Source organism: Indicator indicator, chromosome 19, assembly GCF_027791375.1.
Source record: "Indicator indicator isolate 239-I01 chromosome 19, UM_Iind_1.1, whole genome shotgun sequence".
In the NCBI taxonomy this organism is placed as follows: Eukaryota; Metazoa; Chordata; class Aves; order Piciformes; family Indicatoridae; genus Indicator; species Indicator indicator.
In genome coordinates, this window is record NC_072028.1 from 8,046,022 (window position 1) to 8,115,991 (window position 69,970).

General features: G+C 48.2%; 4 protein-coding genes across 4 annotated transcripts; 1 reads left to right on the top strand and 3 right to left on the bottom strand.

Moving 5' to 3' along the window:
- Positions 1 to 5,774: 5,774 nt before the first annotated feature.
- On the bottom strand, positions 5,775 to 6,689 carry FOXL1 (forkhead box L1). The gene has a single exon (XM_054389705.1). The coding sequence runs from the start codon at positions 6,687 to 6,689 to the stop codon at positions 5,775 to 5,777; it is 915 nt and encodes a 304-aa protein (XP_054245680.1).
- Positions 6,690 to 14,157: 7,468 nt separating this feature from the next.
- FOXC2 (forkhead box C2) lies at positions 14,158 to 15,633 on the bottom strand. Its single transcript, XM_054389704.1, has one exon. It carries the CDS (start codon positions 15,631 to 15,633, stop codon positions 14,158 to 14,160), a length of 1,476 nt encoding a protein of 491 aa, XP_054245679.1.
- Positions 15,634 to 22,212: 6,579 nt separating this feature from the next.
- MTHFSD (methenyltetrahydrofolate synthetase domain containing) lies at positions 22,213 to 37,157 on the top strand. The gene is made up of 8 exons (XM_054389761.1): positions 22,213 to 22,240; positions 22,449 to 22,552; positions 24,342 to 24,455; positions 24,995 to 25,108; positions 27,115 to 27,205; positions 27,843 to 27,955; positions 28,166 to 28,291; positions 36,632 to 37,157. The coding sequence occupies exons 1-8, from the start codon at positions 22,213 to 22,215 to the stop codon at positions 37,145 to 37,147; spliced, it is 1,206 nt and encodes a 401-aa protein (XP_054245736.1). The 3' UTR covers positions 37,148 to 37,157.
- Positions 37,158 to 50,639: 13,482 nt separating this feature from the next.
- FOXF1 (forkhead box F1) lies at positions 50,640 to 53,464 on the bottom strand. The gene is made up of 2 exons (XM_054389768.1): positions 52,405 to 53,464; positions 50,640 to 50,800 (listed from the first exon to the last, which is right to left on the bottom strand). The coding sequence occupies exons 1-2, from the start codon at positions 53,462 to 53,464 to the stop codon at positions 50,640 to 50,642; spliced, it is 1,221 nt and encodes a 406-aa protein (XP_054245743.1).
- Positions 53,465 to 69,970: the final 16,506 nt, after the last annotated feature.

Here is a 69,970-nt window from a genome sequence, read left to right on the forward strand (position 1 = left end):
TCTTCCCAGGAAGGTGGTTGAATCCCCATGCCTGGAGGTGTTTAAAAGCCACAGAGATGTTAGTGCTGAGGGATATGGTTTAGCACAAGTTAGGGAACAGTTGAACTTGATGACCTAAAAGGTCTTTTCCAATTGAAATGATTCTATGATTCTCTGACCATCTCCAGTCTGCTCATCTTTGCTTGGTAATTAACACAGATTGCCCAGATCTGACTCTTCTACCTGCATGAACTCAGGGAGGAGACACTGGAGAAAAGGAAAGGAGAAGCTTAAAGTCGTCTATCTCCTGTCTAAATGGCAGCCCCACAGGCAGGCTGGCACTTAACCCAGCTGAGGATCCACCCAGAGGACTTCAGCAACCAACGTGCAAGGGGCGGGGGTAAAATCCAGCATCATAATGACTAAGACAAGGCCCAGGACCTAACACAAACCCAAGATTTTCTTTGCACAGGGTTTGAGTGTGGCTTGCAGCCAACCACAGCTCCGTTGTGCTTTATGGTGCTTTGCAAAGAGCTCGAGTAAATATTGAAACATGGGGACGCGCTGCGTAATTTCTGTGACAATAGCTGACAGCAATCGTTTCCTCCTCGAGGAAGCATTACTTGAACTGGGACTGCAATGAAAATTATTAGCATTGTGCTTTCAACCGCCTGTTTAGTGGGGCATTGGCACTCTTCATCACGCTTTCCAGCCCATAGGAGCTGCCTGTGCAAGGAAGGACTTGCAAATTCTTACTCCATTTCCAAAAATGTGGGAAAGTTTATTTATTTCTCCATGCATTCCTGATTTGCAATGTGCTCTCTAAAAATGTCGTGAAGATTTAGGCTAACCAAGCTCATGCTAAATTTAGCAACTGTATTTTAAATAAACATTCTTTACGCTTTGCTGAGCAGGCTTTGAAGCTGGCTTAGCCCAAATTGAGTTCACATGGACGTTAACAGCGTTTTACTTTGGACGAAGCGAACCTCTGAATAAGTAATAGTATATTATTCAGTCTAATCCGAAAATGAGCTTCCAATTTTGGGAAGATTCCTATGAGGAATACCGAACACAGACCCCCTATTTATTTCTGGAAGAGTCCATTCTGTCCTCCTTGACCACTTTCTTCTGGTGTCTAGTAAGACACTGGGAGCTACAAGGCTCGGTGAAGTCAGCTGTGACTTAGCACGCACTGCGTTTGAGGAATCTGGCCCATTTTAAAGCACTTAATGATTTGTCTGGATGAAGCACTAAAAATATACTGTGGGGAGCAATTATGCAATGTCCAGACTGATGGATTGCATAACCTCATAGACCTTTTCCATCTGTAACTCCTCTAATTCTGCGATCTTGTCTTCTTGCTCTTTCACTTAAAATCCAATCTGTGATCTGGTTAATATCCCAATTGCTGTCTCCCAGGAGATCTGTATTCTGGGGGTGTGGGGCTATGAATCAAGTAACAAAGCAGATCCTTCTCCCTGTCTCATTTTGGGAACTGGCTGCTCTTCACATCAGTCTTAGGAGCAATTAGCAGGAGGCCAGTGGGTTTTGGTGCTAAATGGGATGCTCTCTCCGTTCTGTGCCTTTCTTGGCAAAGGATGGAAGGAGAGTTAACTATTAAAAGAATGCAGGGGAGAAAACAGAAGCAGTTACAAAGTCCTTAGGGTTATGTCACCTTGAATTCAGATATGGATTGTCACTTGAGTGATGAGTTCTCCAAGTGGCTTCTGCTCACATGTAAATACTGGCTTGTTTTTTTATATATGCTATGGGACCGGCTTTAAGAGAACCCACACAGAGCGTTGTTAAAGACAGGAAGCCCCATTTATGAGAAATGAAATTCCTGAATTATTTTAATATGCCAAATTTTTCATTCCCCTCATAGAAAACCCGTGTTTGGAGCAAGGCTGCTCCATGAACCAAACAACTCCTCTGTGAGGCTCTTCCACTCTGGGCTCTTCTCTGCTCCAATGAGTTAAAATTGGCTGCAGACCTCAGAGACATGAAACCTTGACAGGTTAGGAGAGGTCACTCTTCTCCTAGAGAAGGGAAAGGCATATGTATCACCCACACAAGAAGTGTGGTGTTGATACTACATCAGAGGCTATTTTCTGCATTTCTTCATCATATTTCAGACTTGTATTTAGAGTCAACCCTCAGATGCTGGGAAAGCCAGGAGGGGGAAGATTCCAGAGATGAGTTAAATACTGGGTGGCAGTTTTGTGTTTGGCAGCTGCTTTTTTTGGGTGGTGGAACAGGTGGGAAAGGATTGGCACCAATTCTTCTCAGCTTGTCAAGTTCTTCATGCTTGTATGACAAGTTCTTTTGCACAGCGCAGCACCAAGATTGATGTGGTGTGTAGAGGGTTAAAGGATGCTCAGATACATCCAGGTGGCAGGTACTGGTGTATTGACATGCACGCTTATTTCTCTGCACTGGAGAGCTGTTGGTTTATTGTACCATTGCTCCTTCTCCTCTCTACATAAACAGATGACGTGCAAAAGCTGTGTGCAGTTAGTCATTCTGCATCTTGGCAATGAGACCCTTTTTCTCAGTATTCATCCCCTGCAAGTTACATCCATGGCCTGATCCCAATTAATTCCAAATTACCACTTAGAATACTTCACTCAGTTCTGAGTTCATCCCAGTTAATGTCACTTTTTGTGCAGAGCATGTTAAATTCCCTAATTTTCAAAAATGAAGCCCAGTGTGGCTTTTAAAAGCACTGCAGCTGTAGTTGGTCCTACTCCACTACAACAAAACAGAAATAAAATCAAACAAGCAAAGCTTTGTAAACAAAAAAAGTATACATTCCCACTGCACAAAAAGAGTTGAATCGCCCAAAAAAAACGTACTTGTGATAAAAACGTTCATTGTGTACATATCAAACTGCAGTCCTCAAGTGAGGCTTACAGCTTGGATGACTTTTTTTATTTTTTTTTTACCAGGATCTGCCACTAAGAACAGCCCCAGAAGGGACCCTGAAGTGGAGGGGACACATCTGTATAAGAAGAAAAGGAATAGAATTCCTCTTTGCTGGCCCAAAAAAGTTACTTTGGGAGTGCAAATGGGAGCCAAGAGGTGCTGAAACTAGAGGCTCACAGCTGGGGAACCAAGCTAGGAGAAAAGGAAGCAAAGAAGCTTGAAAACATAGGATAAAATTATTTTGAGGAAGATTTGGTGGAAGTTTTCTTTGTGTGGGGCTATCCTCATACTCCATGAATACAGAAGTGCTCACTCTCACTGACAGCTTGTGAGCACTTCCTGGACCTGTGCAGACACCCAGGGACAGTGAGGTTAGTCCACAATGATCCATGCCCTGTGCAGGTGTCCCCATGCCCAATGGGAACAGCCACATCTCCAAGGGGAATAGCCACAGTTCTTTCAGGGATGTGATTTTAAAGAAGCAGAAAAAAAAAACTTTTTCTGGGAATTAACCACCTTGTCACTGAAAGCATAAATAACCACTTTCTGGTACCACTTTCTGGGGATAAAACCCATCATGGACCAGGCTGCAGGAAGACCAGAAATGTAGGATCCCCACCTAGGGGAACCAGTTCTAGAAGCCAAATGGAAGCCAAGCCCTTAAGGTAGCGTTAACCTCCCAATTCACACTTATGCCCAAGATCCAGCACATGCAAGCAGCTGGGGGTGGAGAGATGATGTGATCTCTCTGCTGGAGAAGAATCAAGCTGGATCTCTTCCTTACTCCTGCAGCTTCCCATGACAGATGTTACCACACAGACTCAGAAAAGACTGATGATGTCAAGCCCAAGCCTTGAGAAGAAATTTCCTCACAAGGTGAATACTAATTTAACTGGCTGTAATACCTGTCTGTGATTACACAGAGGAGTGGCACTGCAGGAACAGGGCATTGCACATAGAGAGCGCTAACCCTCTCAGCACCCACACAGACTTCTATATGATGGTGGGGACACTCATGGCTTTGACTGGGTGGTGACAATGTCACTTTTACAAGTGAGTTTTTTTTTTTAATTCAGTATCATAGCTTTAAAGAATGGGCTCAATGGATGTCCAAACAGAAACTGAGAGAAATAGCAAGTATGGAAGGGATTTTAGTTAAACAAAATCTATCTCACAAATCTCTATAGGAAGCTCCCATCTCCTTTTTTATTCTTTCTTTTTGTGGTGACAAGCTGTAGCTCTGCCTATGCAGGGTTCCACCTAGGACCATCCTTCTTTTGGGAAGCTTATCAGCAGTTCCCACCTTTTGGATATTTTCTGTACTTCCCCACCTAAGAGCTCTTTGTCTGGGGTTGAAATCAGCCCCCACTGAGCTCCTGATACAGATATCAGGGCAGTTTGATGCAGAGCATCCTCTGAAGAAGCTGAATGACAACTCACAGGAGAAACCTGGATTTCCACTAGTCCATGTGCTAATGGATGGGGTGGGATGGAGGAAGCGGAGGGAAGAAGAAACAATCATTTATGGAAACATCATCTCAGCTGCAAGGAATGGGTGATTTCCCAGGTCCCTATTTTTGGCTTCTCTCACCTTTTCCCTTCTTCTGGCAGTGGAGTGCATCATGCCATCACCAGGATGTTTGCACCAGAGCTCAACACCCAGCAGCAGAACACACTCCTCAACCCTTCAGTCGCACAAGTCAAGGGGTGTTTTATAACACGGCAGCCACAATCCTGAACAAAATACCTTTATTGGATATAGGTTTGGTTTCATAATGAGAATATAGATTTTTTTTTTTCCAAAGGGCATTTATCCACTAATATACAAAAAGCCTCTATTTATTGGGGGGGGGAAAAGGAAGAAAAAAAAATATTCCTCATTTCTTATAATGTGTCTGGGTTTTTCCTTCTTTAAGGAAAAAAAAAAGAAGAAGAAGAAAAGAAAAATAAAATCTTTAGAAATACAGCTGATGTCTTCATTTTTTTTCCTGGTAGTTGTCCTGGTTGTTAACACAGCTACTGCAAAAGGCCAAGACCAGCCTCCATCACCCTGCTTCAGTCTTTTTTGGTCAAAAGCAACTGATCCCAGCAAGCCCTGGAAAGCAGCTGCATCTCCATGGTCACAACGAGTTTGCTTGCCCATCCCCTTCTTTCTGGCCACATCAGTGAGGACAAGCACTAATCACGATACTGAGAAGCACAAGCATTAGGCAGGAAACCAGCTTGTTGTGAGTTATATATAGTGCTGAGTTGAAGCAAAGGTGGATTGTGCAGCATGAGCCTGGATTGTTGGGTCTGCCCTCATTTTGGCTCTGGTTACCTGCTTTTTGCCCACTAGGAAGACTGGACCAGTTGAGATAATATCAGGAATTATTATCTGCATGGTATTAATGGCAAAACAAACCTCAGCTTCCTCCCCCAGGGATGGAAGGAGTGGGTTTGGTCTTCAGAAAGGGTGAAAAAGAAGAAAACCAAAGAGCTGAAGGGCTCCACATAAACCAGGTCTGAGGAACCTGGGGGATGCAAAGACTAAAGGTGCAGAGCAAACCCAACAGGACTCAGAGGCCAGTGTGGAACATCCCACCCCACAACACCGCCTCTGGACCTCTACCACCCATGGGAAAAGAAAACTGGTTTACCTTTAAAAGTCGATCTGATGGGTTTGGGGGGGTGGGAGACAATCGATAAGGAGAGTTCCACAGCAAGCCGTGCCTTGAAAATGCCCTGAAATCCTGAGTCACCTTTGAACATTGATTGTTTTGGTCTTTACCCGCTTGGTGAGGTCTGAGTTCGGTCTTTCCCTCCCATCGGCATCCTGGGAGCAGCGACCAGAGACGGGGAGGGAAGGGGGGGTTATAATTATGGGTCAACTATTGGAAATTAAGTAGAGTCTCGGAGAAGTGGAGAGGGAAGCAGGAGAGGAACGGGATGCCGATGTGGTAAAACCTCCCATGTACCTGGGAGTCGAGCATCAGGGAGGCATTGAGGGCAGGGCCGAAGCCACCACTGGCGACCAGGGAACTGCTAAGGCAACCCACGGGGCTCTCCTGGGCCGCCTTAGGGGCTGCCCCGGCGGGGTTCTGCCTCAGCCCCTGGGCGAGGATGCTCTCGATGCTGAAGCTCCTGCCCCGCGCAGCGCTCTTGTGCGGTGAGGCGGCGTCGGCTGTGGGGGGAGCCGAGGCAACGCCGCAGCGGGTTGGACCCCCGCGGGGAGCCGCTTCCCCTTCCTCACCCGGTCTGGGAACACCCCCATCCCCCGAGTCCTCCCCAATGCTCCCCTTGGCCCTTTTGGGCTCGTCCGGGCGAGCAGCTGGCCCCGGTTGCTCCCCGTCTGCGGGGGGAACGCTGCTCTTCACCTCCGGTGGCCCCGGGGCTTTGGGCTTCCTCTTCCTCCGGCGGTAGTTGCCGTTCTCGAACATGTCCAGGCATCGGGGGTCCAAGGTCCAGTAACTGCCCTTACCGGGCCGTCCCTTCTCTCGCGGCACCTTGACGAAGCAGTCGTTGAGGGACAGGTTGTGACGGATGCTGTTCTGCCAGCCCTGCTTGTTGTCGTGGTAGAAGGGGAAGCGGTCCATGATGAACTGGTAGATGCCGCTGAGGGTCACCTTCTGCTCCGGAGCTTCTTTGATAGCCATGGCGATGAGAGCGATGTAGCTGTAAGGGGGTTTCTGCGGGGGGTCCTGCCGGGAAATGGCACCGCTGGGGGCGAAGCTCAAGGCAGCTGGGAGATAGAGCATGGAGGGGCTGCCCATGGGGGAGAGGTGGCTGCCGTAGATGTGGCTCATCGCCGGCGGGCCCTGAGCTCCGGGGCTTCTCCCTTAGAGCCGAGAAAAGGGACGGGAAAGGGCAGAAACCTGGGACGAGTCCACCGGGGAGCGATTTGTGCGAGCTCAGATCCCAGTCCTGCCTGAAGGAGCTCGTTCTGCCTCTGTCCCTGCTTCATAGCTCTTAAAAAAAAAAAAAAAAAAAAAAAAAAAAAAAAAAAAGGAGGGGGGAAAGAAAAAAAAACCTTAAATAATTGTTGTAAGTTTGCTATTATATGTTGACTTAGCACTGGAAAATAAATTGTCTCTGATAAACAGTCGTTTGTGTTCTCAGCCCACCCACATTAATTAAAATTTCATTGCTGCAAAACTCCAAGCTCTCTCCACGTGTCTTGCTGGTACCAGCCAATGGTCTCCGGGTTATTCCTTCATTTGTTTATAGAATTAGTCTGTTGATAAGTCTGCCCACCCAAGTCGAATCAAGCTGTGTTTATTTGGAAAAATTTCCGGGCACCCAATATATAAACGCACTGATCTGATGTTTGAAATATCACGTCCACCCTTTGACGCTGCAAACACAGAGAGCAGAGCAGGATGTACGCTGCTGGAGCTCGGGGAGGAGCGGGCAGGGATCCCCGCGGGAAAAGCGAGGCATTGAACAACGCGAAAATTAAATAAATCGAGGAAAATGGCAAAACGGCAGGGAAAAAAAAAAAAAGATGAGGGAGAGGAGAGGAGAGGAGAGGAGAGGAGAGGAGAGGAGAGGAGAGGAGAGGAGAGGAGAGGAGAGGAGAGGAGAGGAGAGGAGAGGAGAGGAGAGGAGAGGAGAGGAGAGGAGAGGAGAGGAGAGGAGAGGAGAGGAGAGGAGAGGAGAGGAGAGGAGAGGAGAGGAGAGGAGAGGAGAGGAGAGGAGAGGAGAGGAGAGGAGAGGAGAGGAGAGGAGAGGAGAGGAGAGGAGAGGAGAGGAGAGGAGAGGAGAGGAGAGGAGAGGAGAGGAGAGGAGAGGAGAGGAGAGGAGAGGAGAGGAGAGGAGAGGAGAGGAGAGGAGAGGAGAGGAGAGGAGAGGAGAGGAGAGGAGAGGAGAATGGACTGCCTGGAGCCCCGAGGAAGAAGGGGTTCAGGTGTGGGTGGGCTCCCTGGCTGGACTTTGCACCTCCCGGAGCGGGGATACAGCTTGGGGCAATGTTTATCGTCCACCCCCTTCTCCAGCTCTGCACGGCAACAGGCCACCAGGGTCCAGCCCTGGACCCAGCCCCGGGGGCTGCAGCGAGCTTCACAAAAGGGGAATTTGGCAGGCGAGGGAGGAGGGTCAGTATTTGTGGATGCGGGCCTGTTGCTTTATATTATGTGCTTTCCTGTTTATACCAAGGAGGGGGATTATAACAACTTTACAAGTGCACACAGCTGGCCGGTGCTTACATTAGGAATTTGTGATGCTCTTTTTCTGTATAAACGCCCAGGTTTGGGGCTATGTTTTCTGGGGTGGGGGTGGGAGGAGTGGGGGGTGGGGTGGGGGGTTGTTTACTAGGTGGGGTTTTTTGTTTTGTTTTGGGGTTTTTCTTGTGTGTGTTTCTGGTGGGGTTATTGTTGTTATTATTATTTTTTTAATTTTTTTATTAATTTAGTGATGTAATAACAGCTTTAGTCTGAGGCTCACAAGGGATTCCGATGCTGTTGGAGGTGTCGGCTGTTTCCCCAGCCCCCCCAAAACTCAGACCTGCTTGAGACCCCGTTCTGCAGAGCACCACTTCTCCAGGGAATGGAAAAGGAGGTCTGAGGGAGATCCCTCCCTCCTTCGGAGACAAACACCAGCCTCAAACCATAACACATCCCTACACCCTCGACAGTGGTGGGACTTTTAGCTGTCAGGTGAAGAGGTAAAAGCTGGGCTCCGGAGTGTCCCCCAGCGTTGCACACTCACAGACCTCCCTGTAAACTCCCCTTCACCTTTCCACTTCATCAGTGGGGTTTCTCTCCCACTTTGGTTCCATCCTGCCGTTCCCCCAGCAAACCTTCGGGCGAAGGGGCTTTACCCTGGGGTAAAAATCAGCTCTGTGTCTGTGGAGCCGCTGATGAGTCCTAAAGTCGTCATAAAAGCCTGGGAAACGCAGCCGAGGGGTGGAAGGAGGTGGCTTCTCGGGCTGGGGGATGTCCCCGCTAGCTGACTGGCCCCACTCGTGGGAGGGACCCCCCTCCCACTCTAACACCGCCCTTGCCGATAATGCCGCATCTCTCTCCCGCCGTGCACACCCCCGGGAGCTGCGGGCCCCATCCGGCGTGCAAGAAATTTTATGAGCTCCAAATAAATCAAAAAGAAATAGGCAGAAGTGTTTGGGACGGAAAGGAGCTCCCATCATCTCGACAGTGGGGATCAGCACCGCCGGGCTGTCCCCACACCCTCCTAACATCCTCGCCGGGGAGGGATGGGGCAGAGCCCGGCTCACCCTACCGACACATCCTCGGGGCAGCCTATAGAGGGTCAACCCTCTAGCCCTCTCCTTTCCCCACCTCGGGGAATCCCCCGCTCCCTGGGACACCCAAATTATTAAAATAATAAATACTCGCGTGTACGGCAGGAGACGGGCACACGGGGTCCTGTTCACTCCCTGAGCTCCCTCCCATAATAAAAGTCTTGCTTCCTCCATATTTTGCCCTCTCGGGGGTAGGAAATCCTTGGAGCCGGAGATGAGGCTTTTCTCTCTGCTCCTTCTTCCCAGTTCATGTCCTGTCTCTTGTCCTAATCCCGCCGGCGGCATCGCTGGAACTGCGTTATCCACACGACAGCAGCCCTCGGAGAGACTCTGACGGCGGCGGGGTGGAGGGCGGGAGACGCGAGCGGCGCGGCGGAGGTGGGGGTTGTGGTTCTTGTTATCGTAGCTCTTCCCCTGAATGGAAAAAAAAAAAAAAACACCAAACTGCGGAGCAAGCGATGAAGACGCTCCTGGATGCGTTTCCTCTCCTCTCCAGATGACAAACCCCTTTTAAAGCAGCAGCGAGGAGAAAGAGGGGAGCGGGGTGTAAATCCGTGCTCTCCACTCCTTGCTGCATCCCGGCCCCGGGAGGAGGGAGGATGTAAATCAGTGCTCCCCATTCTTGCTGCAACCCGGCCCTGTGGCGGGGAGCGGGGGCGTGTAATGCATCCTCATCCGCGAGGGAAGCAGGTGTGTAAATTTGTGATCCCCGCTCCTTACTTTATCCTGGCCCCGAGGGAGAGTGGGCAAGGACTGTAAATCAGTGCTCCCCACTCCTTGCTGCATCCCGGCTGCAGGAGGAGAACAGGACGTAAATAGTTGTTTCCCACTCCTGCTGCAGCCCGGCCTGAGTCTCCAGGAGCTACCCCATAAGCCCCCCTATCCCCACCAGGCTGTGAACAGTGCTGCACAGTGGCGAGGCTGATCGATATTGACCCAGGATTGGGAAACACGATATTTTCCAGGGGTTTGGGGCTCACTATTGACCCGGGTTTGGGGGTCTTTTTCTTTTCTCCAGCCCTTCAGCCCCTGGTACAGATTTTGTGCAAAGTCCCCTCCAAAGTGACAGAAGAACTAGAGGCCTTCACAAAAAAAAATCCTCCTGTATGCCACATTCCCACAGCACTGCACAGCTCTGAGGAAGGTGGGATGGCCTGGGAGGGCTCACACCACACAGTTCCATGCCTGGTTTGTGCAGAGGCTCTGTGGCTTCATGAAGAGGTTGTGTTTTATTCAGCAACATCAGAGCAAGGCTTCCTTGACTCGGGGCAGGAGGGGGGGTGGGGGCGGGTGCGGGGAGGGTGGAGGCGGGGCAGGGGGCAATCTGCATGGGGGACAGTCTGCATAGGGAACTTCCCGGTGGAGAAATGCTGGAAAACCACTGTCCTTTTTCTTCCTGATATACAGAGCTGTCTGGGCTTTTGGACAGGTTTACAAACCCTTAGGTTAATGGCAGTGCAGCAAGAAAAAGTATGAAATAAAACAAGAAGCAAAGAAAAAAATAATTCACCAGCTTCACCCACCACCTGGACCCAGTGCAATCGGCCATGCAGAGCCCTCAGCCAACCTCCTGGGGCAGAGCATGACCCTCCTGATCTGCTCGGGGTGGGGTTTATATTGGTTCTTCAGCAGCGAGGGTCTGCGGGGCCCGATCCGGCCGCGGCTGTTTGCAGCAGCTACCCCGGGCCTTCCGCCCTCCTTTCTGTCCCGGCTGGGCTGAAATCACCTGTCGTGACAGACTCCTATCGCGTTATCGACCTCTATGTGTCAGCTTTTAAATACAGTCCCGAAAAGATTCCTGAACCCCCGCTTTGCTCTCGCCTCGTCTCTGAAACCAGCCCACCCAAAAGGAATAAGGGGGGGGGAATTAGGCTTGACAAAAAGAGGCAGATGCGATCTGATCCCCCGCCTCCCCCCCCCCCGCCGAACAGGGCACAGCAAAGGGACACGTGTCTCACCCTCCTGTCCTTGAGAGAGGGTCTGGATGTCCCCCCTGCTCCGGCTGTGCTTCGCAGCCTGTGAGAAGGATCTGATCCTGCAAATTCCTAGATCTGCACTGTGCTCAACACCCAATAGAAGGGCTTTTCTTTTTCTGCCAGGCTTCTGAAATCCTGACATCTTGAAAACTTGACATCTCTGAAGCCAGAGCACAGCAGGGCAAGGAGGGGTAGAGGGGCTGGGAGCCGCGTCGACCCCAAGCGGGAGCATCCCGCCAGGATGAGGTGGGAAAAAATACACCGACAATGAGTTGAGGAAGAAGGCCCCCCCCAAAGCTGGTTCAAGCTGCGCCCACCTGCACCCAGGAACTGTCCAGCAGCAGCCTGGGGGGTGCAGCAGAACCCCGGTGCGGTCTTCTTTGCCCCCAGCACCTTGGCATCCCTGTCCACATCTCGGGGAAGGGCCCCCGGGTGCCCAACGCCTCCAGCCGGCGTGAGAAGGTGTGGGAGCAGGTCGGGATTTATCGGTGCAGGGGGGAAGACCCACAGCAGCCACCTGACTTCAGACACCTCCAGAGGTGGGTGGGAAGCAGGCATCCACCCGGGGCTCCCCTCCAGAAGAAAATCCGAGGGGAAGCGGAAGATGGACCAGGGAAGAATTCTCCCCCAGTTTGTTTCTTTTTCCCAATTTATTTTCTTTTTACTCAATTTATTTTCTTTTTACCCTTTTAGTCTGTCTATTTTCTTTACCCGATCATTTTTGTTAACCTTTACCCTGTTTATTTTCCCTCTTTAAAACAGCACATTGGGTTTTGTTGCATCTAGAAGAAAAAGGAAAGAAAAGAAAAGAAAAAAAATAAAAACTCTCCCTCAGAGCCAGAAAAAAATGGCAAGAGTTTTGTAAGAATGTTCCTTAAAATACAGATCAAGTGAGGCTCGGACATTTTTTTCTCCTTTAAACCCAGAATTTCGATGCTTCTTGCCAGTTTTTTAGCACATGCAGAAGTTCCCCCATCAAACCCAATTTCTATCATCGATTTTAACAGGATCTAACTGCTTCTAACCCAGCCAGACCTACGAGGGGTGTTGAGAGAGGTGGAAGGGGAGCACAGCTAGGAAGTGTCCCAGGAAATATTGCATGGCATCCTTTGCAGGGTCTATGAAGGAACCGGGATCCAGCGGTTGGGCTGAGGACTCGAGGAGTCCCCAGGCTCCCTAAACTGTTTCAGGCTTTACTGGAATTTCCATGACTCCAGCGTTGCTGTTCCCCAGTGCTTCCGGGCTGGGTTAAAGCTGCCCTAACAGGTTAAGGACGATTTAAGAAAAAGGCACTACATCTCTCAGTGCTCGGCATTGCGAAAATGAGCTTAAAATCGACAAAGAAAAGGTTAAAATCAGCCAAATTTTCACAGCGAGGAGGATTTAAGAGCTTAAAATTATTCTGAAGTGAACCTTCCGCCTTAGACTGCAGTGAGTCCGGATTTAAAGATCGCTGCCTACTCTTAGCCTTTATTTTAAAAGGGGAATTCAGCATGTTTTCTGCTATGGAAGGGACCGGCTCCGCATCCTGGGACACAAAGTAACGCTCAAGGCCCCCGGAGGCGGGGAAGAAGCGAGGGGAGCAGGGACCTCCCCTCCCCACTGCTTCGTTTTCCCCTCACAGGCCTGAGAAATGTCCCTGTATTTCAAGACGGCCAAGAATTTAGGATTGGGGAAATAGCTGGGTCTCAGAGCCGGCCCTCCAAGCGGTGTTTTATTTGTTTCCCTTCCCGCAGTTGTTTGATTTGCAGCTCTACAGGTGAATTAAACATTTTATCGAGGAAATAACCATTACGAGAAACACTAGGTTCCAGGAAAACGACTTTGCTTTTAAAATAACAGGTTTTCTGCATAAAGAAAGGTGAAGGGAGAAAGAGGGGAAAAAAAAAAAAAAACAACCCCCCCCCCACCTGCAAACAACACCCCCATATGTACACAGAGAAGCGCCAGACTTGGAGCAGAAAAAAACAGCATGGATTTATTTTAAGGTAAGTACAACAATTAGGACCACATAAGACAAACGAACTTTGAAGCAGGTTAAAGCAAATAGTCCTTAAGAATGGTCAAGGTGAAATCTATTATACAAAAACATCACACGTCGTAAATAAGAATTAAAAAAAAAAAGTATCAGATACTTCGGCTTTTTTTTCCTTGAAAAAAAAACACCAGCAAAAAAATAAAAATAAATTATTTCCTCGTCTTGCAAAAAGAACACCTCTAAAAGGAAAGAAATTCTATTGCATAATTGTACACAGAGGAAGAAATCACTTGTCATTAATTTGGAAGTTAGGAATGGTTGGGCGAGACAGAAAAAAAAAAAAAACAATCCAGTGAACTCAACTTTAAATATTATATTAATGGCTCTGAAAAAAAAAAATCAGCCTGATTAGAAATCCACACATTTTTTACAGCACAACAGAGAACTTAAAAAATACCCAGGACATATATTTATATATATATATTTATATACTTTTTTTTCCTTTTAAAACCTATAAATGGTCGTTGCAATATTGGTCCATAACTTATGGGTTTTTTTCTGAGACCCCCTATACTTTAGCATATAAAATTTGCCACTTTTAGATAGACATATATATTTAGAATTATTCTTCTTTTTTCCTTCTTTTTCCTTTTTTTTTTTTTCTAAGTCAGTTTTGGTTAGGCTTTTTGTTTACTTTTATTGTTTGGGGGTTTTCCCCCATTTTTTTATATATTATAAGAGATCCCGCTTTTTTTTTCAAGTAGAACTTACTTGCCTGGAAATTTCAGGAGGCCCAAAAATGGGGGGTTGGGATCTACAAACTCTGTAGCCCCCAGGTCCACAGGGAAGCTGTCAGGTTAATTTTGTTTCCTGCGTTTGAAGCCTTTGGTGCAGTTTTATTTCTCCTGATTATTTATCAACAATAATTACTACTGCTAATAAAAATAATTGCAGTTTTTGCTTTGTCTTGTTTGTTTGGGTTTGGGGTTTGGTTTTTTGTTTGTTTTTTGGTTTTTTTTAGGGATGGCCCTAGGCTGGAGAGGGGTAGGGGGGGTCGCGGCTATTCAATACTTAGTGCAGTCGTAGGAGTAGGGGGTGGCATGACGGTATAGGGAGGGCGCAGATCTGTAGGGGATCTGACAGGCGGAGTTGCTGCTCACCTGGTGATCGCTGAGCGAGGAACTCTCCATCCCCAGTCGGTGCGAGGTGAACATTTCCCGAACGTTGGGAAAAGTCTGCTGTTGAGACCCAAAACTGTGCCCGGACAGGTGGCTCAACTCAGCCCCGTGGTTGAGGTACCAAGAGGCGGTGGGTTGCCCCCCAGCAGCCGCCGCAGCCCCTCCGCCGTGGGGATGCCCGGTACCCAACGTACCCTCCTGCCCCGACGGAAGGCTGAGAGTACCGAGGGGCGATGGGGCACCGGTGGGATGCTCGGCCAGCCCTTCCTCCAGCGCTGCGGGGGGCACGCACATGTGGCCCGGCCTCTCGCCGCTGTAGAGGCTCATGGCCCTCATACTGCAGTGGTAGCTCCCACTAGTGTCCAGGGCCTGGCTACACGCCGCGCTGTAGCCCGACGGCTGCCCCGCTGGGTAGCCCAGTGCCATACCGGCACCCGTCCTGCCCGAGGCGGCACTCACCGGGCTGAGATCCCCCGCGGGAGAAGTCCGCAGGGTCATGATGCTCTCCACGCTGAAACCTGGGAGTCCGTTCCCGGCGGGGTGATGCTCGGGAAGCGAAGCCTCCGGGGAGGCGGCGGCGGCGGGAGGGGAGGCGGTGCTGCGGGGACTGTCCCGCAAAGCCCCGCCGCTGGCAGGGCTCAACGTCTCCACCTTGGTGATCACCGGGAGCTCGGGAGATGCCGTCTCGCTCTTGATCACCACTTTCTTCTCGGAGGCCGGAGCCGAGGCGGAGGAGGAAGAGGAGGATGAGGCTTCCTTGGAGAGGTCGGTGCCGGGCAGCCCGGAGGGTTTGGGCTGCTCCTTCAGCAGCCGTTCCCGGGCCTCCTCTTTCTCCTTGGAGACATCCTTCTTCTTGAAGCGTCTCCGACGGCGTAAGAAGCTGCCGTTCTCGAACATGTTGTAGGAGTCGGGGTCCAGGGTCCAGTAGCTGCCCTTGCCCGGCTTCTTGTCGTCACGGGGCACCTTGACAAAGCACTCGTTGAGGGAGAGGTTGTGGCGGATGCTGTTCTGCCAGCCCTGCTTGTTCTCTCGGTAGAAAGGGAAGCGGTCCATGATGAACTGGTAAATCCCATTGAGCGTGATCTTCTTGTCGGGGGCATTCTGGATGGCCATGGTGATGAGGGCGATGTAGCTGTAAGGTGGTTTCACCAGGTCCTTGGGGGCTGCGGGTTGGTGGGGGTGGTAGGGTCCGTAGGAGCGCCCCATGCCCGCCGCATACTGCTCAGCGTGGCCCGAATAGACGCTCATGGGGTTGCCCATGCCGCCGTACGTCCCCGCCGTCCGGTAGTAGTTCTGCTCGCTTAAATACGGCACCACTCCCAAAGCGTTGGGGTCCGAGACGGAGTAGCGAGCCTGCATCATGGAGAGGGGCTTCCCGCGGCCGAGCAGGAGAGGAAGAGGAGGAGGAAGAGGCTGGAAAAGGCCTCACCCCCCTCTGCGGAGAAGGATGAGGGGAGAGAGTAGAGAGTCTCAGAGACGAGCTAAATCCCAGCGCGTCCTCCTCTAGCAGCGGCACCGCAGCAGCATCCTTCGGGGCGCCGGGGGCAGGGTGGTCTCTGGTGCCCTCTCCCTCCCTCTTTATGACTGTGATTCTTAAATACACACCTATAACTTGCGCTGCTGCGGAGCGGGAGGCGGGGACCGCGCAAGGGATGTCCTAGTGGTGGCAGGGCGGGGGAGGGGGCAGTTCGTCTTACCGAAAAAGAAAAAAACCAAAAATTAATAATGAAAAAAAAAAGGGGTGGGGGTAACAGGAGAAAAATCAGCCTTGCAGAAAGCCAGCTCTTGTCACAATCACGACCCGAAATCTTGCGGGGCCCCGGCGGCTCCTGGCGAGGGGGGTTCTGGGGGCAAGGGGAGGGGGGGACCGCCGAGCTCTTCGGCCGCGCTGCTGCTGCCGCCGAGCTTCCAAACGCGGCCCGCGCCGCCGGCGAGCTTTTACTGCCCGCTGGCCCCGCCCCCCACCGCCGCCGCCCGCCAATGGCCGGGTGCACTGCTGCCAGCCCAGCCAATGGGAAGCTGGCGGTGACGGCGGCATGTGGACGGCGGGTGCGCGCCCTCACACGCCAGGGCCCCGCCACACACGCGAGCGCGCCCCCGTCTCGCCGCGCTCCGGGATGATATAGCCGCGCTTAAACAACTCTATACATCCCCCCTTCCCCGTGTATGATTTTTAACGCTTTAGCCCCAGCAAAATGGCTCTGGCCGGCGTGGGGCTCCTCTGGTCCGCTCTGCCTTCCTGCGCTCTTCACCAAAAAGCGACTTTTAAAGCACTTTTTAAAAGCCAGATTGATAGCGGGAGTCGTGACACAGCGCTTATCGTCCTGCAGTGCCGATATAACGGTGTCGACGGGACTGACAGGTCCTTCTTCTTCCCCATTTTTTTCCTAAATATCGTTATTTTAAGCGAAATCGACGACCGGAGAAGGAACCGGCGGCGAGTGGCATCTTGTCCCGCTTTGTCGCTCGCACCCCAGTGACCCCAGATCCCTCTGACTCTTTGGGAAAGTTTAGGGGTATTTTATTATTACTAGAATGATTTTGAAATAAGCAAAACTTAGCGAGTTTAAATGGCCTTTTTTTTTCTTTTTTTTTTTCTTTTTTTTTTTTTTTTGTTCCGGCCACTGAGGCGAATTTTCTTCTGCCTGTGAAATCCGCCCCGCTGCCTTTTCCCTAATGAATTCATTAGGGGCAATCAGAGCAGGACAATTAGGGACGCATGGTGACCAAGTGTAAACTTGGATATTTGGGGAAAAAATTCTGCGAGCTGCCCTGTCCCATCGGGAGGAAATCTGGATCTGCCCAGCCAAGGGAGAAAAGTGGGAAACGGCGATTTCTTCCCCTCCAACTCCAGCTCGGCTACCAAAAAAAAAAAAAAAAAAAAATATATATATATATATATAGTCACTGCAAAATCGATTCGAGCCCGAAGAGCCCAAGATAAGGTTGAAATTAATTAGCTGTCACTTGGGCAGGCTCCTGCCCGCTGCCTCCCCCGAGCCCGGCTGATTTCTGAGCGGTCATTTTTTGGTTTCTTACACTATAATTCTGCCTTTCCCTCCTTGTAATTTGTGGGGCTTCGTAAGGCTTTAAAGAAAGCTATTTTCTTGCCTTTTTTTTTTCTAATTTTCTCCTCCCCAAAGGCGGAATGTGATTTTTTTTAATTTTTATTTTTCCGCTGGCTGCCGGGATGGAGGGTCCTTTCCCTGGTCCCCGCCGGGGAAGTGCGGACAGGACCGCTGCCGCCTCCGGTCGTGGGAACGCAGCCGTGATGGTAATTACGGGAGAGATTTTAAATAAAAAAGGAAACGAATTTATGCGATAACCGGGGGGCGTGGGGGGAAAGCCCTAAAATATAAGATGTAGCTCCTCTACAAGGAGGTTAAAAACCATCGGCGGTGGGAAAAGTATTGATTGGAATCTTTCACAGACGCTTTGAAATTGTTGTTTAATGTTGATGGAAATAAATGTAAATGTTTTGGGAAGGTTTCATCAACTGAGCAAATGTCCAGGGGGGTAGTTTTCAGGAAAGCAATGAGTAAATTCAGTGAGATGTGTTGATATTTTTCATGCAAATATACGACTATTGAGAAAACATTCAAATTTTATTTTTTTCTGGATTAATTTGAGGACGACTTCACATTTCTGCCACCCGTTCTCAAAGAAATCATATTTCTCATTAAAAATTGGGCTATTTTCTCAGCATAGTCAAGAAGACAGGAATCTTTTTAAAATATCTTACATGGCAGGAAATTTTAACTGCAAAAGCCTGTCTGAAGTTTCCCCTAGAGTTGCCCCTTCCTAGAAGCCTGGGACGCTCTCGAGAAATAACCATAACCTTGCTTGAAATCTTACCTCTCCTCGGCTGCAAACTTTACCGAGCTGATTCTCTACAGAAATTGGGGGGGGGGGGGGGGGGGAAATAAATTAAAAAACAAAAACCAACTCGAAAACAAACCCACAAGGAAAAAAAAACACCCAACAAAAAAACCCCAACCAACAGCACCGGGTGTTTGCTTGCTGCAGCTGGGAACTGGACGGAGACTTAAGGAACGGGCTCGGAAAAGCCCAAATTTCAAACTGCAGGATGAAAAAAGAAAAATATTCTCACTATGAAAAATAGCCAGTTTTCAAACGAGGGAGAGAGAAGAAAGGAGTCATTCCCATCAAGAGAGCACTAGGCAAGGGGGAAAGTTTCCTCTCCCGAACACGGCCGGTTTCCCTCTCTCCTCCTCCGCGGGTCTCCGGGACTGGCTTTTGCTCGAACTACCAGGACAACGGCAGGTTTCCCTCCGCAGCATTTTATTTCCCTTTGGCGAACCCCTGAGAGCAACGACCTGGGCCCTTTTCCTTCTCGAGGGCTCTCCCATCACTGTTCGGCCGTGCCCCGGGGCGGACGGGTGCTCGGTGCGACGGCGCTCGGTGCGGTGCCGGTGGCCAGTCCCGGCGGCGGGCGCATCGCTCACCTGCCCGCTCCGGGGGCTCTGCGCGGCGTGTGCTGCCCTCCAGGGGATACAGAGGGCTTTGCAATGCCGCACCGGCACCGCACCGGCTGCCCTCCCCGGGTCCCCCGGTTGTGCGGGGGTGCAGAGCGGGGGAGGAGGAGAGGGAGATGGAGCGATTGGGGAAAGGAGGCGAGGGGGAAATGAGAGAGGGGGAAATGGGACAGAGGATCAAAGGAAGAGAGAGAGTGAGTGAGTGAGCAGGCAAAAAGGAAAGAGCAAGAAGTGTATGAGACAGAGAATGGGGAATGGGAACAGGGCAGAAAGGAGGTATGAGAGTGGCAGAGAAAGCAAAACAGAAAGAGGAAGAAAAAATGGTGTAAGGAGATAGGGAAGGGAAGGGAAGGGAAGGGAAGGGAAGGGAAGGGAAGGGAAGGGAAGGGAAGGGAAGGGAAGGGAAGGGAAGGGAAGGGAAGGGAAGGGAAGGGAAGGGAAGGGAAGGGAAGGGAAGGGAAGGGAAGGGAAGGGAAGGGAAGGGAAGGGAAGGGAAGGGAAGGGAAGGGAAGGGAAGGGAAGGGAAGGGAAGGGAAGGGAAAGGGGCCTATTTTTACTTGTCAACATTGAACCCCAAGCAGTGTGGTATCACTTGTTCAGTGCTCCTCTTTGGGTGCCCTGTGGCTGTTTTCTGTGACTGTCCCTGTATGTTCAGCCTGCATTGCAGAGTAACAAACAATTCCCACAGCACAAGGACTTCTTTTCTGCATTGTCCACAGGGTTTGTATTAATCTGGCACTACCTTTTTCTACGTGTTTCCACAAATTGAAGCAGGAGCTGCATTTTGTCTCCTGTATGCAAGCCTAGGATCCTCCTTTAACCTATTTCAGTGGAGTATTTTGTTAACTTTTATAAAATGGATAATAAAAGTGATTCAGGCACCTCCTATAGACTAATTCAATATATAAGGATGTTGGTAGCCCTCTTCGCTTCCCTCTGAAAGGAAATTTCCCAGTAACATCCATATGAGCTGCATCAGGCTGCCACAACTGATCACAGGATCCCAGGACCCCAGAATCCCAGCATTGTGGGGATGGAGGGACCTTGGAGATCTTCTAGTCCAATGCCCCTGCTAAAGCAGGTTGCCTAGAATCACAATGTCCAAGAGGGTCTGGAGTCTTTGCAGAGAAGGAAACTCCACAACCTCTGTGGGCAGCCTGGTCTAGTGCTCCATCTCCCTCAGATGAAAGATTTTCCTCATACTTAGGTGGAAAATTATGTTAAAGGTGTGATAGAGAAGACCCTGGAAAAGTAATTTGGATCACATTTCAGAGCTGTAGAACCAAAGCAGAGAACTAAGCCAGAAGAAGAGACATCACCTATCAGGAAAGTCCCCATCTGCTTAAGGCCAAGTACTCTGACCTCTACAAAACCAGCAGAGGCCCTCTTGTTTGGAAGCTGAAGCCATGTAAGGCTTGCATAGAGGTTGGAGGGAGATGTAGGTGGTCTGGTAGGATCTCAGCCTCTCTTGACCATTAGCGTATTCATTAATGGCACTGTTGCTACCTCACTTGCTTTCCTTTCCTCAAAGGAGAGGAGAAAAAGAGCATGTTGGAGTGGAAACAAGTCCCACGAGCTGGAGTGTGGCAGTTTTGGGTGACAGCAGACATACAGACAGTGTCGACTCTGGCAGGTCGGGAGTGCAAATCACAATGCTGACTTACAGTGAGGTTATAAATTGCTCACCAAAGGCCTGAACCCCAGCTCCCCACAGAGATATCAAAGTCACTGGGAGTTTTCCGTGAGTAGGAAGTGGAGGAATGAGCTTCAAACATTAAGGCCCAGATCCACATGGGTGGTCTATTATGCCTGGATGGATTCCCACTGGCTGCAGCAGCACTCTGAGGTAGTGAAAAGGCTGTTCCTAAATGCACCCCATTGCAGAACTTGGGTTCTAAGTACTTTTTCTAAACGCTTATGAGGGGCTTTGGTGGAAAGGTGAAGCCTCAGACTCACCACAGCTGCTCCCCAGCATTTAGTCCAACACGCTGATATTACAGAGTTTGAAAAGCACACATAGTTGGAGGAGGAAAGACTCCTGAACCCAGCAGAGTCTTGGCCTTTGATTTGCACTGTGAAAAAAAAGCCAGTTCAGCCATCAACAGCAGCCACAGAGAGAAAAGGCATCCACACTCACCCAGCTACATCTGTAACCATTCAGAGAAGAGCATCCGAATTTGTTCCGCTTTTTGGTTGGCAGAGCAACAGTCAGCTCTGACAGTGGATGTGTATTGGTAGCATCCAAGCCAAGCAGATTAGGAACCAAATTCAAAAGCCATTTCCCTCCCCCTTCCTCGACACACTTTAAAATAAAACCTTCATTTCGTTGTTCCCATGACCCTTCCATCCCACTCTGCTCAGGAATGTTGGGATTCTCAATGTCCTCGTTCTTGGGGTAATCATCGAATACATTAATTCTATAAATAATAAAATCATGCAAACAAATCATTTACTGTCCTATTAAATGCAAATGAGAAATATACTTTCTGAGAGACAGCAGACTTGGAATTCCACCTAAAGGTTGGATATTGCTTTATTCATAACCAGACAAATTCTAAATGGTAAAATACTTGATTTGGGAATTATTTTATGAAAAGTGGAGTGTTTTACCCCTAGCTATGACACATGATTAAAATACCACAGAGTTTCTAGAATCTTGGGGGGCATTCCTATGATGTTAATGGTATGGCGGACCCATTTCTATGTGGAATTATAGGTGATGCTGTTGTAAGTGTTGGAATGGGAGACCACTCACATGAGCCTGGGCATGAAGACACTTGAGAGTGCTCTTAGCACCTGCCCACCAACAGAGACCCTCAGAGGAGTCCAAACCCTCACAGGCACATTTCGTGTGAAATACACAAGGGGCAATGGTTTTAAACTAAAAGATGAGATTCAAACTAGGCCAAAGGGAGAAATTTTTCATACAGAGGGCAATGAGGCACTGGTCCAGGTTGCCTAGAGAGGTGGCAGATGCCCCATCCCTGGAACCATTCCACATCAAGTTGGTTGGGGCTCTGAGAAACCTGATCTGATTCAGAGTATCCCTGCTCACTGCAGGGGGGTTGGACTAAAGGTCCCTTCCAACCTAAAGCATTCCATGCTTCCATGAAATGTTTTTCCTCAGCACATGTTCCCACATGAGGCCTAAACCCTGAGGAAAGGTCCCTCCATCGGGCTCCAGGTTCACTCATGGCCTTTACCACTGCAAGAGAGGGAAACACAGTCTTCCCGTGGTCTAGGAGCTCTCCTCACCTTGACAAACACGGGCCAAAGGTTGCACTTCTCCACGCCCTCGCTCCCGCCATCCCCACTTCTCCTGCGCTTCGCTTTCTAGAGTTTATCGACCCTTCCGCGCCGCCGTAGAGGCGAGCGGGTGGGCTGGGGCAAAGGCAGAAGTTCCTCCCCTTGCTTCTCGGTCCTCCCCGCCGCCGGTGGCGCCGCCATGGAGGGGCGCGTGCGGCTGCGCGCGGGTGAGCGGCGTACGCGGAGGGGTGGGGCGAGGAGAGGCGGCGAGATACGTCACAGGGTGGGGGGGGGAGAGCGAGTGCGGTCCTTGGTGTGAGAGGGGGGAGCGGGGGGGGGGAGGGGGGAGGGAGGATGGCGGCGTCCGGCCCGGCGGCGGTCGCAGCGCTCCCCCGTGAGGCGCCTGCTCGTCCCCTCACCTCTGCTTTCCTCCAGGTGCTTCCAAATGGGACGTCCGGGAGAAGGTGTGGGACTACCTGGAGAGCAGCGGGTTGGCCGATTTCCCACGGCCGGTGCACCGCCGCATCCCCAACTTCAAGGTACAGTAACTCGCTTGTGCGGGTCTGGGCCGCTTCCTTCTTTGCTTCCTCAGGGAAGAGCAGGGAAGAATACCCCAGGTATTCTGTCTGCACCCTTCTTGTCGCTGCAGCCCTCAGACAGCTGGGAACAGCACGTTCCGGTGGGCTGAGCGGGTGGTTGGTGATGATAGAGAGCTCTGACAACTGCCACAGCACACCTCATAACCTTTGGCGAGTAAAGAGGCGCAGGTACCTGATGAGACATGGCAGGTGTGTGCTGCGTTTTCATCAGTGGATACCAAATCACTTTGTGAATGTCCTGAATCGAGGGGTGAGACTGATGCATTCAAAACTGGATTTCACCCCACAGTCCATTGGGATGGAAAGAAGAGGTCACCCATCTGATAGGATTTAGCCTAGGAACACAGAGTGCTGCTGAAATGTGAATAATGTGAACAGTGACCAAGTTATTGCTGGTGAGGATTCCTTCCTCCTGATCTGTCTGCCCTGTGTCTCCAGTTCAATGGTTTGGGAGAAGAAATGAAACTTCTAAGTACTCAGTTACCCAGGGAACCGCTTTACCAAAGGGAACTTTTTTAACCCAAGCTTAAGGTGTGCAGCCACATATCTGCTGTGTATTGAAGACATGATGACCAAAATAGCATTGTGGGGATGTGGGTTGGGTGTTTTAGCCCATGAGCAGCTTTAGGAGATGGGCTCTGCTTTTGCTCAATGGCAGGCACATTCTGCTTTAGTCTGGTGCTGAGGTAAAAAAGGTGCTGAAGCAGGCGGAGAAGGCCTGAGGCTTTATCACACCCTAAAGCAAGGGAATATCAGGGAGTTACAAGGGACCTCTCTGCTGAACTTGAGCATCTTAATTAAGAAAGGAATCTTCTGAGGTCAGTATAGTCTCTGTAAAGAGACAACCTTGTCCAGAAAGTCTTCACCTAAAAGAATCTCTGTGGCTTTTGTTTAGAGGAATCTATGTTTGTTGACTAAAAATGGAAATTAGTCTCCAGCTTTCAATTAGATTTGAATGAGGTAGGCAAAAGATCCAAAGATCTTCTTTTTTTGAGGCCTGCATGGCTGAACTCAATGATCTTACAGATCTTTTCCAACCTAAACAATTCTATGATTTTTGTATTAGTCAGGCACTCAGTATTCATCTCGGGAGGTGTTCAGGAAACGTGGACATGGCACTTCAGGACATGGTGTAATGGCCATGGTGGTCTGAGATTGACAGTTGGACTTGATTTTAGAGGTCTTTTACAACTGAAACAATTTATGATTCTTTCACAGAATCACAGAATCAATATGTTTGGAAAAGACCTCAAGGATCATCAAAGTCCAACCTGTCACCCAAGACCTCATGACCACTAAACCATGTCACCAAGTGCCACGTCCAATCCCCTCTTGAACACCTCCAGGGGTGGTGACTCCACCACCTCCCTGGGCAGCACATTCCAGTGTCCAACAACTCTCTCCATGAGTTCTGTTGGCATGTGAGAGTTTCCCATAGAGAACATCACAAAATTAGTAGTATGCCCCTCATTTAAAATCTGGGGAAAACAGCTTCTCTGTAGAGTGGGAGATTGTTTCCCATCTCTGCTGTGAACTCCTTGGTGATGCACTGGTATCTTACAAAAACAGGGTGCTGCCCATGCTGCGACAAGGCTTCTGGGTTTACAGGAGTTCAAAGCTGCCAGTACTGTGAAAGTAAACCCTGATGCTCCCCAGAAGAACGCTCGCTTTCTAACGCTGGAAGTAAGTGAACGCATTCTCTTCTCTCTTGATTCCTTCCTTCACGCAGGGTTCTCACCAGGCTTGCTGCTCTATTAAAGAGCTGGATATATTCAGCAGAGCACATGAGATTAAGGTGGATCCTGACAAACCTCTGGAAGGTGTTCGGCTGGCTGCACTGCAGGTAATGTCACCTCTGCACCCCTGAGGAGAATGGGACAGCACTGCAGCACTTGGTGGCATCTCATGGTCTATGCCTGCAGGAGATTTAGCAGCCTTAAGTTTTATGGGGTTGCCCTTGGATGGCTGTCTTTGCCTTTTTGGCAAATGGTGAAGGGACAAGTAGGCTTTGAGGGATATTGCCATGTTTCTGTGCAGCAACTGCTGTTTCACCATTGTCCTATTCTTATTCCACAAAACATAGAAAGTAGCCTTGCCTCAAGTTGTATTTGTCGCAGGACAGACTCACCTCATGCCTCTGCCTGAGGCTGATACATGGATTGCTTGTGGACATGCAATTTAGGTCAGTCAGTGTGTCTTGCATCTATTTCTTAAATAAAATATTTCCTGGAATTCTGCTGTGCTGGAGGGGATCCATCTACAGGTACTACACAATCGAAAAACAGACTGCTATGTAGCAAATATGACTGACCATATGGAGACCTAGAAGTATTTCTTTAGTTCCCCACCTCCTTTTAACATGATAACTTCTTGTTTACACAGGCAAGGAAGGCTCTCTTGGTTCCCACACCCCGTCTGAGAACTGGTCTCTTCAATAAGATTGTCCCACCTCCAGGTGCAACTAAGGAGATCCTGCGGACATGTGCCACATCTCAGGTAGGAATGAAGACTGGAGGAGGTCTGAATTAACCTGTTGTGTTGTGGTAGTCCAGGTAGAAGCTGAAAAACCAGATGTGACCTGCAATATTCTTCTGATAGTATGCTATTCCTGGGTTTGTGCACGCTTCTACCATGAATATTTTGTTTTTCCTTAAATCGTGAGGAAATTTATCCTTTCTGGATGTGTTTTATTAACAGAATGATGTCAATATTTTGTGAATGCTTTTTTGAGCATCGTAAGCAACTTCCATAGGTGATCTTTGGGTTTCTAATAAGTAGAATTCCTTTATTCTTCTGTAATTTGGAGCTAGTGAATCCTGTAAGGAATATTGTAATGTTTACAGGTTTTGCCTAAGCTAGTTGATAAAATAAACAGGAAAGATCAATTATTTTAGAATCCAAAGTCTAAAGAAACATCAATTCTGTCGTTTGGGTTAGCCAAGGTGCAAAAACGCCTTCAAAGAGTTTTCTGTTAACAGGTCTGTTGGTGCCCTCTGGTGTTACAATTTCGTATTGTACAGCTAAAGCCATTTGGCAGAGAAACCTGCATTAGTTTAGACACATCTTTATTTGGTATAAACCCATAATTTATTCAAAATACATAGCCTAGCTGTGTTGGTTTTATTTCTTTCTCTATCTCCTGCTCAATGCAGTAAAGTTCGTCAGTAATTCTGTGTACAACTGGAAGTTGTAAACAGGTGGTAATTAGTAGCAACTTTCTGTGTTGGAAGCTCTATTAAAGTCATTAATTAGGCTTTTCAGGGTTGAAGAGTGCTTCTGAAAGAGACTTATCTCTTGGCCTGCTTTAGGCCTCATCTCAGGTCTGTGATCTTACCACCATGTGTCCGTTTTTTTAACCCCACCAACCAGGCATATTGATGAATAAATGGTATCAGCCGCTGATATTTAGAGAGCACTGTGCAAACAGTTCTTATCACAGTGCTGTGAAGTGGATAATAAGCATTATTACTGGTAATCAGCCATGAATAACTGATCTTTTGGATTTTATGCTCTACACAGAAATTGGGCTTTTCATTGTGAGGATTGCTTTAGCACAGAGCTGTATCAGTGTGAGAAGGATTTGCATTGTGTTCTACACATCAAGAGTAATCGAATCACAAGATAACTTTAAAAAGTTCTAAATCTCTGATGTTTGAAAGGCAAAGTAAACACCAGTTTTAATTTCTGCAGCTCTGGACAGATTTTTTTAGGATATGTTCTTTACAGAGGAGCCTAAAGGGGTTGGCTAGGGATGATCAGGGAGAGAGGGAACTCAAAGAAGGATGACAGGCTTTTCTTCACACTTGTCAGAAATGATGTGGGGTTTTTTGTTCATTAGTGCCTTAAAAGGATTTGGTAAAGATAACTCAGCTTGGCACTGGCACATCCTGGATGATGGTCACACAGCAAAGGACTGAGGAATGTATTCTTGGGAAGCACATACACATTTTTGGAAGGTGCCTTTAAAGATAGAGGTGTGGAGAAACTGGCAGCGCAGTGTGAAATGGAGAGTGATCCAGCCTGCATTTCAGTAAAGCACTTTACAAGCAAGCAGCTTCACATCTTCATGCTTTTTACCTTTTTACATGAACTTTGTGATTTGTGTGTGAAAATTTAAGGATTTGTAGTGCTTTGATACACCTTTTGGGCTTGAATTTGCATGTTATAACATTAAGTTGGTAGTAATAGAGCAGGAAGTGTTCTTTGCCCTCATTTTTAGCAACAGACATGCAATAAAGGGTTTCAAAAAAACAAGGTTTTGATCCTAAGTAAGTAACCTTCCTTAAAAAGGTAGCTCTCCTTGAAATGTGCCAAGATTCTTGTCACTATAGTAGGGAGTCTATTCTAAGATTCCCTAGAGGACATGTACAGCTTGGCTATACTTGGAAGAAACTTGGAAACAAGGGGGGAGTTACATGGATTTATCAAAATATTCTGTATTTCTGCCTCATTGGTTGGAAGGCTGTGCACTCTGCAAACCTAAGGTTATGTTTTTCTTGCAGGGTGTAAAAGAATACAGTGTTCCTGTGGGTCTTGATGGGAAAGCACGAGTGGACTTGGTTGTTGTGGGATCAGTGGCTGTCTCTGAGAAAGGTAAGATAAAGCCTTCTAAGCTTTTCAGGAGGATGGTCTCAAGTCACAGTTCATGATGTCAGTGGTCACACTGCATGTTCCTTTTGGCAGAACCAAAACCAAATGTATCTTTGGAACTAAGTTAGTCTTGAGCTGTGTCTCTGCTGTGTGACAAGTCACTGATCCCAACCCAATCAGATCCTGCTTTATAACAACAACAGGCTCCCTGTTCAGAGGATCTGCGCTGTATTTTCCACTGGCTTTATCCATTGCCTAAAAATAATGTGTTTTCTGTCTGTCACCCAGACTCCTCTTTACCCACATGATGTTAACCTGTGTTTGACGTGAGTGGAGGGATCTAATTACAATGGGTAAATCAGGTTCTGTGTTAACTGAATTGGACTAAAATGGGTTATTCAGAACAAGGGGCTCCAGAATCCTTTAGGAATTCGTTGAAACCAATCTTGTATTTCATTTCAGATTACAAGGCAAGTTGCATTCTGTGAGAGAGGCTGATCTGAATTTTCCCAGAGTTACAGCTCTGTGCTTGGATTTTTTTGCAGACTGCTTAGTTTAACTATGTGCATTTAACAGTTACCAACCTTTCCACTCCACCGCTTCTGTGTTCACTGTCCCTGTTCACCTTTACATCTTGTAGGCTGGAGAATCGGGAAAGGGGAAGGTTATGCAGACATGGAATATGCTATGATGGTGTCAATGGGTGCAGTGCAGGAGGATACACCTGTAATTACAGTTGTGCATGACTGTCAGGTAAGTTAAAACATGCATACTCAAGTGACAAGTCCAAACCATGCGATACTGAGTGTTTGTGTCTGAAGAAGAGGCTTGGAATGCTGTTGGTGTGGCTCTTTACTTTGCTGCCGTTGTCACTGACAGATTTTCATTCATTGTGAGACATCAGAACGGTTCACAACTTGGTGAATTTGTTTTTAACTACTTCCTAACCTCTTGTTCCTGTAGGTGCTTGACATAGCAGAAGAGCTGCTTGATGATCACGATTTAACAGTGGATTATATACTCACTCCAACAAGAACTATCAAAACTAACTGCAAACGACCAAAACCTCAGGGAATAATGTGGCATAAGGCAAGTTACCTCTGCTAATTATAGTTTACTGGTACCAACATTCTGTTAAGTCCCCCTTTTTTACTTATAAACACCTTTAGTGTATTGGAAATACTTAGAAAAAGAGCAAATGTGTTTGTCAAACGAGACAAAACAGCTTCTGTGTTCAGTGTTTAAGTGGTAAGAGTGAGGAGGAGAAGTACATTACGGAAGCTGAGGTTGCTGTTTGAAATGGATTAGAAGGTGAGAGCCTCTGGAAACATCATTATCTATCAAATCCAGTGTGGATTTTAAGACAAGCATAATTTCTTGTAGTCATTTGCGGTTCAATAGTCTGTGTAAGTTTTGGGGCTTTTCCACCTCTTGTGCTTGATTCCTCAGTGCTCATTGAAATGGGCTTTGGTCGTTCTTTGGAGACAGTCCCACAGAGCTTTCTATGGAATGGATGGGATGCATGTTGCTGTGCTCTGGTTTTGAAAGGACAGCGTGACCTGGTGGCTGGTACATTGCTGGTTATATACTGGATAGATTGAATTAACTCCCAAAGGACAGATGGATTTTTGGCTGGAGTTCCTTTTCAAGTGGAGGAATACTGACTGGATACTGCTTTACACCAGGAATCCTTGCTGGTGGGTAATTATTGCTCTACGGGTTTGGCTCGCCCTAGCCCCCAGACTGTCAGAAACTTTTAGCAGATTCACAAATGCTTTCAGAAAAACATTCAGTAAATTGTTTTACTGGAAATTCATGCTGGGAAAACTTGGTCATTAGATTTTCATTCCTAAAATCATCCAGTTAAGGAGCAGAGACAATCCTACATGACTGAGTAACAGCAGGGAACACTGAAATGAGAAACAGGATATCCATGTCTTGCAGGAACCACTGAGGAATCACTAGGGAATACTTCTAGGAAATCAGGAGTTGTTTATTAAGTATTTGCCAACAGGCTTAAAGAGTTAAATGTGTTAAGGTAATGTATCTACAACAAACAATTCGAGCCAGTACTATTTTTATGGTGGGAGAGCATTTTACCCTGCCTGTGGTTGAGGGTTTGAGGTTAGAAATAAATAAATAAAGGCTCTGTCTGCACTGGAACATTTTTTCCATTGAATTATTTTTGAGTCATAACTTTTGCAGGATATTATTGAATGTAATTGTTCTGAGGGCCTACCCCTAGTGCTCCATCCATTTTGCCAACATACTTTTGATTGCAGTCTGTCTGTCTTGGTGTCAGGCTTCAGTCTCAGTAAGTGGTCTTGCTAACACTTTTTTTTTTTCCCTTTTTTTTACTGTCTGGTTCCCTTTTAGCAGGGACATTTTTCAAATGTCTCTTGCAGGGGCTGTTGAGTTTGTGAAATTTTTGCCATGCAAAGTCAGTCAGTGCCAAGTGTTATATCAAATTCAGTGTTACTTTTGCATTTATTTGCTTCTCAAGAGAAAAAGTCAAGATTAATATTGTATGCCTCAAACTAATAAAGTTATCTTCCACAACTCTTCAGTAGTGATATTGTCTGCAAAGTAGAGCTCTCAGAGAAATTTCACTGAGAAGGGACTACATCACACAATTGACCCTTTATTTGAGTATTTCAATGTTGATTTAAAACCTAAAACTGCTTTTGGCTGTTCTTTGATAACAGTCTTGGAGAACACAAGACAGAGCAAGGATAACCATGGCTTTTCTGTCGTTTTGGGTCAAGAACAAAGTGCTGTGTCTATATGAAGAAGAATTCTATTGGCATTATTCTTTCACAGAGAGATGAACAATTTGTCTACATTCTGCTTGTGCTTGAGGTGGTAACTTTGTTCAGCTCTTGCACAGAGGGTCTTGCAGGTGGGAGGTCTAGTTAATTGGCAGGGTGTTAAAAATGCAGGATTTGATACTTGCTATTTAACAGTTTGGCTTTTCCTGGCTGCTTCTACATCCTTTTCTCCTTCAAATCCTGGCTTTACTGGTGCATTCCTGTTCCTCAGAGCAAAACTAAATGAACCAAGAGGCAGTGAGTAAATAAATTGCCCACTTCTAAATAGGGTATTTTGTCAACAGAAAGGAGCTTAACTTCATTGTTAAGATGTGTGATGCCTAAAACACATTTGCAGAAAAGTTCATCCTTCAGGAACGTGGCTGGATCAAGCCAAGACAGTGATTTAAGAGCTTTAAATTAAAGGTGTTTGCAAACATAGGATAACAGCTGAGCATTGTGGTAAAGGATGTGCTTTCCTGAAGCTCTTAGGATAGAGAGCCAGCATTACATACGCTCTCTTTTCAGCTCAAAAGAGGTAAGAAAGTACTTAAAACAAACAAAATGCATGTCTCCAGGCTGGATTTCTGTGCTCAGAGAGGTTCTGCATTTTCCTGGAGTTTTTTGGTTAGTTATGTGCTGTCTAGGAAAGAAGTAGATATGGGGATGGGGTAGATAGGTGTTCCTCTGTGAGTAAATCATTCCCTTCTTGAGGAGCTGGCATGACTTACCCTCAGTTGCCTTCTTTCAGCTCACTTCAGTGCAGCATTTCCAGCTGAGCTATTTCTTGCTGTTGAGGCAGTGTGTTCTTCCAAACAGGAAGAGGTGAATTACTTGCTGTGATTTTTTTTTTGTTACAGATTTGCTGATTAAAAACCTTCCAAATAAGTATATTATTAATACCAAAGTATTATCAGTATCAGTACTAGGCACTTTAGAACACTTCTAAATACAAAGGTAGTGCTGGAATGTGTCTGTGAGTAGGTTTTCTGCGTCTGAGTTCAGAGGTTTGAGAAATAAGCGTGTGCTCTTGGAGGACAGCAAGAGCTGTGAGGAGCTGAGCACTCTGGAAAACTTTATTTGGATACCAGTGGAGAATAATTTGGCTTCATCTATATTGAAAATCTAACCCATTGTTTCTGGGAACTCTAAATTAATGAAAAAACTTAACTTCCTCATTTAGTATTTTGTATGGGTAGCTGTGATCTTTATCTGTGACACTGTGTATTAGTCACAATTACAGAATAGAATCATTTGGTTGGAAAAGACCTTTAATATCATTGAGTTCAACCATTCTCTAACTCTACCAAGCCTAATGCTAAACCATGTCTCTCAGTACCACATCTCTGCAGCTTTTAAACATCTCCAGGGATGGGGATTCAATCACCTCCCTGGGGAGCCTCTTCCAGCCTTTCAGTGAAGAAATTTCTTATAGTGTCCAATCTAAACTTTCCCTGGGACAACTTGGGGCTGTTTTCTCTTGTCCTACCACTTACTACTTGGGAGAAAAGGCCAATCCCCACGTGTCTCCAAGCTCCTTTCAGGGAGTTGTGGAAACCCAGAAGATCTCCACTCAGCCTTCTTTTCTCCAGACTGAACAACCCCAGTTCCCTCAGCTGTTCCTCACAAGACTTGTTCTCCAGGCCCTTCACCAGTTCATTGCCTTTCTCTGGACCTGCTCCAGCACCTCAGTGTCTTTCTTGCAGTGAGGGCAAAGAGATGAGGATTATGTAATTAGTAGTAGTGAGGATTCTGAAGTTATTTGTGCTGTGCTTATTTTAAATTGACACTGTACAGACCAATTAAAATATTTGGGGTCATGAAGAGGGAAATGAGAACAGTTGGTGGAAAAATCACTGTGTAATAGCAAGCATTTCCTTCTGGTTTTAAAATCATTCTTTTGCTGAGAATTTTGTAGCAGTAGGAAAAGATTTTTCCTGAAATGAACTGAACTGGGGGGGGGAATCCCCAAGTCTAATGTTGAAAGAGTTCAGTATACAGTGGCAGAGATGGAAACTATCTGACATCAACAGCTTCTGATCAGTGATTGAATATTGGAAAGTAAAATGGTCTTGTTTTACAGCTCAGAAAAATCACACATTCAGTCTGGAAAAACCTCCAGCAGGCACACAGCATTGCTATCAGGAGAAAATTGCTGTTAGTTTAGCCAAGGTTTGGTGGTGTTCTATTTTTTTGGAGGGATAGTGTGAGCAGGGCATGCTTCCACGCGTGGTTAAACATCTCAACACCTTTGCAAATCTGACCCTTGCAGCAGAGTCCATGGAATCATTTCTTCGTTGATGAATTCCAAATGTGGGTTGCATAAGTTTTTCCTGAGGGACACTAGCAGACTTCATGGGCTGCCAGCTCAGTATGCCCTCAGATTGCGTGCACATATTTGGACATTTTGTACAAATGAATGATAGAGTGTTCAACTCTGCTGGCCCGTCCGAGCTCCCTTGGCTTTGTCTCTGCTTTAAACCCCTGTGGGCTCACTGTTCCTTCAAACAAGCATCTGATCAAGGGGGAAACCACAGTAAGTGGGCTCTATCCTTAAGCCAGTCGTGGGTCAGAGACCCTTCAGGGTAGCCTAAGATTAATGTTTCCAACACCTTCCAGCCTCACTTCTTGAAAGGGCTGAGGATCTACTGCACTAAAGATCGCTTGGTCTTGTTTTCAGCCTTCCAGGGCAGGGCAGCAGCATCTGTCTCCATCTTGAGCCACATGTTGGTGTGTGTAGATGGGTGGCTGTGTGAAGCTGAATTAAATAGCAGACCTCTCCAAACTGTAGCTGTCCTTCCCTCATCTGCCCTACATCAGCCTCTGCTGCCAGGGAAATCGCAGTAGTGTTTGACTTGGCCTGCTCTGTATCAGGGGTCAGCATTACTCATTCTGTCAGAGGACAAACACATCTTTCATTTTCCCCAGCAAAATATTGAAAGTGGCTCCGTTAACTGTTCCGGAATAACAGAGGTGGAAGAGGGCCCTGACATTCCAGCAGAGATGTTGCAGAAGCCCATCGGCCACTACGGCGTGTTGGGACCAAACCAGGTGTCATAAGAGTGGATGCTCAGGGCTAAGTGCTGGGAGATTTGTGTTGGCACTCGGCATCCAGGGCTCTGTTTTCTTCAGGTTACTGTCAGAAAGGGGCCACATTTCCCTTCTCAGCTTGTTTCCCATAGCCCCATAATTGTGTGCCTGAAGAATTCATCTACCCTGCTGTCCTTTTCCCCAAGGCTCTCCCAGCTATGGCAGGGAGTAGGCAGGATTGTTAAATGATTAATTGCCTTTAATGGAGTTATTTTTAACCCAAATCACTTCAGTTATTGAGTTTATAGCACAGACCCACAAGCACTTCTGTTGGACAACCCCAGAGGGCTGAAGTGTGGAACTGGCCTGGGAATTGGTGGTCAAGGAATAATAGGAAACGTCTTGGGCTGGTTTTGCTGCCAAAGACAATAGTTTAGCTAAATCCCAACACTCAATACAAAGTTTACAAACACCAATAAATGGTTTGGCCTTGACTTTATAGGGATGGGGGAGCAAGGGAAGAAGCTTCCACTGCTGGGTTTGTCCAGGTCTACAGAACTGGATCAGCCAGACTTGGGGTGGAACCCAAGTCTCTGTGTCCTGGCCTAGCCTAAAGCAGTAGGCAAGGCTAAGGAGAAGAGACTGTTCGGCACAAGACCAAGAAACGTGCAGCTTGTTTGAAAGAGAGGAGGAATATCTTTGGCCTCTCTCCCCACGGAAATAAATCATTGCAGTCCTCCTCAGCTCACAAGACAAAAGAAACTTTTTGTATGATTGTAATTAGCAACACATTGTACTACCACTGAGTTCTTTTGTTTGCTATTTTGCAACAGAGCAGAGCGAGCTTTTTCCTCTCCTCTGCCACCCACTGCCCTCCTTATCCTTTTTGCTCTCACCCTTTGCACCCCAAAAAAGGCAGTGGATCGGTGTTGAATTGAAACTCTGAAATCCCAAACTGAGTTTCTGCCTTTCCTCAGCATAAAAGTGAGGGGAAATAAAAATTTGGAAGGTTTGTCCTAGCTGAAAGGTTATCTTAGACCCCAGGCAAAGCAGCCCCCGAGGTAAATCCGCTGTCTCTCTCTTGTGGCAGAAGGATAGCAGTTGATAGTGTCAGAACTTGTCTAATGCAGGTTTTTTTACAGAATGTTTTCCATTGCAAGAAAATTTAAGTGCTAAATCATCTGCCTTTGTTGCATTGGTACTGTAAGGGCTACTTACATCTGCACAGGGCTGGACTGAAGGTAATGGTAGGTTCACCTCATGGTGGTGTTTGATGAGCAGAGCTTCAGCCCTTATAGAAAACAACAGTTCATTACAAAGACAGATGCTGCTACATCTTCCAGAGTGTGCATTGAGCCTGAAGGAGTAGCTCCAAGAGCTCCAGGTAGATGCCAAAAACTACTGGTCACCCTAGTGAGAGGAGAAGCCATGTTGAAGCCTGGCCAGTTGGAGTCTCTTAGAGAATGTGCTGACCTTTCATCATCTAAATCCTCTCCTTGGTTTGTCCTTGAAAGTCTTGGAGTTCCAGAGATTATCCTCTTGGCACCCATTACTCTGGTTTCCACATCTACAAAGTGGTGAGGGTTTGCCCTTGGTAGCAGTGGTTTTTCTAACTAAACACCCAGTCCATGCCTTGGGAACTGAGTGTGATTTCAAGGTGAAAGGAACTGTATGTGCACTTGGTAAAAGATTGAGGTTGTGCTTTGGACTCAGGAGTGATTAGCTGCATGAGAATAGAAAAATGTTTTTCCTGTTTGGTTTAATTAGCATAGAACTTAGAGAACCAATAGAGATTTGACAGAGGACAACAAATGTTCCTAATTGTTGGCCAATAAAAGCGAAGTAAGATATCTTCAGCTGTTGGTTTGGTGGTGTGTTGCCCAGGGAAGGGGAGTTTGCTGTCAAACACAGCACTTGGGATTCTTGGCTGAGAAAAATAGATCAGTCCAAGAATCCACAGAGCAGTAACTCTTCAAAATCTGAAAGTGACATGTACCTTTCTGAGTGTAGAAGCTCCCAGAGCCCCAGAGGAAGTCCTTGCCTCTCTGTACTGGCTGAAATTGTTCTCAGTCATTGTTTGCTTGTTTAAAGGACCTAATCCCAAACACTTTGACTCTGGGTCTGAGGTTTGGCAGAATGAAGGTGGCCTCTGTCCATATCAGTTATTCCTATTCTGCTGTTTGGTGTTATATTAACAAGGTAGATCTAGGACAGGCTTTGTGTAAATTACATTTTTATTTCGTTTCAGATTGAAATAAAGCTTGCTTTTCTGCTCCTCAGAAGAGGAGCCCTGGAAACACTTCTGTTGACTGACTTTTTGTGTCACCTAAACCTAATGTTGCCCTCCAGTTTTACTCCAGTCACTTCAGAGCTTGACTCTGCTCCCTAGAGTTTTGTGAAGTTTAGACCTTATGGGGTGCAGCCAATCCAAACTTACTCTGTAATTGTAGCACCAGGAATTCAGAGGCTCAGAGGTGTGAGAGGTCTGAGCAGGGAGATCTGTAGGCATAGTCTGGCCAGCATATGCTGGTATTAGTCCAGTGCAATGAGTGGCTCACTCACACTGTGTGGGCTACTAGCTTGGGTCTCTGCTAGATCAGACATCATTTCCCTAGCTCTGTTTTGCTCCCTAAATTCAAGAACTGGATCTTGTGTTGATGGATGTTCTGTTTGTCCAGCAGCCAAGTAGGAATTATTCCCCCTTCCAACTGCAGTCTGAAAGCCAAGAGCTAGACCACATGAGCGAGGGAACCACTGCGTTTCCTGCCAGTCACTGAGTACAGCCTGGGGCATCTCAGGCCTGAGATGGATGGGCTTCAGCTGGTGAGAGGAAGGGCCTGTCCAGAAAAGCTGCTTGTGAACTGGGAGTGGGTGGAAGGGACAGAGGGTTCACAGTTTGGAAGTGTAGTGTCCAGGCTCTCTTCCGTTCTGTGAGCCAGCCTAGCAGACTGATGTGGGATCTGATGAGTAGCTGCGGGTGGTGTGTGAGGTCGGATGACAGGAGGGAGGCTGTGGGGATGTGCCACAAGCAGGGAACGTGCCTCCAGCTGGGCCCACACTTGGAGGAGCCTCGCTACAAGGCACGCTCCCCAGCTGCAAACTTCACACCATCAGCCCTCCCCATTGTATGACCCAGCCTACAGAATATCCTGTTTTGAGAGGAAAAGAGCACGAGGAGGTCTGTGGAATGAAAGTGTCTGGTGAATTGTAGGCATGTGAGATTCTGCCAGAGCAGGAGCACAGGCCCTAGGTCAAAGCAAATATTAAAGGATAACAATAGGAATGCAAGTCTGAAAGTGCTCTGATAAATAAATGTCAAAATAGAATAGTCCTGAGTTTGGTTTTGATTTTCCTGCTGCATCTACAGTGTGCTGCTTGCTTAAAGAGTTACTAACGTTTATTTTTGTCCTGCAGTGCGTATTTAGGGAGCAATTTCAGAATCAGGCCATTAATGTTATGAATGCTTTGGCACTCCAAATGGTACCAATATAAGGAGGTTCCTCTCTTTTTCTGGCACATGGGTCCTGATGGCCGTCCTCTTTTTCTGGAAGGCGAGAAATCTCATCATTGTATCTGTCTTCCTCCTTTTTAGGTCAGCTATGAGATGCTGGAGAAAATCCCCATCCTAAAGAGTCTTCGATACAAAGAGAAACAGGCTGGCAAGGACGTTACCCTCAGAGATGAACGCTCAGACATGGCAAATGCCAACAGACCAGCAGCATTAGATGAGATGGTGATGGCTGAAGGTGCAGGACCTCAGGCTGCTACAGGCTCAGCTCAACTAGGACCACGCTCTGTTGAAAGTGATGCTTTAAGTCCCAGCTTAGAGGGATCTGGCAGGGTAACTACTGTGTATGTGGGGAACATACCTCCCAGCCTAAGAGTGAGCGAGCTGAAATGCGCTTTGAGGGAATTCCACGCAACTCCTTTACGACTGAACTGGCAAGGAGCACAGCACAGGGCTTTTCTTGATTACAAGGATAAAGCAGCTGCAGCAAGTGCTATATCCTCTCTGAAAGGCTTGAGCCTCAGGGGTAATACTTTGCGAGTTGAGCTGGCCAAGAATCAGAGAAACAAAGGGCAAGTGGAAATCACTAGTGAGAAATGAGCATGAGTAGAGGGGGGAAATAAGCATGCTTGCATTGCTCTGTGGGAAGCCAGCCTAAACTTCCATGGATATTAGTGTATCCTCTGCTTTCTGCAGGCTAAACAGCAGTGCAGAAGCCAGCTCTTCAAACAAACGAGGTGTGCATCTCACAGCTGGCTTGCCTCCCTCATTCCTGCGCTTGTACCTGCGAAGTGTGTTTGTCAAGATGATGACAGAGGGGCCATTTCTCTAAAGGGTTTACACACAAAGTACCCACACTCTGTGTATTTGTTTTTCACTGCCTGTAGGTTGATTTGCTGTCCAGTGGGTATGTTTGTTTGGCCTGGATCAAAACCCTGCCCCTCAGTAGCTGTGTGCAGCTGAATGTAGCAAGGTGGTAATGTTCTGTCATCTAAAGGTCATACCTATGTATTTGTACTCCTGAGCTTAAAAGCCAGCAGCAGAAAATCTCTCTTAAGGGTTACAATTCTGCTAACTAAAAAATGGGGAGTTTTCAGTGTGTTTTTCATAAGGAAAAAATACCTTTTTTTGTGCAATGGGAAGCACTGCTCAGCCACTCAGTAATAGCTGCTAACATCAGGTGGAAGAGGTGGAGCCCCTTTCTCAGCTTCATTTTAATTCAGTACTTTAGAAACCTGCTGTTTCTTACCAGTTTGGCAAAGGAAAGTAAAGACTTTTCTCCAAAATACTTGGTTCCTTTTTCCTGGATGTAGATAATTGTAAAATAGATGCTTTTCTTGCTTGTCTTTGTCTCTTATAAATTGATGTGATTCCATCACCTCTGTGAAATTACGTTAATCATTGCAGTGGAAATGAAAAGCAGACAGGCCATGATCAGAACTTGTGGGTGACTCATGGAGCTGTTTGAAAAGTGGCTGGAGATCTCAGCAAAGCCTGTTCCTTCAGTGCTGGTGGTGACAAAGGCACAATCTTCCTGCACCCACCACATCAGGCAGCAGTGAGGGTCAGACAACAGCACTGTCAGAGTGCTATCAATTACTATCTTGAGCAGTGAGGTCTGCACACATGAACATTCACCTACAGTGTAAAGGAAAACGATTATTTATTTGGTGCAGCTTTTATTACATCTTTTTTTTTTCCCTTCAGCTTCCTATTCCTGAAAAACAAGTTGAATTTTGGCTGAACCATCCTCTCTAAAACAGAAGCACTTTTGCCATCGATGCTGGGCACGTAGTCAAAGTAAGCATCTAAATGGATATTTTTTGAAGTATGAGTTGGAAACTTTTTTTAGCCAGAGGGTACTGTTAAGTATATTTTAAGCATGTTGTTATGCATCAAGGGTCAGGCATTTTCTACAGTATTAAATTCAAAGTTCTCATCATTAGCATGGACTCTGCAGGGAGGGGCTGAAGGAAAGGGTTTCTTCATCTGCTTGTAAGGTCCCACAAAGGAAAATAATGAAAAATAATAGTGCAGTGGTCTAAAATACTCTATTTTTTTCCCCCAGCTCAAAACTGTTTTCAGTATCACTTAGTCTGAATTAAAACATGAACGCTGCACAGTCCTCTGCATCTTGTCTAGGTAGTTGAGCATCAAGGGGAAGAGTCAGGGGTTATGTTACTACTTAAACATACTCATTACATCATGAGCTTAGAAAGTGGAGGAAAGAAAAGCAGAAAATAATTACACTTCACTGCCTTTCCTTCTAAATGATGGCAAATTAAGTAATGTGATCATTTGATGTTATTTTTGACTCTTGCAATACAGCTTACTAGCTTACTTTGGTGAAGATGCCCAGGTGACCTTAGCAGTTGAAAAGGAGTTACTCTGCCAGTGAAAACTTCCAACATCTCATTGAACCAGCACTTTCTTCTGAAATTTGTGGGAATTTCATCCTCTACCTTCTTTCCTTTCCTAGCATGAGAAGTTTCAGTGCAGATATGTTTACATGATAGGTAAAGTGTTACCTTTTCTGTCAACACTGTGCAGTCAGTGGTTGGTTTTGGCTGGACAAACACATCTGGGTTATTTTCTGTTTGCAGTTGTGGTTCTGCATGTAACCCACAGACTATGCATCCAGGTGGGCAGATCTCTTCCAGCCTCACCCTTTTTTCTCTCTCATGTATCATGAGGCCACATTTCCCAGTGCTACCTAATACCTTGTTACTTTCTCAGTAGGGAGTTAATCATCCAAACCACACTATGGAGAAGATAACTAGACAGAGGTATGTAGCTGTAGTTACAGAAGATAAATAATTACTGTAAGCTTCAGCACCATTCACTAGCATTTTGAGTGGACTGGAATAACGATGTTGATGCTGTAATAATAATTGTGTTTCCAACTTAAGAGGTCATTTTTTGATCCAGGTTATTAATAAATGACAAAGTCTTTTGGTCCTCACCCTCTTAAAGTCATTAAAGAGTGTTTTTAATTCAAAGTGGCAACAGTTCCAGGTCAGTTTGGCAGCCTGGTGCAAATCCATCTGCATGAGCAGCTTTAGCACATCGGTAGCTACTGGAGTCCGAGTTCATTTCTGTCATCTCTACTTCAAGAGCAACAACCTGCAGGGAAGGAATTGGTAGAGGCAGCTCTTGAAAGCGTGAGGCTACAGAAGGCTCACCAGGATTCAGAACTTTTGCAGAGGTTTTGTAGGAAAGGGTTGCATGGAGGCAAATTACTCATATGTGGATACTACCTTGGGGTTGCTGTAGGATTCCCACAGGGAAGATAAAAGCTTAAGTATTTACATTCTACAGTGAAGCTGTTCTGTGAGCTTACCTGTGAGTAGGAGGGTACAGGTCATGCCTTTGGAAATGCATCCTGTTTCCCAGGGGGCAGGACTGGATTCAGTCTTGTTCACCATTTTCGTCAACAACCTGAATGAAGGGACAGAGTGGACCCACAGGGAGAGAGTCCAGCAGAGGCTGTGAAGATGTTCTGGAGACTGGAGCATCTCCCTTAAAAAGAAAGGTTGGGAGACCTGGGGCTGTTTGGTCTGGAGAAGAGCAGACTTAAGAGGGGACGTTCTCAATGTTCAGCAAGAGCTAAAGGGCGAGGGGCAAGAGGATAGGGCTAGACTCATTTTAGTGCTGCCCAGTGACAGGACAAGAAGCAACAGCACAAACTGGAACCCAGGAGGTTCCACCTAAACAGAAGGAGAAAATTATTTGCTGGGAGTGTGCTGGAGCCCTGGAGCAAGCTGCCCAGAAGAGGTTATGGAGTGTCCTTCTCTGGAGAGATTCCCAACCCACCTGAACACTGTGATCCTGGGCATCCCGCTCTAGGTGACCCTGCTTTAGTAGAGGCTGGACTAGATGTTCTCCAGAGGTCCCTTCCAACCCCTGCCATTCTGTGAGTCTGTGATGTACCAACACAGCAAGAGCTGGAGCCTGTGCACTCTGAAGTCAATGCAGTTTCTGTCGTGGCCAGCAAGGGAAGCTGTGACAAGGATGGGGCCCTTCCTGCTACGCGGGAAGTTGCTCATCTGTAGCTGAAGGCACTTCAATGCAAGCTGCTAAATTGCTGTTTAATGAAATAATGCAAGACTGCTCAAGGCACACGCCTTCCTAGCCTTCTGGTGTCTTGAGCTCTATGATGTGGATTTTTTTCTTGTGGGCTGACCAAGTTCATACTTGAGGAAACAACAGATTTTGAAGAAAAAGTGAATGGGGCAGCCTTTGTCTCTTAGATCTATTGTTTCAGGCTCTCTGCATGCTCAGGAAGACGTTGGTTATACATGAGTCACTTCTGACTTTTCTCTGAATCCACAAAACTCTCAAATACAATAAATTTTAGTGAAACCTTGGGCTCTGGGCTCATGATGAAACTCAAGGAACTGAAGCCTGCTTATGCTTTACTTTGGCCCAGATCAAGACTAAGCAAGATATTTTACTGACTACCAAACCTTAAAGTTCATGCCCTGTTGAATTTGTAGTCTGAATTAACAAGCTTTAAAGATGAGAACCTTTACTTAGGTAATAGTTCTTCATTTTGGACCTGTTGCAGCTGTGGCCCTACTGTTAGCATAGTGGGTTGAACTTGGTTATGTCTATGTAGATACAGTTTGTGCCTCACCTCAGGTGGACACTGGTCCTTACCTCCCCTCTTTCTTACTGTGAAGTTTAGGACTTCAGAGGTCTCAGTGCTTCAAGACAGTCCTCCAAAATGGTCTTTGACTGCTTATGCCTGGACCAGCGGGGAGGAGGTAACTTTAAGCATTTAATCTTCAGTCTCTTTCTGTAAGGACATTCTTTCTTCTCAAGAATCATAGTCAGGGATGGAAGGGACCACAAGAATCATCTAGTTCCAACCCTCCTGCCACGGGCAGGGACACCTCACACTAGATCTCATGCTAAAACCATTTACAGTGACAAAGAAGTGCCTGGACCCTGCAGAAAGGTCTGAAACACTGGTGATAGATGAGTAGTCTGTTTTTAATAGGGAATGAAGTGATCCCTAACGCAGACTTGAGCTTAGTCCACTTGCAGCAGCAGAGAAGCCGACGTTTCATTGCTGTGTGATGAGAAGAAATGTTCAGCAGTACAATGGGAAATACTTTACTGAGCCAACTTTGTTCAGAAGTAATTAAAAATGAGGCCTTTCTATTCTCTGCGCAGCCTGATGTCCTCGCTTGTCATGTGGCTTAGTGCATTCTTTCCAGCTCCTTTCATGGCACAAACAAGTTGGGATGTTGTTGTTGCACACCCCTGGTTTTGAGGGTTCAGTGGGGAAAGATGCTGAAGAGCTCCAGAGGCTGAGCAGCATGAGCAAAGCCAGCTCTGCTCTCCTGGCAGCCGGGAGGGTGTGGGATCCAGCAGCGACCACCCTAGGTGTCATGTGAGCTTCACACAGCAACTCCACCTCTCTTCCTACCCTCGCTTTTGGGAGAGAAAACAGAATTGGGTGAAAAGAGCCTCTACCAGCTCCTTTCAGCTGGAGGACGTGGTCACTTCAGAGGGGATTTTCCTTTGTTGAATGATATTAGTCACAGCGTGGTGTGTGGCACAGAGCAGTGAGGCAAGAGAGTAATCTGTTACCAATAAACGCGAGGTGGCCAACTGCCACTCGGCGCTGAAAACTATACAATCATTAGGGTTTTCCTTCAGACAGCCTTGTCCATGCATTTCCTGGAACAAGGACAAGGCCACACAGCTTCAATCCACAAAGAAAACAGCCAGTAAACAAGCCATGTTGCTGTGTAGTCTTCCCTTGAGTGACAAGAGTCAGAGATTGTTTGTTTCCATGGAGAGGCAAAGGGGGAAAATAATCTTACCGTCAGGGTGGGAAGAGGTAGAGCCCTCTCCTGGGTCCCACAGCCAGGTCTTCATCCAGCCCTCCAGCATCTCCAGGCCCATCAGTCCCTGTCACCTCCCAGAAAGCAGTCTTCAAGGACAGAGCCTTTAGCTTATCTTTGGAGATTCATAAAATAGGTCAGAAAAGGGATGGTTAAATACTCTCTTCAAGTTATGCCTTTTGTTTTGGTTTGGTTTCTGTTTTTCATTTCATCATCTTCTCTTGCTCCAACAGGAAAACCACCTGGTATGTAGAAGAATGTTGCCATTGAAAACTCTAGCTCCAGAGGTGCATTTTCCTCTGTGAGTGCAGCAAGGGGCAAGGAAGGGAAAGGAAAAGCATGCAGCAAGGTCTGGCTCTGGAGGAAACATCTGTGGCCGTGGCCACGTTACTGTAGCAAACATCCCTCTGTGAGGTGGGCAGTTGTGTCTGAAGGCTTTTCTTTCCTCATTGCCATCTATTAAATATTATCTGCCTCCCAGAAAAGTGCACCATTTCCCATGTTTTCGTGGCAATGTCTGTGATGGCTGCTATAAACATCATGAAACGTTTCCCTGCCCCTACACTGACATAGGTATGAAAGTCACTGCTTTTCATCTTACAAAGCACTGCAGAAATGTTTAGGGTCGTGTATCCTGCCATTGTTCTGGGCTGGGCATCCCACTGAAGTCACTGGGAGAAATGAGTTCAGGATATGGATCTATCTAGTCAATCTTTACGGTGGCCCTGGTAACATCCACTTTTTACAGATGTGGGAAAAGGAGGAAAGCAGAGATGGCTCCTGATAGACTAGATCCAACTAGTGATTCCTACCACTGCAGAAAACAACTGGAGAGAACAGACTAGAAACTCATCAGAAGGTTGAGGGTGATAAGGCACTGGAACAGGTTGTTCAGAGAAGTTATGGAGGTTCCAAGCCTGGAACTATTCAAAGCCAAGTTGGATGGGGCTTTGAGGAGCCTGGTCTAGTAGGAGGTGTTCCTGCTTATGGCAGGGGAGTTGGTACTGGATGATCTTTAAGGTCCCTTCCAACCCAAACCATTCTACAATTCTATGAAAAGCACTCAGCAAAACCACCCCATAGCATGGGGGCCTTTGGACTTTTCTGTGAGACAGGTACCTGATGTCCCAGGTTGCTTCCCAACAGAGAGCTGCAGCATCAGGGTCTCTCCACCCACACCCCAGCCAGCCCTGCTGTGACTGGGAAGCATGTGATCCTGCAGGTCCTCATGATCCTGTAGAACATCCCAGTCAAGGCACCCCACACAAGCCTCTTTCCAGTCCAGGGATATAAACTGCTGGGTTTCACCCTGCAAAACAAGACATGAGCTAGAAACAGTCCTTTCTCCCAAAACATGCCTCCTCCAGAAGTCTGGCAGGTCATGTAGTTGTGTTGAGGTCTACCCATCCCATGCTGAAACACCTGGAACTAAACCAGGCTGATTTTCTTAAGGAATAAAGCAAACATACCGGACTCGTAGATGGGAGGAAGAAAAAAATAGAGCAGGGAAAGAAGGGAAACATTCATGAAATGGTGCAAAAGCTTCTACATTTCTAGGCATTAGCATTTCTATTGCTGCCACTCCTTAGTAGTTCTGAGTGAATAATTGTTCAGACAAGAGTACTACTTACATTTTTCCAGAGGGATATTGTGTTTTCAGAGTGGTTCCAGGCACCTGCACTGCTCAGACTTCGAGGTGTGGTGTTTCCAACTCTCTGGAGGAGGTGATTAACTTGGGTAACTGCTCCACAGTGGCTTTGCTTTACCACCACAGAGAAACACAATTGCCTTGGAAAGTTCTGCTCCAATGAACTTTTGGTGCTCTTAAGTCCCTGCAAAACTTTCCAGGCCCTGTCGTCTTGCTTTCCCAGGTGGATTTGCTTATTTTTCCAGTGATTAGCCTAAAGCTGAGCTGAGCTGCAGGGCTGTACTTTCTGTGCCATTTTGGGTTTTTCAACTGCTGCTTTAGATAAAGAAATGCCTCTTTCAGGCTCATATATTGACACCAGTCTAAGAATTACTGAAGCCAAGTGGCACTGCCAATATCCCTGCATCTCTTTCCATGATTAAGCAGAGATAGTTTCTCCTCTAGAATAATCATTTGCTCTCTGATATTTGTACCAGTGTCCTGCAGGTTTCTTAGGCTCGCTTAGAGGACCTGCAGGAATCACACACAGAATCACCATGATGGGAAATGACCTTTCTGATCATTATGTCCAACAATTACCTAACTCTGCTAGGGTCACTACAACACCATATTTCTGAGCACCATTATCTAGACAGCTTTTAAATACATCTAGGGATGGCGATTCAACTGCCTCCTTGGGCAGCCTCTGCCAGTCTTTGATAACCCTTTTGGTGCAGAAGTTTTTCCTAATGTCTGACCTAAACCTCCCTTGGCATCACTTGATGCCATTTCCTCTTCTCCTATCAGTTGTGACTTCTGAGAAGAGACTGACACCCACCTGGCTACAACCTCCTTTCAGGTAGTTGTAGAGAGCACGAAGGTCTCCCCTCAGCCTCCTTTTCTTCGGACTAAACAACCCCAGCTACCCCTCATAAGACGTTCTTAAGACCTTTCAAGAAATGGCTGAGAAGAGGAACTTCATGTTTATGACACATGAAGGATCTGCATCTCCCTTGTGACAATTTAACTCATTTAAAGATTGGAGTGATATTTATCACAGGCTTGGTGGATCAGAGCAACCTGTGATAATAAGAACTGTTTTCAAAGAGCTCGTGCAAAACAGCTCTCCAGCTCAGGAGCTCAGTAGCAATACAGTTTCTTCCTTATCTTTCCTTACTAATATTCTGATTTTAGTTTCTTACTAAGCAAGATGAACACTGGCAGTGAATGTTATTTGACAACACAGCCCAGCTGTGTGCCTTTCCTCACTTGCTGAGCCAATCTGATGATTGTTTCTATGAATAACTTCAGCTCATGATTGCAGAGCTGCTGCCAGCTCTCAGGACATCTCCCGCTCATCAGGGGTTCTGCTTTAGCTGGACACAATCTCACCTGCATTTTGTCCCTGAGGGTCACTCCCTGTGACAAAGATTTCTTGGCAGATGTGCAAAATGTGAAGCCCACAGTCAGGCAACAGTTGTGCTTGGAAATATGCATGGAAAGGAGATAAACGTGCAGGTGTGGTCTTCCAAAAGTATTTCAGTGATGTAGGAGTCAAAATCTCCAATAAACAACCTACATAGGTCCTAAGCTTCTTGGAATTGAAAGAGAAATCAGGCACCAACTTATTCTGATGGATCTGAGTCTACCTGCTAAGGAGCTGGTACCAAACTTGGAACCTGGCCTTCCAAATACCTTGGATCTGTTTAAGATCCAAGATGTCTGTTCCCCCCGGTTATGTCTCTGAAGTTCCCAGTTCTCTGCCACTCTGAGTAACCAGCCCTGTCTGAGAGCATTGTGCCCTGAGTGTCTATATCCAGGGGCTACTTCATGCTATTCCAGGTCAAACGTTCCCATCGATTGCACCGGAGTGTGGATTATGCCTGACCCAGAACCCTCCCATGGACCAGTTTCTCCTGGCATGGTCTATCACTAAACCTGAAGATGTGATAAAGAGACATGCCCCTTCAGACCTCCGCATGCCAGAAGGAGATAAAAGAAAAGCACAGAAATTTCTATCACCCACCTCGTGGAGAAAAGATCAAAACCCGCCAGAACCGGACGGATTTAAAGCCCGATTTGACGAAAATCGCGACCGGGAGAGGAAAGGAGGCGAGGCGCGGGTGGTACCGGGCTAGTGCCGCCAGGTGGCGCTGCCGACAAGGGAACGGCGACTCCCGCCCCTTTGGCTCCGCCCCCCGGGCCTAGCTCCGCCCCCTCCGCCCCCTCCAGCCCGGGCACCCCGGGTCCCCTTAAATCCCCCCCACATACCCCAACCAAACCTTGCTGCCTCTGTCGTGGATCTCTCCAAATCCACTCCTTCCCATTCCTCAAGAGGCCCCTTGATGCTATCCTTGTCAGATGCTGCCACAGCTCTCTTCGAAGGACCTCCCTCCCCAAATATGTACCGACCCAAGGACGACCCACCCCTATGTCTCCTTTTTCATGGGCTTCACAGTGCATGTCCCTACTTTGGAATCTCAGCATGATCCCACGTTCCCTTAAGTTCCCCCACACAGGACTGTGTGACCCCCTATAAGCAACCCTGGGGTCACAAGCCGAAGTACATGTGACAAAGTGACAACTCTGTGGTGGCCCTGCAAAGATGGAAGGAAGCATCCAGGGAGGAGTAGAGGGAAGCGTTGAGGCTCACGATGTGCTTCACCACCCAGGTCCTTGATATGACAGCACATGCCCCTGGGCACAACACACCTGGGAACCCCCAGCCCTCCTGAGCCAGGGGGACAGCTTGCGCCACATCCAGCTGGAGAGACCAGGCCCTGCTTCTCATCAGGCTCCAAAATTTCATCCTGGAGAAAACTCTTGGGTCTGCACAGGGCATCTGCAATAAGAAACTCTTTCCTAGAATAAAAACGCAAGGAAAAAAAAATCCAAAGCAAACTGTGGTGTTGTGTCATCTACAGACTGAGAAATGGTTGATGAGGAGCAGAGAGAAGATCACTGATACTGAACTGAACCACAGCAGCTAACCACAGGCAGATCTGGACCACTCCGTGAGCAAAACTGCTTTTCCAAGCAAGTCTATTTCTCATCTTCTCTTACAGGGCTCCAACAGCACTTCTGCTCAAACTTCATTCTCCTCACCTCCTACAAAAGCCCAACCGATCCTGCAAACCTACAAGTGAAGCTTGCACAAAGGGACCACTTGTGATAGACACTGGGGCAGGGGGGAAGTTTGCCATCCCATGGGGCAATATATGCAGGGGAAAATAAAGTTTTTGTGCAGAAGAAGGGCTGGGGGCAGCAGCCTATGGGGTTTTATCCTCTGCTCCCTGATGGAGGTGTCTGAGAAGGAGAGCTGTCTGTTTAGACTGTGCTCACTGGCTTGAGGAATATGTGGCGTCCACAGTATGTGGTGGCTCTGTTTTTCCAGGTTTGGAAACCAACAGGAGGGAAGAAAATCAATCATGTCTACCTTTGTTGGGGAACCAGATATCAAACCCCTTCAAGCTGGGACCTGAGGCTTGCAAGGTATCTGCCTCCCCTCTCCAGCCAAGTTGTGAAGGTATTGGCACCGCAGGCAAACGAGCCAATCCAAAATTAACCTGAAAGATCAGAATGAACCTTAAAGAGTGACAGTGAGTTTTCAAGGAAGGAAAAGCCACTCAGCAGAGACTCATCTTCTAACCCTGGACCTGTATCTCAGCCACACCTAGCACAGATATGTGCTTCAGGAACGAAACACCCCTCAGATTTCAGTACATTAAAAAATGATGGTAGCAACTCAGGAATGGGCAGCAGGACAGGCAATGGAGGCAAGAATCAACCCATAAGGGCATAAAACCAGGGGGAAAAAAAACCAAAACACTGCAGGTTGAATGCTCGAACAGACCTACTCTCAAAAAAAACCAAATCCAAACCAAAACACTGCAGGCTGAGTGCTTGAACAGACCTACTCTCAAAAAACCCCAAACCCAACCCAAAACACAAAAAGAACCAAACCCCCCCAACCCTCAAAACAAAACAAAAACCCAAACCAAAACAACCCCCAAACAATAGCAACCCCAAAACAACAATAAAATAACCCAAAACAAAAAGAGTCCTGAAAGCAACAACATCAAAAAAAAAAAAAAAAACCACAAAATAACACCAAAAATTTCCCAAAGCAAAGACAAAACCTCAACAACAACCCCTCCTAAAACAGCGAAAAACCTTGCTCTGAGGAAGGCCTCCACCAGCTCTGACAAAGCCTTTCCCACCTGCCTTAATTAAAAGAATAATTAGATATTGTTGTTGTTGCTGTTAGTAGCTGACTTGGCTTTTAATTAACCTGATTACACACCCCGAGGCTAATTAGCGCGGAGTAATGTAAGCTCCCTGGATAAAGACAGCAATACACCGCCAAGAAATCGCATTAATTTGCGATTTTATGTGCATGTATATTCATTTTATGAGCGTTGGTACAGACATGTCGGCCCACGGTTCTAAACAAAAGTTCCTGGATATGGTAATATCATGAATTAAACCAATTAACCCCAAACTTCGCAGGGAATGACCTATTTTTGCAGTGATCCCGGCTTGTCCCCCCGCTGCCTGCTATCCTCCCTTTGCTTGCCGGCTCAGAATGGTGATTCTGCAGGGGCTCATCTCCTTCTTTTTTATTATTTTCTTCCCTTTTTTCTTTTTATTTCTTTTTTTTTTTTTTTTTTTTGGTTTGGTTTGGTTTGGTTTGGTTTTTTATTTCCCGCAGGAAAAGAACTTTTAGGGCTTTTCGTGGCTGTTCCCCGCGGAGGTTCCGCGGAGCCGGGGTCGAGCGCGGTGCAGACCGTGAGGAAGCTCCAAAAGTACCCGGGGTGGAGGAGCAAAGAAAAGGAGCAACAGGCTCCATCCCTGCAGCCCCATGCCGAGTAAGAGGCAAAGAGCTGTCGAACACTGTCCTTCGCCTTCTCCTTGGGGAAAAAAAAGTTAAAAAATGGAATAAGTCTAATAATTAAAAGATAGAAATAAGAATTGCCTCCAGTTTTCCTCCCGCCTTGTTTCATTATCCTCGCGTTAAGTATTTCCGCGCACAGAAAGGAAGGACCAGCCCGGGATCCCATCAGGAGCTTCAGCCAACCCCCCAAAAATGCCATTTCCATCTTGCACCGAGATGAGGAATTATTGCACCAAACGCAGGAAGGTTGGCAGCAGCCGGACCAAGGCTTTTCGCGGTTCTTGCTGTGCCCTGCCGAGCCCTCCGCGGAGCCCACAGACTCCTCAGATATAATTAAGCGTGTTCCACCGCATGCTCGTTTATTTGCTGCTGATACAATGGTGAAGCCCCACGTACAAATAACATACAATGTTTTATTTCGGTTCGAGGTTTTGTTGCCTTTTTTTTTTTTTTTTTTGAAGGGATAAAACGTACACAAAAGGGCTGGGCGGGAAAAAATAATAACCCACATAATTACGATTTTATACAGTGCAGAAAGAATTAAAATAGGTGTCACCGAACTGTACAAAGTTAGGGAAAAACAAAACAAAATAAACCACCAAAAAAATTAGAGAAAGGTTGAGGGAGGAGAATAATCCTTCATTATATATATATTTCTATAAAAACATATGGAGGGTTGTCCATGATTGGTTTCAAATTTACAAAGGTTAACTAAAAAAAGAAAAAATACCCAACAAAACAAAACAAAAGAAAAAAAAACACAAATGAAAACATAACAAAAACACCAAAATCTATAAGGCAAATATTGCCAACAGAGTTTCCCCGATTTAACACTGATCGACTGAGACTACTCCTGTCTCGATTATTAGCAACAACAACAAAAAACCAAAACAAAACAAAAGAAGAATAAATAACAGAATGAGCACGGCTGTCTCTTTTCAAAGTGCCTTTTTCTCTCTGCTTTAGAGTCGGATCCTGCAGTTTTTCTGCAGGTCCCCCCCAAAAGATATTCATAGCTAAAACAGAAAATAATCCCTTTGAGAGATTTAATTTTTTTCCCGTTGATCCTTTGCGGCAAAAATAAAAATTAAAAAAGAAAGGTATTTCTTGGAAGAAAGGGCTCGAACTGGGATGGGATGGAAGGGTTTGGGTTGGGGCCCCCCGCTGTTCTCGCGGTGCACTGGTTCTGGGTTCGGGGTCCTTTGCAGCCCCCCCCAGCACCTACCAACTGGGCTGGTGGCATCGCTCAATGCCAATCCCCAAACTGAGTCAGTAACTTAATTTATATTCTTTTTAAAGAAGCATCAAATCTTCATTTATCAAATTCTTAAACCAAACTCGCAGTCAGGGTGTTGGGGATTTGGGGATTTTTTTTCTTTGTTTTCTTTTTTTTTTTTTTTTTTTTTTTTTTTTGGGGCGGGGGGGAATGCGGGGGGTAAGGGGAACTTCTTTTTCTTTCTTCTCAACCCATCCCGAAGCGAAGAAGCAGACGATGAAGGCGGCAGAGACGGTATATGATGAACGACCCGTGGTGATGGCCGGGTCCGGCCGGTGCTCAGCCCCGGGGCCGCACTCCCCGGTCCCCCGGGGGCTTCTGTCTATACCCCCTGAACAACCCCCCGTCCTTTTCCACCGAGAGGGTCCTTGGTGGGGGTGGGGGGCTTAGAGCCCGGGTCAGCCCTTGCCGGCCCCAGGAGGTGTTTTTTCCGTCCCGTATCACATAACGCACGGCTTGATGTCCTGGTATGTCACTTGTTGGTGGTAATAGGAGCCGCTGCCCGCTGAATGCATGGAGGAGGAGGCCATGGCGTTGAAAGAGAAGACGAATTCCTTTCTGTCGCACATGCTCGGAGACTGGGAATGATACCGCGGGATGCCTGCGGGACAAGGCGGTGGGAAAGATTGTCAACCATCGGAATTATATTTAGGAGACGAGGTTGAGGGAGGGGGGAAAAAGCAGACATCTGGGGTGCAAAAAAACCCCAACCACCCACCAAAAAAACAACCAAAAAAAACCCCAACAAAAACAAAACCAAGAAACCAAATCCCCCAAACCCTGCTCTCAACATGCACACATAAATATATGGCCATTCCGCGGGCGCGGACAGGTGCGGAGGAGGACCTGGTGCGCACTGCGGACCTGGTGCAGTGCGGCCCGAAAAGGCTTCAAGGAGATAGAGTTTGGGTTGGGTAGAGTTTAAATTTGGCTTGGGTTTGATTTGAGTTTGCTTTGGTGGGTTTTTTTTCTTCCCCCATTTCGTCCTCTTGAAGGTGGCAGCTGCTTTTTCCCACCCGAGGAATGTCCGGGGGGTGCGGAGTGGGGAAGTGACATTAGTTCACCGGGATCCGGGCAGAGAAGTCTAGGGTGAAATGTCGCCGAGAACGGGGACATTGAGGCCATTCCTACCGTCCCCTCGGGACATGAAAACACCCAGAAAAATTGGGGTGACCCGAGGACAGCAGACGCCTGGGGACCCCTCGCCCCGCCGCTCCGGCGCCGGTAATTTGGATGTTAATCCGGAGCATTTTGGTTAAGGCCGCGGGCAGGCCCGGTGATTCCTCAGGACAGATTTTTTGCTCTCTTTTCCAGGGGATTTGGGTGCCGGGAGCCGGGACCGACCCCGGGGCAGGAGATTACCCTCAGGCTGGTCCCAGCGCGGGTCGGCTCGGTGCTGTGCTCGGGCTCGGCCGCTCCGCACCGGCCCGGATCATGCTTTTTCCCCTCTTAGAGTTTTTGACCCTCTCCGTTTCACACGCATTTCTGCCAGGTGCTCTCCGCTCCCCTGAAAGCCTGGGGTGATGTGCGGGGACCCCTAAAACCTGCCCCTTCACCCGGCCACAGCTCCCAGGGAGCCCCCTCGACCCCGTGATGAATTTGGGCCGCAGGACGGAGCCCAGTGCTGGCCTCGTCCCTCCCGAGGCCTCCTCCCGGCCAAAACACCATCTGCCCCCTCCCCTTCCAAACGCCAGAGCAAATCCCCCTTACAGCCCCATCCCGAGGCTGGAGAGGGGAGGGGGGGTGTGCAGGCCACTGATTTCCGCATGGACCGAGAGTGGAAGGAGGCGATCGGCCTGGAAAAAAACATCCCCGGGAGGAGCTGATGGAGGCGGATGGGGGGGTACGGATGGCGGACACCTCAGTGGGGTGATCCCCCAGTTTGTCACCCTCCTCGTCTGGATGGAAGAGGGACCCATCCCCGGGCTCGCTTCCCCGCAGCCCGCCGTCTGCCTGATCCCACCCGCCCTAGGCCTTGGGCAGCCCCAGGGGGACCAGAGCCCTGGAGCTCAGGCCTGGCCCCACAGCTGTGGAAAGCCCCGACGGCTGCCCCGGGGAAGGGAAGAGGGGAGTGGAGAGGGGGAGACAGCGGCTTCTTCCCCGGGAGGTGCATCAAAACCAAACGGGCATCCAGATCCATGCGTGGATCGACTGACAGCCGGTGGCAGCCGTCTGGGCTCTGTCCCACGCGTGTCCGCGCCTTACCTTGCAGTTCGGCGGTGTTGTGGCTGTTCTGGTGCAGGTAAGACTGGTCGAGGGAGTGCGTGGAAAGGCTGGAGGAGAGTGGATTGGCCGTGGGGTTGCAGGGCGAAAGGGGCTGCTGCTTGATGTAGGATGCGCCGGTGTTTAAGGCCGCCGAGGCAGAGGGTGCCCACGCCGAGGCCGAGCTGGAGTAAACCGAGTGAGGTTCCATCACTCCACCACCGGCGAGTAACGGTGAGGCAGGCACCGAGCTGTCGTGGTGCGGGTAGTCTCCCGCCGAGGAGCCAGTACAGCTGCCCATGTAGGAGTGCCCACCGTTGGCGGGAAGATGGGGCACGGAGTGTCCCGCCAGGCCCATCCCCTCCACGTTGCTGGATAGATGCCCGTTCATCATCCCCAAACCCCCTTCGAGGGAGAGGCTGTTGGGGGGGCAGGAGAGTCCGCCAGCCGAACCCTGGAAGCTGTAGCTCTCGGGGAGGTGGTTAAAGCTGAGCCCGTTCATCATGCTGTACATGGGCTTCAGCGCTTGGCATTTCCTTCGAAAACCGCGGGGGCGGCGGCGAAACGAGCCCTCCTCGAACATGAATTCGCTGGCCGGGTCGATGGTCCAGTAGTGGCCCTTGCCCGGGCGTCCCAGTCCCTTGGGCAGCTTGATGAAGCACTCGTTGAGGGAGAGGTTGTGGCGCACCGAGTTTTTCCATCCCTGGTAAGAGCCTCGGAAGAAGGGAAAACGGCTCTGTAAGAACTGGTAGATCTCGCTGAGGGTCAGGCGTTTGGAGGGTGAGCTCTGGATAGCCATGACGATCAGGGCGATGTAGGAATAAGGCGGTTTCTCCGGCCGCCGGATCCCTGCGTTAGTCTTCTTCGTTTTGGGACCGGTGTTACCCGAGGTTCCGCCGCTACCCGGAGCGCTGCCGGTGGCCCCGCCGGGAGCCGCGGAAGCGGTTTCCATGGCCGAGCTCTGCGGCTGCTTCTCGGCCACGGAGGACATGGGGCCGTAGCTGTTCTGCACCGGAGGAGGAGGGGGCTGAGAGGACAGAGCCTGCTGCGCTTCTGCAGTCATCTACGGCCAGGTCCGCGGCGGCCAGCCCTGGCCCTCCTCCGCCACCCTCCCCCAAGAGCCCCCCCAAAAAGCCACGCTGCTGGGGGCTCGCCGACACTACCCCCCCCAACACACACCCCTCTCAACCCCCGGCCTCCCCCCGGCGGGGTTTCTTTCCACCAGGAGACTTCACCCCTCCGTGGATAAACAAATGGAAGCGGAACCCCCCCACCCCCCCCCCCCCCCGCACCTACCCCGCCGCCTTTCCCTCCTCCTCCCACTTTATCCCTAAATCCAAGCCCGGCTGCAGAAGGCGAACGAGAGGCGGAAGGTCGGAGGGGGGGCCGCAGAGGAGGCGGGATGGGGTGGACGGATGGAAGCGAGCTGAGCTCGGCTGCTGCGAGAGAGAAGCCGGCGGCTGCCGCCTCCGTCTGCCCCGCTGTCCCTCGGCGGGCCGGGCTCCCGGGGCCTCCGTTAGACTGCCCTGATTCCCGGCTCTAGCTGGGTTGGCTCTGCCGGTGCTGTGGGTTGCTGCTTCCCATCGCGGTGGCTGTCGAGTCTGCCCCCGGTCCCGCCGCTCGCCTTTTACTTTATCTCTTGCAGCGGCGTCTGCCGCTCCTTGACAGACGTAAGAGCGGAGAGGAGATCCCCGCCCCGACCCGCTCCCCCACGCCCTCCCGGGCGGCCCCCTCCGCCGGCCTGTCCCGGCCCCCCTCTGCTCCCCGCTCCCAGCTGCTGCAGCAGCTTTTAAAGAACCCTTTCCATGCCGCCCCGACCGACCCGGGGGCTCCGCGACACATCCCTGCCCACCCCCGGGGATGACACACGCGTGAATTAGTGTGGGGGCTTGTTCCATGCGTGACCGTGTTGTGGTGTTGAGCACCGCTTCCTCTCCCTTTCCCTTTCTTCGCTCCTGAAAATTACGGAGTAGGGTGGGAAGGGGCCTACGCGGGGCAGCGCGGATCTTCCGCGGGCCACTCGGGGGAGCGGAGGGGGCTGCTGAACTCCGGCCTCCGCTTGTCGCAGAGTTTCACCCATTTTAAACCCCCTCTTCGTGCGCTCTTTTTAAGCTCGGCGGGCCCGGGCAGGATGTTTATACTGCACAATGTAAACACGGGCTCGGGGGTGCTTTAATAAAAAGAAATCGGCAAAAACTTCTGCTGCCTCTCGAAATGCCCTTTTCTGCCTTCACCGCCCGGCCGGGGACTGGGAACGGGCTCCGGACCCCTCGCTTGCTCCAAGCCTGCTTTAGCGATGAGGGTGGGAGGATTATTCTTTTGGGTGGGGGTATATAAATCTATATTGTTTGCTGTTGAATGCCCAGGAGCTTGGTGTTCAGCTCTGGCAGATATCACGGGCACACATGAGGGGTCGGGGAGAAGGAGAATAGGAGGGCAGGGGGGCAAGGACCCCCTTTCCCCTTAAAAAATTCCCCAGTCCTCTGAGCATCATCTCATCAGGAAAGGTGCCACTCAAGGTAAGTCCCTTGAAAACTTTGTCACCTTCTTGTGGACCGCGTGTGGAAATCTGCACTCCGACGGGAGATGTGGGAGGATGGGTGGATTTGGGGGTGGCTGCAGGAGCCTGGACTTCCAGGGCTGCTGGCTGGAAGCGGAGCAGATGTGCTGGCTGCTGCAGCCTGCTCGCTTTCAAGATTGGGGAAAGGAAGAGAGAAAGGAAGGGGGGTGGAAATAGAAGAAGAAAAAATTCTACACAGACCCACCCCCTCCCCGCTGCAGGCCGCGCCGCAATGCTGTGGGTCCATCCTGCCGCAGAGAGAGGGGGGACGCCCACCCCCAAGCCTCAGTCTTCCAGATTTGCTTTTAAAGTGTTTTGTTTTGTTTTGTTTTTTAATGATAATTCAATACCTTTTATAAGACGGGTAGATACCGATCGTGTTCCCAAACCCTCTCTGCGTTATTCACGAGCAGTTGTGAGCAGCCTTCGGGGCGCCTGGCACATCTGTGATACAACCAAGAGGGATTTCACATCTGGGGCTTTTTTTTTTTTTCCCCCTCTCCTTTTCTCCTTTCCCTTCCCAACGTCTGCCCCATCTCCGTGAAATAAATCCCCCTACAGAAAGCACCGGCCCTCCTGTTCCCTGGGCATGGGGGGAGATGTGGGGACAGGGACAGGCAGGGAGAGCCCCATAGCAAATCCCAGGCTGGGGTTAGGCACCCGAGAAGAGGATGGGAGACGGGGGAGCTTTTCCCTTTGAGAGGAGGAGAAGGGGATGCTTCTGCAGCCCAAGGGGGAGCAGCCGCTGCCCTCCCCATCCGGGGCTGCGGAACAGAGCGGCTGCTCAGGGAAGGGGAAAAACCAACTCCAATATCACTTTTTTTCGGGAAGCGCTCACCTTCCCTGGGTTCTTACAGCCCCCGAGCGGGGCGGCTTTTGCAGAATAAACCCCCGCTTCTCGACGGATTTTTTTATAGATTTTTTTTTTCTGAGGAAGCATATCGGTGACCCTGAGCTTTGCTCCACATCGAACCCCACCTCGAACCGTGAAAAGGATGTTTTTCTTAGCTTTACATCGCTCTGAAACTGAATCCCCCCGATCTGCCCCCAAAATACATCACAAACAGCTCGCGTAGAACCCACGTTTAAAAATCATCTCCAGCAGCCTCGATTCCACTAGCAAAAAAAATATATCCGGGCTAAAAAAATCATCTCCAAAAATCAAACCATTCCTCTGCAAAGAATACTAGTCCCTGCACGAGTGGCCTTTGTCACTCCTGCAGTATCTTCTCGGAGTGTGAAGATTTGGTTTCCGATATATATATTACAGCCAGCAAACGTTACAAATGGAAATACATCGCCTCGGCTTTCACAGGCCTTGCCGTGGGAACAGCAGAAACGCTGCAGGTTTTTAAACCGAGCCAGTGAATTGGGGAAAGGAGACTTTTGGGGAGGAAAAAAATCCCCTGTGTCTGCTGTACGAGGGGGAGGTTGATGTGAAAGTCTGGACTGACCTTGCCAGCCTTGGGGGGATGGAGAGGAGGGAAATCCGCCACGAGAAAGGTTGGTGCTGACACTTTCTCGCTTATAAAGCTTTGGCGAAGGTCTCAGGAACACCTTCAGGTTCAAAATGGGACTGAGAAGGGATTTAGAAGGGGAGAGAATGATCAAGGTTCTGCGTTGTAGATGCGGGCTGGCCCCGCAGATGAACGGGTCTCGCTCTTGCTGTTGTTTGTCGGAGGGTTGGGTGGTTTATCAGCTCCGACATGCAGGGAAGGGCAAAAAAAGAAAAAAACCAACTAAAATATCATTGAGGTAATTTAGCTCCGCTAATCCTAGCACCGTTTGGAGCCGGTTTTGCCGACCCGACACCTCATATTCCCCACCACCACCCCCCGGCCCTTGAACCGCTTCCCAACAGGCTTCTTCCCAAACCCTCTCCCCTTCCCTCCTCCCCGAAACTCGGGCAGTGTTTTATGTAAAAATAGACAAATCCGAGCTTTCTTCCTTTTCCTGCGCCGAAGGTATTTTTACTAGTTAATTGCTTAAGTGAAGTCAACTTTGCAACTAGGCCGGGTGTAATCCGAGTATGGAAATGTATATAGGTGGTATTGTTATAGGCGGGCTGGGTGCTGCTCGGAGAGGGGCCGGGGTGTTCCTGCCAGCCCGGACCACCCAGGGCGAGGGGAGTGACCGCCTCGTGTCCCCCTCCCCGCTGGCCCTGCTTTGCATTAACACCACCCGCAGCACCCCACCACCACCCTGCCCCCCCCACCTTCCCCTTTCCCCAGCACCAACCCTCGGCTGTTTTTTGGGGTTAGGGTTTTTTTTTGGTGTCGTTTTTTTTTTTTTCCCCCTCATCCCCGTGGCCGCTGATCCCAAATCCGCGGCAAATTGATCCCTAAATGTTTATTTAAGGCACAGGGGATGCGTTCAAGTGAGGGGAGAGGGGAAAGGGGGTGAACGAACTAAGGAAGATGTGGGATTTGGGGACACACATACATCACTCGCCCCGCCAACTATTTTTGCGGATTCATCACTTGACAACGTTTTGCCCCACAATCTCGGGGCGCTTTTCCCGGTGGTAATCAGAGCCCACCCCCGGTCTTTCGCATCGCTGGGCATAGCGCGGCCTTCAGGACCCAATTGGACCCAGAGGACGTTAGGGGGAGAAAAAAAGCCGAAATTGGGAGCGAGTGCAAAGTAGAGCTACCAAGAGCGCCTGACGCGGCTGCGGGGAGGCGCGGGCTGGTTGCCAGCGCAGGGACTCAGGCAGAAGTTCAGGTTTTGGCTTGGGTGGGGGGTGAAGGAAAAGATTACACTTCCTCCCCTTTTTTTCCCCCCTTCTGTCCATCCTAACACTATTCCCCCCACCCCCCCCCTTCCCTTTCTCAAGCCCGCATTTTCCATGACGTCCTTCGATGAAATATTGCAGCACAGGAATTTACAGCCTTCTTCAGCGCAGGATTTTTGAGGAATTTTCTGGCAGGACCCAGTCCCTAGCAGTACAAATCGGTTCCAGCGATAATAACCTCCGAGCGCTACTACTTAGGCACAATCTCTTCCCACAGAGATCTTCAAAATCTCTCCGAGTATTTATATCCCTGCTCAGGGACTGATAGCTGCAATACTTTATCCCGAAGGGATGGTTTTTTGACTGGGTGGGATTCTGATCTGAGGATCCTGGTACCGAGAGAAAACAGCAGGGCTGAGTAGGAGAGGTGCTGGGACACGGCGAGTGATGCTCCCGGTCACCCCTCAGAAAATAGATTCGCCCTTAAAGGCGGCTCGAAGTGTAAATCAAGGTGTAAATCTGGGCTGGCATTACTGAGCCATCCATACTTTCTCGGACACGTTTTCTTCCCTCTGTGGATGGAGCCCGGTGCTGGAGATGCCCCCAAATCAAGCAGCATCCTCAGGATGCTCCCCTCTCTCAGCTCCTTGGCAGAGCAGTATGGCACGGAGATAAAATAAATAGCCATTTCTATCTTTCGTAGTCCCAAATGGTGATGATTTAGAGGTAAAACAAGGGCGACAATGCCGAGCAAACATTTCAATCCGCTGAGATTTTGGGGGTTGCGAAACACCCCCACCCCTGGACGGGTCCCAGAGAGGGCCGGGCCGGGGTCTCCCCGTCAAACTGGGAGGGTGAGAAGCTTCCCTGGGGATCAGGCTTATTTCCAGGCTTCTTGAACTTCTTTGTTTGTTTGCTTTTCGTTGCTTTCTTCCCAATTTTAACCCAACACCCCATCGAAATCACCCCGACTTGTCGGTGTTAGCGAAAAAGGGTATTTTTACCGTCAGGCAGGCGAAGGCCATCGGTTTCCCGTTTCGGGCTACAACACAAAATTCGTCTGCATGGAGAGCTGAGAAAAGTTAAAACGGAATAGCCTATATCAAGGAGAAAAGAGCTATTTTCTGCCACGGGTACTAAATGCCGCGGGGACGGTTTGTTGCCAGGCTAGATAAGAACCGAGCAGGCGGCTTCGTCTACCCTTAAATATGGGGAGATGCTGAAACAAACCCGAAGGGTTTTGGGAAAGATTTGGCCTCCCTGTGCTGCCTCTTGGGTGCTCAGTCTCGGGGGACAATTGTGCCTAGACGTGGCCGCCCACTCCGGGCTACCCCTGTCCCCCGGGGTTAGGGTGTGTTCCTTGGAGAGGGAAATGACCACGGTCGTCCCGGTGACCACTAACGCAGAAGCATCACCTGGCACCGGGCGAAAAGGGGGTGCGACATCCAGGCACTCCCAAAAACAAATGTTCCTGGGGTCCCCAGCGACCACCATCCCTGTCAAGTGGGGAGAAAGGGTTGTGGCAGCACAGTCATCCACGTAGGATGCTGCGGTCCCCAGTGGGGAGGGATGAGGCAAGAAGAGCAGCTGCCAGAGAAGGATGCTGCGGGCAAAGCTCCTCCGAGAGAGCCGGACGGGGCTGGCACCATCTCCGGGCCTTAACAGCGACCTGCCGGAATGTAGCGAACTGCCAAGCTGCGAGAAGGTCCCCGGAGCTTTGTCCCTCCAGTGTTTGCCCACGGAGCTCCCGACACCGGCCAGGTTCACCCCACTTACAAAAACATCTTTTGCTGGAGGGATCCCCAGAGCATCCTTTGTCGGGGCAAAAAAAAACACTCGTGGGCCGTTTCCTCGGGTGCAGAGAGAGGGACCGGGTTGTAGCGTGGCCTTGCAGCCCACAGGGAAGTGTGGGGGGCGGGGCTGCATTGATCACGACAAAGGTCCGCGGCCGAGGTCGGAGGGTCTGAAGTGGTCTTTGCCCCGGGGGACATCGCCCTGCCCGGACAGACGGCAGCCTGCACAGCCACTGCCTGAATCGCAGGACAACCTCCTGATTTTTTTAACACTGTTTCCATAACAAATCTCACATCTAAACTCAGTTCCCAACCCTCCCCAACTCAAAGCGGTGGGAATTCGGGATTCACGTTCACAGAAAAGGTAAAAAAGTCCATCTGTAAACAGCTCTCCTTGCTCCCCTCTTTATAGAGACCCAAGGATGGTTTTCCTTGGAAGCTGTCCCGTTTAAACCCCGTTTACCACCGTTGCTATTATTATTTTAATAAGTAAACTCCCACCTAATGATACATCACTTAACTGGTGGACTCCGGCCTCTCTGTAGGGCACCACTACCTCGGAGTGCTGTATATTTGGAACCCGATTTGCTTGGCGGAGAGTTAAAAGGCAGTAAAAATTGGTTAATGACCTTCCTCACCTCCCCAGAAAACCAGAAGAGAGCCTCATAAAACAATCCCTTTTGCACAAGCAATTTGCACATCGGTTGCAATTTGTACAAGCGATAGTATTTTGTTTTTTTTTTTTGTTTTGTTTTGTTTTGTTTTGCTTTGTTTTGTTTTGTTTTGGGGTGTGTGTGTGGGGGGGTGTCTGGGGAGGTGTGTGCAGGGGCGGCTTTAAAAACTGTCCTGCTGGGAACACCGTGCTTCGTTGGAATTCCGGGAAAGATGCTCAATGGATGCTTGAAATGTCTGACCCAAGGTGGGAAGGTTTTCCGCAGCACTGGTTGTTAATGCCCCGAAGTTAACCGATTTCTTGCAGCAAAGCAGCTGCTTTTGGTGACAATCAGGCTGATAACGAGACTGGGTTCATCCATCTTGCCCCTGCCTATCTGGGCTTTTGGGGAAGGGGATGTGCGTGTGTAAGAGAAAGGAGAAGGAATCTTCCGACCAACGAACCCAGAACTGGTTTTGCTTTTCCTGTTTTTGCAGAATCGCTGCTGAATTACAAACTCTCCCAGACCGTTTTGCACAATACCCTCAGCTCCGCGCCCTTCATCTCTCTTAAAATTCTTCTTAAAAGACGCAAAATAATTTTGCATCTGACTTCTTTACAATTGGTGGAAGCAAAAATCCCTTTCTGCAGCAGGTTTTGCGGGCTACCTGCAAGGAAAGACACTGCTCGAGGGTTTGGGCTGCTGCAGAATATTTTTTTCGTATAGAATTATTAGTTTCTCCTTTGCAAGCGATCGAATTTGGGTGTTTCACTCTAAGAACAGCGAGCTCAAGGACTTCATGCCACACAACGGTGTTTCTCCCACGGAAGTGAGGATCGAAAGTGCAGTCTTCGAGCTCCTGCGGGGCCGGTGTGGAACTGCCGGTGCCCGGTGCTGAGCCCTTAAAGTGCATCGAAATCTGCCTGCACAGCCCTGACCTCGGGGACGGGAGGATCCGACCCAATCAAAGCCTCCCCACTCAGCTTATACTGTGTAGTGTGGTGGAATTTGTGCTGGCATATCGGGAAAGGACGTTTTCTGGATATTGGGAAAAGATTTTAGAGCAGAGCTGAAGTGGAGCTCTGGGTTTGGTTTGTCCTGCAGCATCAAGAAAAGAAAACCAGGAGAGTTTCCAAATCCTAAAACAGATAAATGGGTATAGAGAGATTGTGCTAGGGCAGAGAGGACAGGAGAGTGAGGAAGAAGAAAGGCAGAACAGACAGAACGACATACAGAACTACAGAGATAGAAAGAGAGTGAAATGAGAAAGAAAAGAAAGAAAAGAGAAAAAAGAAAGAAAAGAAAAAATAAAAGAAAGGAAGGAAAGAAGAAAGAAAGAGAGAGAAAATGAGAAGTAGAATACAAAAAATGATAAAATATTGAAGACCCCCCCCCCACACACAAAATCCCAAACTAAACCAAACCAGACCAAACCAAAAACAAAGGACAAAGAAAATGAGAAATTTTAAGAGAGTAATAACGACCAGGAGAGTGAGAAAGGGAGAAACAGAGAAAGAAAGAAATGGAGGAAAGAAAGGGTGGGAAAAAAAGAGAAACAAAACTAGGAAAGAAATTGAAAGAGAAAAATTGAGAGAAAGTTAAAGTAGAGAGAAAAAAGAAAAACAAGAAAATAAGCAAGCAAGCATGAAAGAAAGCAAGCAAGCAAGAAGGAAAGCAAGCAAGCAAGAAACGAAAGCAGGAAAGCAAGAAAACAAGAAAACAAGCAAGAAAATAGAAAGCATATAGGAGCAAAAGAAAATAGAAAAGAAAGTCAGAGGAGGGGGGAATAGGATGGAGAAAGCACGAAACCGAAAACCTCAAACCAAGCAAGCAAGAACGAAAAGGGGAATTAATTTCACTGCAAAACCAATAATAAGACAGACAATATAAATTTATCCTTGGAAAACAAGGGTGAGCGGGGAGGATAACGTTTCCGTGGACAGAGCAGAGATGCCCTGCCCGGCACGGCCCAGCCCATCAGGGCCACCCCAGCACCTACACCTTGGTAGCTACTGCCCCAGGTAGCCGTCTCCAGCAGCCTGGTGCCGTTAACTCATGTCCCTGGATACCACAAAACGGAGAGGAAAAAAACCCAACACCCCGGCTTTAGGTTTGGATTTGGGTATGGGAGGCAGGGGGACACTCGGTTCGGTGGTTCCTTATTTCCCTGTCTCTCCCCCTCCCCCCAGAATTGCCTGTGGGTGAGACCTCACCCCCTTGGGCAGGGACGAGGAGGAGAAGATTATTTAACACTTATTCCTGCGTGGGTTTTTCACGCAGCTCCTGACTCGCGGCAGCGTTGCACCCCTTAAGCCCGGCTCAATACCCGCAGAGAGCCGAGCGAGCAGCTCCTCGCTGACTTCCCCGGCTTAGTAGGTGGCCGTGTATATTTTTGTTGAAGTAGTGTTTATGTTAATGAAAAAAAGGCTGAGATTACAAACAGACCACTGAATGCCCGGGATCTTGCTGCTGGATTGGGCTAAACTGTGGACTTTAAAACTTTAATCAGCTTTTTGGTGCAAATATGATATTATTATTATTATTATTATTATTATTATTATTATTATTATTATTATTATTATTATTATTATTATTATTATTACTACTACTACTACTACTACTATTATTATTATTACTATTATTATTATATTTATTTTTTATAGCAGAAAGACTTTTGGGGATCTTTGAGGAACACTGTGTCCATTCTCCCAGTTTTGAAGCTGTAATTCCCAGCATAGCAAGCAGGGATGGAGAAGGGTTAGAGGGAAAAGCATCTCCAAGAAGTATCCATAAAACCCAACGAAAACAAGCCCTGGGCTCCTGGAGGAGGGCAAGGGAAGTGGGGATTCGGCTCACCCTCTCTGAGTCTCTCTCAGAGAGCTTCCCAGTGGCAAATGGGAGTGTGATCCCCAAAAGCTTGTCTCCTCCAAATGTAGTGAGGATAGGTCATGCTCAGGAGTTTGTCTTTGCTGTGATAGAACCTGAAATTAGCTCTAGAAACTCCATAAATGTACCCACTTAGGACAGTAAAAATAAATATACATCATTCCAGTCCTTTTAAATGCCAATTAAAAAGGAATAAATTCATCAATTTATAAAAAAATATGAATATATAAGGATCCTTTTAGGGGGGAATAGCAATAACCATCCTGCTAATTTGATTTCAGAGTCTGACTTTGAGGTCTCATTTCATTTTTCTTGACAAAAACCTTCTCCAGAATTATCTGGGCTCCCTAAAATCTTTATGTCCCTTTCTACATTTACATGCTTGAACTATTGATAGTAATAGTTTAAAAAAAAGAAAAAAAAAACCAGATTTTTATAGATGTTTTCTCCCTGCTTGATAACATCCCAGTGTGGAAGGATCCACCTTGGATCCTAGTGAGAGGGTTTCTCCCTCCCAGGAGCTCTGAGTACAGCATTTGGCATCTTGCTCCTTTTCAACACTTTCCTTTTGTGGGCAAAAGCTCTCGGCAGAGCAGCCTCTCCAACAGAGCCAAGGCAGACCTGCAGGACTTGTACATTCAGATGGTTTACTACTGCTATGATTCCTCATTGACTGAAACACATAGAAAATTGGAGCACTGGAAGGGAATGCAAACAAAATTTGGGGTGAGGGAAATTTTAACATGGAAGGGATGCAAGAAAACAAGGGGGGAAAGGGAAAATGAGAAAACCCCTACCTAAATTTTTCCCCATGTAATGGTTGTGCAGCACGAGAGCTGCAGGGGGGATTTTCCCCTGGGTTTTGGGGGCAAGGAGAATTCCAAAATCAGCTTTCTCTCCTTTAGAATATCTTTAGGGGGTCCAACCATCTCCCTGTGGAACAGGGAAATTCCAAACATGGGACTTAGCATGACCACAGACAAGTTTCTTTGTTCTCTCCTTGCACCTGGAATTAGCTTTTAACCCGTGATGCACTTTTTTATCATGTCTTTCTGTTTTTTGGGGGAGGGAAAACATTGTTTTTTCCCCCCAATGGCATTAAGTGATTCTGTAGGAAGGATTTATTAGGGTAAAAAAAATACCACTAAACCCAGTAAAGTAGATGACTTTGGAGAAAATATCATTGAAAAGCAAGCCTGTGCTGTTAGAGCCAGGTAGGTCCTGCTGAGGTGCCAGGAGAGGGGAGAGTGTCCCCCAAATACACAACCCCTCACTGGTGCCTGCCCTGTACCAGGGACATCCCTTGGGCTGGGCACTGTGGGCAGCCCCTGCGTGCGGACTGGGTGAAGGACGGGCTCAAAGGGCTGTCCCCAACTGCAGACACACACCCGTGTGACACACACACACACACACACACACTCACTCTCACAGACTTACCCCCCAGCTCCTCTAACCCCCACATCCTACCACGCTGCTCTCTAGAAGCACTAATGATGCCGCAGACCAGCTATGCGGTGTGAGGCAAAAGCAGATGAAAGTGATGTCACATTAATGTCAGCTCACAACTCGAGCCCACACAGCCTTGATTGCTCTTATTAATCTTGCCAATTTGTCTGTCAGCACTTGGCTAATCCCTAAATAGCCTCCCAACAGGTGCTTTATGCTTCCGCCACATCCCTGCTCCCCGGCACCCCCCGGGAGCCCCGCTCGCCCTCCCTGGTGACACCGGCTTTCTCCTGTCCATCTGGGACCAGCTCTTTTCCCTCTTGGGAGGGCTAGATGGGGAGAGAGGCGACTTTGCAGATGTTGTTTAGTCTGTCCAAAGAAGGGTCGGAGCTTTGGGCTTCCCAAAAGAAAGTGAAGACCAGGATGGGGGGGGGGGGGGGTGTCGAGGGGAAGAGAGGAGATGCTGCCGGAACTTGGGGGATGTGGCAGAAGGGAGTTACCAGAGGGTGAGCAAAGCCTCTGCATTGGGTTAGCCTCACATCATGATTAAAACCCTCATTTATGGCACCCTCCACCTCAATTATCTCACAACAGCAAGCTGTGTTGCTTTTATGTGTCATGGGTTTTGTGGCTTTATTGAGAGGGGAGAGAAGATGAAAACCTAAGGTCTGAGCTGAGGCTGCAGTGGGAGAGCTACATCATACAACTTTACCTCACACTTAAGCTGAGGGTCCCTTATTTTCCTTACTGAGCTATCAGAAAATCCACCAGCTTGATAGAGTGTCTGTTTAGCCACAAAGGACCAGCCCTGTATCGAACTGAAGACTCAAAATTTTTGTGTTGCAAGGCTGAACCCTCCTATGGCTGTTATTGGTGCAGTAGTCTTAATCACAGAACACAGATTTTCTGTTTAAGACTATTAACTGCTAAACCAAATTAACTGCTAAATCAAATCAACTGCTAAACTCTATTAACTGCTAAAGTAGGGGCCAGGCTGCTTTCCCCTCTTTTCATTAAATGGAAAAAAAAAACCCAACCAAACAGATTTTATTCCAGTTTGGCAACTCTGCTGCATTAAAAGCTTCACACACAGATTATGAGCCCTGTGGATAGCAGAGGTCTCCTCCTGTCATTCACCTGGGAGATGCTCTGCTCTGGAGAAAGAGCTGCCAAACCCACCTCCGGTGCTACAGGCTCCTACTTTATATCCAAAGTTGGCTCAGGTTACTTCCAACCCAGTGCTCAGCACGGCAGGAAGGAAAGGCTTTCAGGAGCATCTTCAACTGTTTCTCCCAGAGTCTGGTCCAAAATGTCATCAAGGGAAGTACAACCACTAATTGATCTTGGGGCTGTTCGTCGTTAACCTTTGGTGCTTCAGATCAGCTCCTAAAAGCTCTCTGAAAATACCCTTCATGCCTGCAAGCTGTTTCACTCCATCCTGGCCTGGATTTATTACCAGGAGACAGATAGAGATTTTTTTAAAAATTTTATTTTATTTTGGGGTTGGGTTTCCCCCCCCCCCCGATTTCTTTCTCCCCAAGCCATTTATTTCACCCAACGGGGACTATCCATCACGGTGTGCTGGAACCGACCTACGATCCAAGGATATTCTTAGGTACGCAGCATGTCAGGAAACGGCTAGCAGTCCTGCATGATGCAAATATTTGGACGACCAAGAGGTAGGAAGGATTGTCCAAATGTTTACTGAAGGCTGTTGATAGCCTCAGGATTTATAACTGGTGTCTAACGTCTGCCCCCACACAGCTCCTCCAGCAGGTGCATCGGCTTTCAACGTGACACATGGTATGTGGTGTGCTCTGGGAAAGGGGATGCAGGAGAGAGCCAGTTTCACAGGTCTTGGCTACCTCTTTCCCAGCTGCTCACTGATTTAGAGCTCACAGAGCAGCAAGGCAGGAGCCCAGGAGCCACTCCGGTGTGCTCCTCACGGCGACTCAAACCATCGCTAACATTCAACTCAAATAACAACCATTTTAGTCTGTTTAGTTGGAATTTCCTAAAGCAAAACTAACCCTCTGAATCATTTAGGCCCATCACAATATTCCTTGTCACACTCCTTCAGTGCTGTGGTGGAGGAAATTCGTGACATTGTTCTAATTATTGCTCTTGGCATTTCACTCCCTAATTTCCACCACCGGGGTTTCATCTCTTCTCTCTCACAGTAAGCCCTAATTGCTGTTACAGGCATATCAGAAGTGCTAACAGGCCAGGTTTAACCATTTCTGGTGCTCAGATGGCTACAGCTTTCCAGAGGTGATGCAGATCCCACTGGAAAAATCCTATACCTATTGCCAGGTAGCTTCTACCTCTGCCTTTCCATCCACAAGAGGAGTGGACATCCGACATAGAATCATAGAATCAAGAAGGTTGGAAGAGACCTCAAAGATCATCGAGTCCAACCTGTCACCCTAAGCCTCATGATTATCTAAACCATGGCACCAAGTACCACGTCCAATCCCCTCTTGAACACCTCCAGGGATGGTGACTCCACCACCTCCCTGGGCAGCCCATTCCAATTCCAACTCTCTCTGTGAAGAACTTTCTCCTCACCTCCAGCCTAAACCTCCCCTGGCACAGCTTGAGACTATGCCCTCTTGTTCTGGTTCTGGTTGCCTGGGAGAAGAGACCAACCCCCACCTGGCTACAACCTATAGACCAGGCTGACTGACTAGAGCTGGAAATATTGTCAAGGAAAGATTAAGTTCCTTGCCCAAAGCCAGCTTTGGTGTCACGATATAGAATCATAGAATCAGTCAGGGTTGGAAGGGACCACAAGGATCATCTAGTTCCAACCCCCCTGCCATGGGCAGGGACACCTCCTGTAACCTACTGTCTTGGTGCCGCTGCCTCAGAAGGTAGGTTCATGATCCAGAGAGATCTCAGAGGGCTCCAACTCAAATTTCTGCTCAAAGTAAGTCCATCACCAGCACTAGATCAGGTCAGACATGGCTTTGTACAGCTGAGCCTTGAAATATTCCAGTGATAGAGTGGAAGAGCCATGATATTGATAGTCCAGGTAGCAGAGGAGCTGTCAGTGCTCTTGTGTCTATCTAACTGAATCATCAATCACAGCAGCAACCTCTTTATCTGTCAGCATTCCTGCTACCACATTACTGAGAAACAATATCCTACAAAACAAGAGAAATCAGCACTGATTGGAGTTACTCAAGCCTGGTAACCACCTTTCCCTCCACTATTTTGCAAGGCTTGGCTCTGCTGGGAACACAACCATGTGCACTGAACGTGCTGCAGGCACCCAGACAGGGAGCTTTCCTCAGCAACGAGCAGCAATCGCATCTGTGGAAGAGAGGTTTTTAATTCATCACAGCCCCAGACTAGCAGAGTTCACTGGCTGCTCAGATGGGGAATACAATGGTCCTATTGTTTTGCCAAGGGACCAGTTCTTCGTTATGTGCTCTTGCATAAACTGTGTGTTTTCTATTTGTTACCTGACTCGTTTCACTGAGCTTCCTGAGACAGGCTTAAAGTCCATTTCTAGCCCTGTGCTGAAGCAATGAATCAGGAAACTATCTCAGGTTGTGGACCAGACTATCAGTGCTACCTCTTTTGGTTTGTTTAGAAAAAAAACCCAACAACCTAAGAGAACTTGGTGTTCTTCTAGGGAGAAGAAATTGCGTAATGAAGTATATGGGGAGAAAAAAAAATAAAAAAAAGAGAAGTGCTCAAATTCCAAAGTCATCTGTTGCACTCTATGAAGGTTTTTTTATAGGTTAAAAGAATTCAGTCCTGGGTTTGATGTCACATTCTCAGTGTGACCTTAGATGTGGAGTCATAACTCAGCCTAATCTAGACTTGTCTCTCCTTGACCATATTTCTCAACAATTACCCACTGGTGCTGGAAATGCGTTTTCTGGGCAAGGATCTTGAGCCATCAGTTGTTTCCAAGCCAGAGGAATGCAAGGATGAACTGGTCCCATATGGTAAATTGTCTGGTTGGTAGCTCCAAGTTCTTACTGGGGCTGGTGGCATCTGGACTGGATGTTCCAGGGACCAAAATTGCAGGTGCAGAAAGATCAGAGGCAGAGCCTGAGAACTGCAAGAGAAGTCTCTTGCTTCTGCTAATACATGTGCTGCTTATTCTGTGGTTGTACTGTGAACAGTCCAAAGCCAAGCCAACCATGCTTACACAACTTAACTGTGAGCCTTGAGATGGTGTTTGCACTCCATTGGGAATGTGCTACAGGGCTGGAAGGGTCTTCTTACATGTCTGCTTTCATGGAGGCTGTCCAGGAAGGTTAGATGTTGGTGTGGCTAGCTCTGCCTTTTCCCTAGACCCAAGGCTGGCTCAAGTGTATGCTACAGGGTGAGAATGTGAGAGATGAGGTGAAGGAAATTCCAGAGTGGGCTGGGGGGCACATATACATCAGCCTTCCACCAAAGTGCTTAAAGAAATTCCTTCTGGGAAGACGCCTCTATCTCTGTTATCCTTCCATACTGCTGGGCCTCCGGGTTAGGAGCTCATACCTTCTTTTCCAGCCAGCTGGTTTGTGGGTGGGTTTTGACTTTCCAAATACTACAGATTTAATTTTGAGGTTAAAATAAGGTTGGATATAAGGCAATTCCAGCGCAGAATTGCAATCCTAAAACCTCGATTTCCCTGTTCTCTGAACCTAGAAGCACCCACATTGCACGGGGGACAATTGCAGGCTTGATCTTCTCCAGCAGAAGAGAGAACCTGCTGCTACCCCACTGTAGGTCTGTTCTCCAGACTCTGTGTCAGAGCAGATTCAGGAGAGAAAGATTACTGATATCAGCTTTCAGAGAGGGTGTTGAGGGATGGAGGCTACTTCTCTGTTTTAGCATGCACTGCTCTCCTCCCATCTGGTCTGAAGCAACTGCATTTGAAATTGCTGGCTTTAGGTAGGTGTAGGGTCACCTTGGCAGAGGACATCAATCCATTTTTGAAGCCCTGACCCACCCCAAGCCCTGAAATTTAAACATCTCACAATACCTCTTCTCACCTGGGTGTGCTTCTGCTCTTTGTTGCAACTTTTCTACTGAAGTCTAACCAGGAGAAGGTTGCAAAACCAGAAGGATTCGTCCCAGGCTTAACCAAAGCAGAAAAAAAGAGGTGAGCTCAGTCCCTGGTACTTTTATTCCACTGAATTTGGGCTTGGAGGCTGTGAGTGATGGCTTGTGGTGCAGACCAGCATGGTGCTTTTAGCTGTGTATAATTAGCTGTGTTTTTCTAAAGGAAACCATTACTGACAGATCCAAAGCTTTTTTATTCTACAGGATTTTTCCTGCCTCATCTGCCAAGGAACATGCAGGACTCACTCAAGTTCTGCTTCCTTGGAGTAAACCACAGTGTGGGGCTGCCTTATCTCAACCAGAGACCCTGCATAGGAATGTTGCACTGTCCAGCCCTTGGGCCACCCACCCCTGATCCCAGGCATCAGCATCTGCTCCAAGCCCAAGCTCTGACCCTTCAGAGACATATTTTTGCAAGGTCAGGAGG

Excerpts from the sequence above, each read along its gene's own strand:
- FOXL1 (XM_054389705.1), bottom strand. The coding sequence starts at position 6,689 with ATGAGCCACATCTACGGCAGCCACCTCTCCCCCATGGGCAGCCCCTCC.
- FOXC2 (XM_054389704.1), bottom strand. The coding sequence starts at position 15,633 with ATGATGCAGGCTCGCTACTCCGTCTCGGACCCCAACGCTTTGGGAGTG.
- MTHFSD (XM_054389761.1), top strand. The coding sequence starts at position 22,213 with ATGGAGGGGCGCGTGCGGCTGCGCGCGG. Across the intron at positions 22,553-24,341 it reads GCCGCATCCCCAACTTCAAG|GGTTCTCACCAGGCTTGCTG; the intron begins GTACAGTAACTC and ends TCCTTCACGCAG. Across the intron at positions 28,292-36,631 it reads AGGGAATAATGTGGCATAAG|GTCAGCTATGAGATGCTGGA; the intron begins GCAAGTTACCTC and ends CCTCCTTTTTAG.
- FOXF1 (XM_054389768.1), bottom strand. The coding sequence starts at position 53,464 with ATGACTGCAGAAGCGCAGCAGGCTCTGTCCTCTCAGCCCCCTCCTCCT. Across the intron at positions 50,801-52,404 it reads CAACACCGCCGAACTGCAAG|GCATCCCGCGGTATCATTCC; the intron begins GTAAGGCGCGGA and ends CTTGTCCCGCAG.